Source organism: Aythya marila (assembly GCF_965140915.1).
Source record: "Aythya marila genome assembly, chromosome: 23".
NCBI lineage: Eukaryota > Metazoa > Chordata > Aves > Anseriformes > Anatidae > Aythya > Aythya marila.
Genome location: NC_139064.1, coordinates 4,661,445 through 4,733,217, shown reverse-complemented (window position 1 = coordinate 4,733,217; position 71,773 = coordinate 4,661,445).

The following is a 71,773-nucleotide window of genomic DNA, read 5'->3' as shown; positions in this document are numbered from 1 at the left end:
CCCATGCTCACCCCCCTTCAGACACCCCATTCCTGGAGAAAATAAAAGCTCCTGGTTCCACCAGCTCCTACCCGGGCTGCACCCCAACGCCAACCCTGCGCGGATTCACTGCTGCTGCAATAACCAGCTGCCAAATAATTTGATCCGGGAGACAGGAAGCAGGAACTCTTTATCCCTCTAGATGCAATCGAGCGATTTACAGTGTCTGCAAAAAAAAACCTATTGCAGACGTGCTCCTGCTCGGCGCGGGGTGGGGAGAAAGCCAGCGGGGTGGGCAGAGGACAGCGGCTCTGCAGCTCCCGTGAAAGAGAAGAGGGCAAAGGCAGCACCGAAGGGAAAGCAATTACAAGCAATTATTGGCAGAGGCTGCCATGTGGAAACGTTCCCATTGTTTAAAGTTTGACCCACTGCGAATATCTTTCTTAAAATGGTTATTGCCTTATCCTCTCCGATCTAAATAGCTCTCTTCACACCCGGCTGCACTAAGGAGGCAGAGCGGCTCGGAGAGGAGGCTGAATGCAGAGGATTTGGGTCGCTCGCTGCTTCCCTCAAAACTCATCTCACAAGGTCCACAGGATACATCGGAGCCCGAAACCAGGGCAAAGCATCACTGCTCCATCCCACCGCACTCTCAGAGGGTGGGTGCTCACACCACACAGAGCTCCTTTGGCCCTGGGCATCACACACGTCTTGTCCTGCAGAGGGGACACATGGCAAGGGAGGGCATGGGGGAAGCTGAATTGCATGGCACCCAGCTGTGATCCCTCAGCCCTACTCATTTCCCTCCAAAAAAACACCAAAAAACACTGAAATGGGGGAGTCTGGAGCCCAAGACAAATTATTTATCCCTGATTTAAGCCTGGAGTTGGAAACTGGAAAGAGACAGCTTAGAAGTGTGCGTTTTTATAACTTAGATCATGAGATTGCAACTTCTGTGAGCTGACACCTCGTGAATGCATTTTCTCTCCCAAAATGCCATTAGGTTTACAAAGATGGGCTTTCCTAGCCAGGGGGAGGACATGCTTGTCTGTGCCTCACCTTGAGGCATTCAAAACAACCCCTTTCTCCAAAAATTCGGATTCTTCCCAACTCGGAGGTGGTTTGGTGGAGCTCTGGAGCTCCAGCACGAGGGCTGAGAGGTTTCAGCACAAGGAGAGGCCGCCTTGAACCGAGGTGGTGGCGGAACAAAAGTGGCCATGTTAATCTCGGCTCCATTAAAAAATCATAATGGATCAAAGTTGGCCAAATAGAAAAGGACAAAATCAGCAGAGAATTACTTTAATTATTACCTTCAAGCTTGCAAAAAAAAAAAAAAAAAAAGGGTATTACAACCGAGAGCACACAAGAAAGAGAAACTATAAAGGAAGTACTTGACAGTGCCCCTTTAATTAAACCGCTCTGAATATCATTAGCAGTGGACCTTTGGAATTTAAAGCCAATTACAATCTAAATACAAAACTTACTTGCTTGCCAAGCTGCTTACGCAACATCTTTCAGAAGTGAGCGTGGTGCACAGGGAAGAGCCTTTGCTCTGCAAAGCACTTTTATCCAGCACCTACCAGCTGGGCACCTTGGCACGGAGGATCCTAAAAGGAGCAGTGAGAAGATGCCCCACCGGGCTGCTCACCATGCCCTGTGATCCACACGGGGGTCACCAGCCAGCAGATATGGGCCTTACAGACACGCAGGTGGGGTTTTTGGCTTGTGGAGAGGTCCTCACGTGGGGCTGTGATCATTTAGATGAACAGATATTGAGGGTGTGTGTCTTGGCTGGTGCCTTGTGCAGGCTGGTGCCGCACGGCTTGGTGCCCCCGGGACCCCAGCGTTCCCCACAGGCTCAGCAGAAACTCAAGCCTCTGGAAAAAGCTTTCCAAAAGAGACTCTCCACTGCTCACCGGCCCAAAAAGGCACGCAAAATCCTCTGCAGTGACAACAGCAACCTCCGAGCTTTGCCATCCCCAGGCCTGCAGCGGTACCACCAATACGCAGCAGGGCAGTGCGAGGAGCAGGACCCGCGCACAGCTCGCAGCAGGGCAGGCAGACGTAGCTACAAGCAGGATGACAGAGAACGAGGAGGAGCCCTCCAGCCTGCCTGCTGTCACCGCTCCTTGCCTTTGAGACGCGGCTGAAGGATCCCATCAGTTTGCGCAAGGTTTCGATCAGGCCCTGATTACCGCGCGGCACAACTCCGCAGTTTATCTTCTGGACAAAAGAATATGACTGCGCTGACAGGCGACGGCGGCTGTTCGCATGGAAACAGCTCTCCCCGTGCCGTGCTGCCACAAGGGGCCGAATTCTGCTCCCTGGTGCTGGAGCTGGCCAGGGAAGGGCTGCACGGGTGCTTGCACGGGAGCTGTGCGTGGCAGAGCTGTCGGAGCGGTGCAGGGGGTCAGGATGAGGGAAGAGGCCCCCCAGCTCACGTAGTAAGGGGACTGGGAGGCGAAGAGTTCTGTTCTGTGCCCAAAAGTTGAGGTTATTAAGGCAAACCAATAATTAAAAAAAAAAATAAAAATAATTAAAAATAATTAAAGATCAGTAATGTGTTTTTTTCTTTCCTCGCACACTTTCCATCTCCATGGAAAAACCCCACGGAAACGTTACAGACTGGGTGCTTTGTGCTCAAAGCAAAACGGGAATCGTCTCCCTGTCACAGCATCTGACGGGACGGCTGCAGCGAACCCCCCAGAAATACTCCCTGCCATATGTTCGCCGAGCCATTTCCGCAGACGTTCATTAGTAGCATCGCCATGAAGCTCTACGGGACTTTCCTACCGAGAGAGGGAGGATGTCAAAGGAAGTGGCAGTTGCTAATTAAACTGCGAGCGTCCCCCTGAGCGAGGAAGGTGAGGTTCAACATCTCCATCCGAGAGACTGAGAAAGGGGAGAGCGAGGGGCGTGCTGCGGAGGCGCTTGCTACAGCGCCACAAGACCCCGCTACCCAGCTCTGGCCCTGGCTGCAAACCCAGCTCTTCCTACCCGCTAAAGGCAGGGAGTACTGCCCACGGGAGAGTAAGGATTTCTGCAAGCCCCACACATTTACATGTTCTGGTAAACAAACCCGAGCGCGGAGGAGCTCTCTCGCACAGCTTTGCTCATGTGAAGTTACTCGAATAAAACTCCAAGAGGAAAAAAAAAAAAAAAACACCGAACCTTCCAACCCTATAATTAAAATAAAAGTACCTGGGGGTTTGGGAAAGCATGGCTGGCACTCTCCTGGCGATATTGAATATTACATTGCCATTTGATATTTTTATTACCTAATTGCAGGGCAGCTGCACACCCCGAGGGGCTTGCAGGTAGCGGAGCACGGCTCCGTGCTGTCACCCACTTTGTTCTGCCTCGGCTCCGCTCCCCGGCACACCAAACCACGGCCTGCCAGACACTGCTGGGGCTGCTGCACGGGCACCCCCATGTCTCAACGCTTGAAAAAAGCTCCTTCAGACAACCTGAGTGAGAAAACGAGCCCAGATCTGGGAGATGGCCGGACCTAGGGGAGCCTTCTGAGCTGGAAGCGCCAGCTCATGGTGGAAAACAATTGCTATTCCGAAGTCACCAGCTTAAATGCAAAGATTCAGAGCCCGGAACAACAATTCAGGAGGGAATTAGAAGTGGGCTGATGGGTTTTCCAGGCAATTTCTTCCATCCTGAGGCTGGACTCCCAGAGGGATAGCACAAAGAGAAGCACAGCAGGAGGAGGAGGATGGAGCCAGCACCAACGTTTGGGCACGGTGACTTGGTTTGTCATCCTGCAGCTCCCAGCCTCCCTCCAGAGCCCACCCCACACATTTACCTGCTCTTAAGCACACTTTCCTCTTCCCAGTCCTAGGAAAGAGCACAACCCCCAGATGGGAGAACCACTGAGCTCCATCTCCAAACCAAAGAACCATTGAGCTCCATTTCCAAGCCACTCCTGCCTCGCTGCGCAATTCTGGGCTCTTCCCTGTGCATGAAGGGGGCACAGGAGGCTCACCCACCCTGGCCAGCTGCTGAGACCCTCACAAAGAGCATCACAAATGCCACTTTTAATCATGTAATCCTCGCAGTCCTGCAGCTATCCCGCTCGAGGATCTCCCCATGGAGCCAGGCGAACACGTGTGCAGGAGGACTGCGGAGCGCAGTTATTTTGAGAAGATGGATAGACAGGCAAAAAGACAGGGCTTGACAGCAAGCAGAACATTTCAAAGAATCTCAGCTGTTCAGTAGTCATCCATCATCCGCTGCAAACACCAGCAAGACGGGGCTGTATAATCACAAGAAAGTTTTTACAACTGTGCTCCCCTGTACGGGTTTTTAAATCAAATTCCTTGGGCAGGGCCCCCTGATCTGACTCACTGCCACCTAATGGCACCGGGGACATCACCTGGAGTTTAATATACATAAAGTGAAAGGATAAATCTGCTAGGTCTGTATGGAGATGTCAGCTAGAAAGCTTCACACACACACCAAAAAAAAAAAAAAAGGAGGGGTGGGGAGTGCTGGAATGAACACTTCAAGCTTTGCTGATGGGGAAACTGAGGCAGGCCAGCAGCACAGTGACCTGCCCAGCGCCCCGAGACTAAAATCCATTTCTTCTACCCACAGTCTGGTCACTCCGTCAGCAGATCACACTGCTTTGCTTTCCCCTCTGACCCCAGCCAGGAAAGTCATTTATTTTTGCCAACACACGCTGGGCAGAGGCACTTTTTGGTGGACCCCCCCCCGCGGCAGTGATTAAGTGCTCTTCCCTCCCAGCTCTGCAGGCAACACAGAGCACAGCCCCACGATGCTGATGAGCAAACAAAAACCTGCCTTTTGTTCTCTCCTTCTACCTAATGAAGCTCAGTAGCACTTGAGGATGTTATTGTTTTTAATCAATACGGAAAGAAAATGTTCACCTCGGTTCCCTCCCAAGCAAGGAGAGCAACACCCCCCTTCTGCCAAGCCAAAGGAGCGAGCTGGAGAGTCAACTCCTCGTGGGAAGAACCAGACTCCAGAGTTCAAAGATAAGTAAAAGGAATGAAAAATATCGTTTTTTTCTCTTTTTATCCTCTGGAGGGAGAAGCCATAGGGCTGTGCTGGGGCAAGCAGTGGCCCCTCCACGAGGCATCTCTCCTGGGGAGACGGTGATGCTCTGAGGCTCCAGCAACCAAATAAATACAGAGCCTCCAGTGGCCCTACAAGTGGCCTAAGGCCACAAAGCCACCTGGATGGCCCCAAGGCCACCTAGAAAGCTGTCCCTGCACCTTCTTCACCCAAGGGAGCCCCCCAGGTCCATGCCATGGGAGGAGCAGGCTGCGTCGTTTGCTTTAAGGAATTAACAGGGAGGGAACAGAAGGACCTGGCAGGCAGCAGAGGGTTTGGAGTTTGCAATCTGGATAATCCATCTGAAACTCAGAAAGCAATGAAGGGAGTAGGAAGGAGGGAGGGGGAAAAAGTGATGAACAAAATAAAAAGGAGCAGAAAACCGCAGCCGCTCCGAGCAGGAGGTTTACCTCCAGCAGACCTCGGAGTTCCTCCAGTAGCCTGTGATACATTACTGGGAGCCAGGGGGTAATTAGGCTGCCTGGGTAATTGTATCCAGACATACAGCCTGCTCACGGACAACAGGAGGGGAACACACGGAGGGAACCGTGGCCAGGATTTTAATCCTGCTTCGCTCTTCCCTCGCAGAGCTGGAGTCTGCAGAGCCTCACTCTCCATCCTCCGAGCTCCTGCACAACCCCAAACCAGCCCCCTCGGTCCTGCTTTGCCTTTGGCCGTGCCCTTCAAAGCACCGAGGGTGAGAGCATCCCCTAGATGCTCAGGGCTAAGGAGAAGGGAATGAGCACAGTGTGTCTGGAAGGAGAGATGGACAGCAGGAGACCTGCTCCCAGATCCACACGCCTCATTTACAGAGGATGAAGCTGCAGCGCAGGCATGGCATGAAAAGCGAGAAAAAAGCACAACAGCTCCAGAAACCTCTAGCAGATGGGACTGCGAGTCTACGAGAGGAGAGAGGGATGGGAGCTGGTAAACGCACACGCAGCAAGCCCCGGGTTTTGCTCCTCTTCCCAGCATAAACTTAGAGCAAACATCAGACACCGCTTTTCTAAACACCTCTCCCAGGAGGTACAGACAGCAGAGGCGGGAGGGATTCAGAGCAATTTCCTGCACGCATGCCACTGTCAAGTCTCCAAACAGCAGGCTCAAAATGGACACCCAGGCTGGAATTTACTGTCTGCAGAGACAGCACAATTACCTCGCTGCGCCTCCCTCCCTGGCAGCATCCAGCTGGCCAGGAGGCAGCGCACCCATCGGGCTCCGAGCGGGGAGCCCTGAGCCCAGGGGGGGGCAGGCTGCACCAGCCAAAGCCCTGGGGCTCCAAAAGCAGGGGGAGCATCCACAATCATAGCCCTGAGCACCTGCAGCAGGGATAACCCAGCCAAAACGTGCCATAGGATGGGTGCGGCGCTCTGGGTACCACAGCCCCTTCGCCCCCACGACTGCGCTCCCCGGGGGCTGCTGCTGCCAGCAACACAGCAAAAACCCAACTGGGGTTTGGAAACCACTTTTATGGCAACATCATGGCTGGAAAGGCCGAATTTCTCCCCCCAGCCCGCCGAGCTAGCAAGGCACTGCCTGCTCCCGTTGCGCTTTTAAAGAAGGTGACGGCAGCGAGAGAGCGGCAGAGCCTTAGGAGCGGCCAGCCCCGCGGTGATTAAAATGCAATAATTAAGTGAGCATCTTTTGAAGCTGTCTGCCAGGGGTGCTTCCGACACACCAAGGTTAGGTAGCTATTAGAAGTGGGTTTGTTTTCCCTCTGAGATGGGCCTGTTAAGCTGCCGGCGTCTCCTCTACAGACAAGATAACTGATCTTCTCAGATCACAGTATATTAAAGTTCACAATTAATTTAGATAACTCCAGACAAGCTGGATTATTAGGGGAAAAAAAATTAAGAGAAATCTGGAGATTAAGACTTATAAATCTGCAGGCATTAGAGAGAATTGAATTCTTTCTTATATGGATGTAAAATCAAGTCTTTTTTATATGATTCAATTATAGATTGATGGGAAGTCTCAGAAACTTGGATTAATGATCTTTTCTTAAAGGAAAAATTATATAAGAAAAAATAAAAAGAGAGTCATATAACAGAAAGAATTACTACTCCCCGAACCGTGATTAAGGTTTAGTAGGTTACGTTCAGAACAGCGTAAAAGGGAATTTGTGGATTCCCAACCACATTAAGCGAGTATAAACGGAGATAAAGGAAGCAGCGTGGGGCAGTAAATTATCCTCCTGCAGCTCGGCATAGGTGGGGAAAAGAAGTCCCCAGGTGATGGGACTGGCATGAACTGGGACAAATGAGCTGGCGGCTTCATGTCAGGGAAGGAGACGTGGTTTTTATGGGACCCCGGAGCTCCTGGAGCATCCAGGAGAGCTTTAGAGCTGCGGGGTGATTGCGCTGATGGCAGCGGAGCTGGGCTGATTTATGGGAGCCAGGAGGAGGCATCAGCTTCTCCTAGAGCAAGGAAAAGCGTTCAGATGGGGTGTGGATGGTAGGAGCACAGCACCCCGTAGTCCTGGTGTTAACACCCATGGCTCAGCCTGGCCACCTTCGCACAAGTCATCCTATTTGAAAATAAATGCAATGTTTCTTACCAAAAGAGCCGCTCCAGCCCCAAAATCCCCACACACCGAGCTTTCCCTGGACTCCTGGAGCTTCAGCTCCCAGTCTTTAAAAACTAAAGGCTAGAAACAGAGCCTCACAGGGTTAACATGCAAATAGACACCTTCAAAACCTGCAAGGTGCTCAGACACTATGGTAATAGGGGGCATCCGAGTCCCTTAGATAATCTGCCTCAAAGTGAATATTTCCCTAATGCTACACCCGAGCCCTCCTCGGCGTGAATTAGCAGTGAAGCTGCTGTTTATTGCTTTGTCCAAAAAAGCTCCATCCATCTGGGTCACTCCTTCCAGGGCTGAGCCATGCAGGAGGACGCAGCCCTGCAGCCTGGGTGCCAGGCGCCAGGCTCACCATGGAAATGATGGCGAGAAATGCAAGGACAGCAAGGAGGGAGGGGACATCCCCAAGGGTGGCAGGGAAGGGGGAGAGACCACACCAAAAATCTCATCCCTTGGAAATCTCAACCCCTTCGTTTGCACGGGTGCAGAGGAGCAGAGAGGTCACCGGGGCTTGTTTCGGATGTGCCACCTCCGAGGGCGAAAAAGATCTCATCCTCAGCCAGAAAATTGGGATTTGCGATAAAGATAATGCATAATTAAATAAATAAAAGGCTCATGGCTGATTTTCGCATTTGGCAAGGGGCCGGAGCTCCGCACAAAGCAATTAAAAGGAAAATGGATTCCAGCAGGAAAAAGAACAACTTCCCCCTCTTCAAAAAAAAAAATCTTTCTGATGAGACAAAACCTTTGCTGCACTCAGTGTGGCGCGGAGCTAAAGGCCAAGGAAGTATTTAAGCTCGCAATTAATTTCCAGTCATTTCTGAAGGCTCTGATAAGTTAACATGTCGACGGCAGCTATTTAACACAACACGGACCCTCCAGACCAGGCGGTGACAGTGGCACTGCCACAGCACCGAGGAGCAGGAGGCAAGCTCAGACCTCTGCAAAGACGGAGAGCTACAAAACCAGCCCCTGATGAATTTCAGCAGGGTTTGCATCAAGCTCTGTTCTTTTTTTTTTTTTTTTCCTTCCTGTACGGTTATGCACAGACATTGCTAATGACAACTTTTTTTGTCTTTAATCCCAGGGAGTCGGCTGCAGCACTTTCCCTCCAAATGCCCGTACAGCCCACCGCTCCCCACCCCTGCTTCCATTAATTGATTTGTACAGAGCCTCTTGTCAAAGGAAATTGCCTGACAAGCCCAGATCCTGAAGACAGCAACGAATTTCAGAAGCCGAAGGTCTCGTGAAATGGTACCAGCCAGTGGGAGCCAGGAAACTTTATTGGCTTGCCTCCTTGTTTGAAAATTAAGGGTCTTCGGTTAAATCAAAGTTTCTCTCTCCCTCTAATAAGATGACAGTCCAGACCATTCGACTGACTGCTGAGACACCGACTCCTTGCTGGCTTTAGATTACTCAAGTGCTCAGAATTTAATCTCAAATGGCTGTTATTGGATTTTGCTCGGACTAGCTGTCTGATGGGCGCAGTAATAGAAGCCAGCAGCCCCTGTGGGCCTCCCCGCTCCTGGAGTTTGACAACCTGCTGCTGCCAAGGCATTTGTGGGAGAGGTTTTTTAGCTCCAGCACCTCCGAGGAGCCGAGGCTCAGAAGGAAAGAAGATGCTCCTTCCCGTTTACTCCAGCCAGGGCTCCCTCTCCACGCACCACGGTGTTAATTGTAAGCAGCAGCAAGGAGCTGTGCGAGAAGTGATCCCTCCGGGTGCGTTAGAGCTCGTGGCAAGGCAAGCAATTCTCCAATGTACACACGTTCCTCAGAAGGGTAAATGTTTCCCTGCTTCTGCCTGCGTGCTCCTGTCATTTACACAGCGCCGTCAATCACTGCGCTCCCAAGAAGGGGAGCAGTGTAAACTCATGTTTAATGCCAGATTTACACACGTTTCCATTCGCCACTAAATGAGACCGTTACATCTGTTGTGTCAATTGATTTTGCTAGCCTGCCTTTGCGCACGCTTTGCACGGGGGCTGTGCAAAGGAATGCAGGCACTTCAATCAGACGGGGCTCCCCGCACGCCGCTCCACCAGGAGGCACATCCCGACCTTTACCTTCTGACATTAAGCTTCTCCTGGCCACGGACCTTCCCGACCTTATCAGCAGATCCCACAGCGCAGCCTCCGCTGTGCAAACCTTCCTCTCCGTCCTGCCTCCTGCTGCAGGGGGGCTGCAGCCGTGTCCTGCGTTTCAAGCGCACACCGAAACCCACAATCTGCCCCCTGTGTGCCCAGCAGGGCCGAGGACGTCAGAATGAAACCGAGCCCAGCCCTGCCCCTTAATATGGCCCTGTTGCCCTTTGCTTTGTACTACATCACAGTACAGGATGCCGTTGCCCTTGGCAATGGCACCAACATGGTCGCTGTTCGGCTGACAGGTTGATTTGCCATCCTTTCAAGAAAGTTCTTCTCCTCGCGCTTTGCCAAAATAAACCAACCTTCCTCGCTGAAATTATCCTTTGTAAATACCCCCCGAGGAGCTAGCGGCTCCTTTCTCCGCCGTGACTCATCCTCCCACACGGCGGACCATGAAAGGAGCAATCACGCTGCCGTGTCAGCCTGCTGCCGAGACGGTGCGCCCCTCTCTGATTCAGCCCCCCAGCATCACCCACGCCCCCTGCCCCTGCCCAGGTGTCCCCACCGCCTTCGGGCACGCTCCCAGGTGAAGCTCCCCGAGGTGCCACCTCGGGCAGGTGCCCTGCAGGATGTATTTTGCAGCCCTTCGGTGCTCTGCCTTCATCAAAATGCACAGCAGCACCTGCCGAGGCTGGAGAGCAGGGAGCTGATCCTTCCAGGGGTGGCTCTTCACCCCAAAACCACCCAGAGCCTTCTCTCTGGAATTAACCTCTCCAGCCCCTGTGCTGGCTCGGCTCCCCCAGCAGGGAGGCACCAGCACAACCCCCAGGGGCAAAGCCCTGGCTTTCGGAGGAGCCCCCGCTCCCCACCACCAGCACAAAAAGCAGAATGCAGATGCGAGAGGCAGCGGAGCCATTCCAACCCGAGCCGGGCAGTTGAACAGAAACAGAGCCTCGATCCCACATTAATTTGCAGCATCCCGGGCTGAGCACTTCAGATAAGCAGCGCCGGAGCCAGAGAGATGACAGAGAAAAGCTTGTGTCGGTGGCACATCTGTGCGTGCACGCAACACCCTGCCTGAGGGCTGCTGCTCGGCTGCTGACGACCTGGACAACATAATAGCAGCGCACCGAGGTGCCTCGGCGAGGCAGACCCTCCGCCAAATCCCCAGCAAAATTTTCCCTCCCCGCAGGGCTTAAAACCTCACCCTGCTCCAGTTATTCTGAAAGGGAATTCAGCGCCTCGCCATGAATTATCCGAGCGTTGGACACGAGCATCATTTATGCACAAATCACTGTTCCCTAGAACAAAGCAAGTATCAGCCTCCTGACAAAACACTTTTTAGCGGGATTGGCAAACGAATAAAACCTCCCGATGAATACCAACGGTCTGATGAAAAAGTCCTACTGATTTTTATAGAGAATGATCATTTTCCTATAGGATTTTTGAACCATCTTGTTGAATTTAATGGAGATTTTCTATTCTGGTCCACAATTATGCAAGAGTTAAAATACCTCCAGAGACGAGGAGATTATCTATTAAATTTTATAGGATTGCAGAGTCATTTCCATAGAATCCTGTTATGTTTCTATAGAGCCTGACAAGTTTAATCCCTATTGAACTTTACGGGGACTTTTCCATAAGGGACAAATAGACTCTGACATCTGTTAGCTGCAAAATGAGTAATACTCAGAAAATATGGGTCTTACACACCACTGCCGTACTCAAAATGGTTGAAAGATGTCTTGAACAAGCAGCTTAATGGGGAAAATGCATTAAATTGGTGTCACATGGTTGCATTAGTATGGTTGTGTTGCAACATTTCTTTTATACACAATGTCATTTATACAACCAACGCTTTACAAATTGCATTTGCTACCGATGTGCACTTGATCTCATCATCCCATGCTGGGACTTTCCTGTATCAGAACAGAAAGAGTGAGAGCAATCTAAATTGAGGGAAAAAATGGCAGTTTAAAGCATGGAGCTGGCAGCATATGTGTGCACATTCCTCTGCCCTAATGCTACTAATAAATGCACAGACTCCAAACCTCCCTCTCATTGCACTCCACTGTGGAGCTGGAAGGAGGGCCGCGCTTCTCTTTCATGCACAGCACTAGAGAAAAAACATTCAGCTGAGCTATCTGGAGACCGAAAGTCTTTTAAATTCAACCATAAAGCAGCTATAACAATGCACAGAACAAGCAGGGACAGCTATAGGGTTCCTACACCAATTTGTCCTGGACTGGTTCAGGGCGCAAATGAAAAGCTACTGCAACCCCCGTGGGGCTTTTCTCACCTTTCTCCTGTGCAAGCTCACGTCAAACACGACGTATGCTTGCAATAAGCTGTATCAATATCAGTCTCTGCTCCGTTTTAGCCAGTTTTCCCTCAAAAGCCCCAGCCTCTCTTCAGGAGGTCCCGCTGCTTGGAGACACCACCCCTGGGGAGGTGCTCGGGTTCCTCCTTGGCCGTTCCCACACCCCTCAAATCCCTTTTTGGGGTCTGGGGGTGCTTCAGGCTCACCCTGGAGAAAGCAGAGCCCCTGAGCCAGGCTGAACCCCCCCCCCCCCCCCCGTGTGAGGCAAAGCTGCAGCTGAGCAATGCTCATCGCTACAGCGACGGTAATAAGCACTTGTATTAACATCGTGGCAATAGCAACAAGGTGGAAATCGCCAAATTGGCCTTCAAATTATACGCGTATCAGTGAAAAAAAAAGCAGCAAGAGAAGCCTGATGGAGCCCCACAGGAGAGGGAGGGATGCTCAGCACAGCCACCAGCAATACCCAGAGCAGTGGTGGGGCTGAGGGGAGCAAGCCAGAACCGGGCCCCCAGCGCCACGTGCTCGAAGGCTGCGAAGACATACCCATGGCAACGAGAAGAACAAGCGCTTCCATATGTCTCCCCGACTGCGTTTCCTTCCCAAAGAAAAGGACAACGTGGTAGCTGAGCGCAGCGCTGCGAAATATGGCTTTCATATTTCATCGGTTGCCAAACGCTAGCGGGGTGTGGACGGTGGGCGTAGGAGGGCCGGGGGCCGGTTTGGCTTTTTTCTTCTGATCTGTGTGCAAAGGAATAAAATCCCCACCAATGAGGGAACAAGTCTTTTGGCTGGCTAATGCACCGAGACCCATCCAACACCAGCACGGACCCCGAGGGGGTGCTCAGCACCCCCACGCGATGGCAGCGTGCAGACCAGCAGGTCCGGGTGTGCGTGCATCTGTCCTCACCTCTGCACACACACAATTTAATCCAAGCAGGCAGCCGGGGGTTTGCACAGCTCCCAGGAAGGAGTAAAAAAAGCTACGGAGAGTGAAGAAGAAGCCAAGCAAGATGCCAGACCCCCGTGCTTCAAGCAGAGACCCAAAGGATCTCCCTGCCTAAGCACACAGGTCAGGTGTGCTCTCCAAATCCCATCGGATGCAGCACTGCACCAGCAGACCCCGAACCCCAACCTGGGCACCAAAACCACCTGTATTAAGTACTGGGAGCCAAGCCACTGTCACAGCTGGGTGACAGGGACACCACGGGACAGGCAGGGAGTTCACCCACCGCTGGATGCCTCGTGTGACGTGACAGTGGGGACTCCCAGCAGCACCCTAAGAGCAGCCCAAGAAAACGGCAGCGAAGGCACGTTTTTAGAAGAAGGATGCACTCAAAGGACAGCCCCTCTGTCACCGCTGGGAAGGCGCTGGGCTGGTTCACATCTTGGACAAGGTCAGCTGCTTTTTCTCCACCTCCAGGACTGCGTGGAAACCTAGCTAAGCCTCTAATTAATTGCCTAAAAATTCATGGTGTAAAATGAGAGCAATAAAGAAACTCATTTCCATTAGAGCTGCCTACCTGAGCACGAGGAGGGTGGCCTGGTACCCGGCACAGCTTGGGAAGAGCAGAAGCAAGGGCAGGAGGCCACCGAGCTGTCCCCCATCCCTCGTTTCTCCTGTCCTTACACCACAAAACCCAGTTGGTGCAGCTGGCACGTCAAAGGGGATGGGAACCAAGGAGCATGAGGCTCCAACATCACGCTCCTTACAACCCATCCCGACAGCTTTTGCATCTGTGTCAAGGCAGAGTGAGCCACGTCCCTATCTGTGAGAAACTCCTGGCAGAATTTCATCCGAGGCAGAATTAAGCATGAAGACACCCGAGCGCAGGGCAGGGGACGGTTTGCCCCCGGCGCCGCACTTCAAATATCCACCGCTCTGTGCAATTTCATCCCCTCCGAAAGCAAGACAATTTGCCCTCTGGAAGCAAACTCGGTGGGTGGGAGGAATAAAAATGAAGCTCTGGTGAGGGGAGGCAGGAGGGAAAAGGATTGGGATGGGCAGAAATGGAGAGGAATTTCTGGGTCCAAGCACACACCGAGGCAGTCAGGAAAGGCACGGAGGTGTGACAGCCCCGGTTAAAACTTCCTAAGCACATGCAAAATCTTTCCAAAGCTTCAGCATCCCCCCAATGGCATGTCAGTAAGCCTGCTTGGACATGGGCTCCCCAGTCTGGTGGTGGGGTGGAAGGGGAAGCTTGGCATGAGCTTGAGGATGGAGAGGGATTTGCTTCCCTCTGTCCCTCCCTCGCCACAGCACGGCACCGCTCGCCCCGGGCCGGGACTCGCCGGGGCTGTGATTTGCAGTCTGCTCAGACACAGCCGTAGATCACTTGGGAGAATGAACCTACAGTTTTATAAACTATTTATTAGCCCTGTCCTGTAGCGCTACATCAATACGGCCATCGGTGAAGCAAGGCAGGAGCTATAAAAATACCATCTATCCAAAATAAGCTTCATAAAATCAAACAGAGGCCAGGACAGCCTGGGATGGGATTGTGGCTTGACATATAAAGGGCCTCTCAATCTTTGAGATGGACCATTAAAATCCTCAAGCCCTTTTGGTTCACAGAAGTCTAAAACAAAAGGGGAAAAATGATGACAGCTTTCCTGGCGGAGCAGGAGGGGAAAGGCAGCGCAGGAGCCGCGCAGCACCATTGCTCCCACACACCTCACATCGCTCTCCATGCACGACAACTGCCAGCTCCAAAAGCTTGTGTTTTTTTCCAAAAATGTCTTCTTTTCCACTGCCTTCCCCGTACACAAATGGGGAAAGAGACAGTGTTTTTCCAGGGGTGAAAAGTTTCTTCTCCCCCCAGCAGCGATGCTGGCTGAGCCGCACGGGGCAGGCGATGCTGCGGGGCAGCGCAGGAGGCAGGTCACTGCCTTGCTGGAGATAACGATTAACATTTCCAGCCCGTGCTCCCTCACACCACCTCTAAAGCACGTCTTAATAAACCTCATTGCAAATAGCCTTGTATTTCTACCTCGCCGCATCTGCCAGGGCGAGATAATGCGCCAACCCGAGGACAAGTGACACGAGGGAACGGGCTGCTGAGTTATGTGACAAAGCCAGCCCTGCTCAGCACACCGCTGCCCACCCTGCAAGCAGCACCCAAAAGGGCTGCGAGCTCTGAGCAAAGAAAATAAAACTTGCATGGGGTTTAGGGATCTGAGAGCCTGAGGGAGAAAATTGCTGTAAAGCATGGAAATCGCTGGACAAGGGAAACGTTTGGAAATCATGCACATGCTGCGTGTTTGCTGCCACGGTTTTGGCTGGGACAGAGTTAATTTTCTTTGTAGAGGCTCGCAGGATGCTGCGCTTGGGATTTTTGATGTAAATAGTGGTGATAACATGCTGATGGTTTCGTTGTAGCAGTGCTCACACAGAGGCAAGGAGTTTTCAGCTCTTTGCACTGCCCAATCCAAGAGGAACGGGTGCACCAGGGGCTGGGAGGGAACACAGCCAGGCACACACCATGTGGCGTCATGCTCAGCAATAAAAGCCAGGGTAAAGAAGGAGGAAAGGGGGGGGCACTAGGAGTGATGGCATTTATCTTCCCAAGAAACGTTACGCACGATGAGCCCTGCTTTCCTGGAAGTGGCCGAACACCTATCTGCCAGCAAATGAATTCCTTGCTTTGCTTGCGTGTGTGGCTATTGCTTTACCTAATACACTGCCTTTTATCTTAATGCATGAGTTCTGGCACTTTTACTTTCCCATTTCTCTCCCCCATCCCACCTGGGGAGAGAGAGCGAGCGGCTGCGTGGTGCTGAGCTGCCTGCTGGGGCTAAACCACAGAGGTGCTTTGGGTGGTCAGAGGGAAGTGAGAGCAAGCTCAAGCATAATTTTCCTGGGAACACAGCCCCAAAGCTGTGCAAACTTCACTCAGCACTTCCCTTACAGAACCCACCCTGCCTAGTGCAATCCCGACAGTCCCTGGTTTGGGGCGGAAAAATCCCAATTGTATGACAGCGATGGGATCAGTGACACGTTTGCAGAGTTGCTCTAAAATTTGGCTGTCCCCAGGAGCAGCAGGGCTGAGTGTCACCTTCCTGGGGGACGCCGAACCTCCACTTCCCCGCGCCGCAATGCTCGACCCCGTGCAGGAGGCAGACGGCGCTGCCAATCCCAATCGCAACTCAACTCCTCAAAGCAGTGAACTGTGAATGAAGCTCGCACACCTTCACGCCCTTCCCCTGCAGCATCAGCCCGCTTCAGTAACATCAGAAGAAAGAGAAAACAGCTTGGGTTGGACAAGGGGGGGAAAAAATAAAAAGGAATAAAAAGATTTGGGTTTACCTGCCAAGGAACCGCCAACCAGGCAAGGATGTTTTACATCTCCCACTGTGGGCCTTCAAGTAGTTCAACAATAAATGAATGCCACTTACCTGTGAGGGAAAAGAAGAAAAAAAATTAAACGTTAAAGTTCACCAAGTTTTCTAGCACTAGGACAACGCATTTAAAAAGCGATGGAATTTGCTTTTAAACCAGAGTGAACACAGAGGGAAAAACTCAAGTTTTAAACACGCTTTAGCAAAGGTCAGCGTGAATGGCACATTGTTACAAAGGCCACCCTGCATGCTGTTTGTTTTCTTATTTATTTCTCGCGGCCTCATTTAGCTGCTTTTTCCACCCCAGTATGCGGGCTTGCAGAACAGGAGGACGCAGCTTCGGAGGCAGCTCCCGTTACATTGCACCTCCCGGTCCCAAAACCCAACCAGACACAGGGATGTTTCTGTTTTTCCTTGCAGCACTTGTGCCCTACCAGCAGCACTGCACGCCCCATTGCAGGCAGTGCACAAGGCCATGCCTCCAGCCCCGCAGCCCCAGGCAGGGCGCTCCACCAGCCGTTCCCAAAGCCAGACCCCATGGGGAGCACCCCCACCGCCTGCAGAAAACCCCCTACACGACCTGCTACAGCCCCCAGTGGGACCCCCTGTTCCTGAGCTCCCCCTCCTGCTGGGGACATCCCTCCCAGCCCACGTCCATGGGACAAACCCAACAAGAAGCACCGCGAGCCATCAATCCTCCACCATCAAAGAGCAATTGGACCTTCTGTAGAGCAGAGAGAAATTCCACAGCTGCCTATCCCCATCACAAATCTGCTTCATAAATATAAAGACGTGATGGATGTCCCCTCTAGACAGGCAGGAAACCCTTCCTTTTTTTTTTTTTCCAGGCATCTGGGAACACGGAAAGTGAGCAAGGCAGTGGCTGTACCCATCCAGCTGTTGCTCTGTAGGCTGTTGTAGGAACTGAGGATGATGTGACAGGGCATGTCTCGTTAATGTGCGACTGTGTGTACTCTAAATTACTTAAAGGGTGCCTGGGGCTATGGACAGATGCTGCTAAAATACACAATTGAATAAATAAATGGAAGGTAACAAAGAGGGAAGGGGAGGAATGCAATCGGAGAGCGATTGGCAGAGCCGCGTGCCAAGGTGTTAAAAAAAAAACTCCCAGCGAGCTGCCTAACCCTCTTCTGAGACTCCGCTGCTCTGTGTTTCAGATGCTGAAAAGATTGAACTAATAAAAAAGAAATGAGAGAACTGTCACTGCAGATTACATGGTATTTATTCCAAAATCTGCTCATTACAGAAATTTGCAAGACAAATGGGTTTTTAGCAGGAAATGGCAGCTTTTCCTTAAGTGTATAACGAGGAGCAGAATTTGTCGGAAGCTGAATCTTTTTCTCCCTTTTCAGCTGCTCCAGCTCCAAATCTTACCAACCACCCAAGAAATACTTGCGAGGCTGAAAAAACATTTTTTTTCCCCTTTTTTTAAATTCTCCACCAGTCTCTTCATAATCCTATAAGAAACTACGATTAAGAAATATTTGAAGCAAGAAAAGCTCATTTGGCCTAGAGAGTTTCTCGACGGCGAGAGCTTCTCTTGCTCCTCAACAGCGTGCAAACGTTATTGGTGGAGCTGCTGCTAACCCTCCGGATCCTTCCTTCCTTGCAGGGAAAGCCCTTCACGAAGAAGAGTATTTGCTGGTCAGGCTTTAATCCCCCTGCCTTGATAAATGTTTAATTCCTGGTCCTGCCGTAGCATCTGAATATAGACTGGAGGTGGTTTGCATTCTGCCGTATCCAAGTGCTTCTAATGACATTTTGGCTTCTTTCCCAGTTAATTCCAAGTGCCTGAAACCCAAGCATCTCCCCTCTCCCCCTCCCCTCCCTAACATCATGGATGCACACGCGGATATTTGACTGATAATGTACAAAGCCATAATATGCGGTTTTAAAGCAAGGCTCTGCAGCAGAGTCTCAAGAAGGAAGAAGAAGAAGGGGGAAAATAGGAAAATATGCCTTGAAATATTACAGAGTAGGAGCTGTCAAGTTGAAAAAGCTTCTACAAGGTTTTCAATGCCATAACTGTGTTATTTAGCTCGGGATGAGAATTTTCAGACACACATCAACAGGAAAAAAGGGGTTTCGGGAGGGGAAAAAAAAAGAGAGGCGGCCTGTCTTATTTGCAGCTCTCCTTTGTTGGAAAGCAATTACAGCCTTACTCAATTTATGACCCAGAATGCACCCTAATCTACTTGTAAATGCGTCTTATTCACCACACAGCACTTTCAGATACAGCCAGGGTAAATAAACGGGAGATTGTTCCTACCTACGTTGCGGCACAACTGTTAATTGTAACGCCCCATGAAACTTAATTATGCAAAGCAGAGTGGCGACACTGCAGCCATTAATGAGATGTTTGATTCAAGAATAATTTGTTGTTTGGAGCCTCGGACTTGTTTTGCCTGTCCCTTCCACTGTGCTGCACTAATTCTCAATTCGTGCTTGTTTTAATAGGGTGTCAGTAGGGCACAAAATGGCGCAGCTGAGAAGACAACGGGAGAGCTCCCGGCTATGATCCCATTTAGCTGGCACGCAGCAAGCTTCCACCATATGGATTTCTTGCCCTGCAGTAGTCCCGGCTTCGGTCTGCCTTCCCTGGAAAAGCAACGCCGGGACACACAGCATTAGGCCAAGCAAAGTGCTGGGGAAGCTACTGAGCACTTTTCGGCACAGGCACAGAGAAAGTCTTGGTTATTTCTAGACCCCAAAAGCTCCTATAGCCACTCTGAGAACTCCACGGACGTTTTTCCCATTCATTCCATAAATGCACAAACAAACCCCATAGCTTTTTCATGGCTCAGATAGGAAATTAGCTCAGGTAGTCAGAAACAGCCCAACAGGGAAAACCCAGGTGTGCCAACCCAAATGTTTGCCCTCTCCAAACCCCCCATGCTTTGCTTCCAGCTCCTTTGCGACGGCTGCATCTGAGTAATGTTTTGGGCTCAGCCACCACGTTGCCTGCCGGTAAGTAGCATTACAGAAACCACAAATTAAAGCACATAAGAGGATGAAGAGACAAAGGAAAAGATGATGACTTTGTACAAAAAACATGTAGTACACCCACCGATAAGGTGCGTGATAGATAGAGCTACAAGCTGCCGCGTGGAGCCCTTCGCCGCTGCTCTAAGAGACTTTCTCCCTAAATGGGGAAATGAGATTGGTAGCCAGACCAAAGTCTATTATTTAAGCCTCCGGTTATTGATAGAAACACACTATCTTTTTAAATTTACAAGCAAGCAAGCAATTCAATTTCACCCATTTACAACAGCACAAGATGTTTGCTCATATCTGCCGTGCAGATACCGGAGCCTCTCGGCTCTCCCCCAGCCTCCTCCTGCAGAAATCCCCCCGCCTCCTTCTCCTGGCCTCACATTTGTTTTTCTTCCCCGTGACACCCGCTCCTCCATTTGGCCCCGTTAATGTCTGTGATGAGTGGGCTTTGGAGACCACGGCCACCCCAGCTCACCCAGCTCATGAATCAACGGGATTTCTTCCCCGCGTGGCAGACGAAAAGGAAGGAGAACGGGTGCTTTATCTGTGATATATCTGCTCTTGATAGGAAAGACACTGTTGGCCTGCCGCAACTATCTGTTTTTTTCCTTATAAATGTGACTCTTAAAATAGCAAGTCACGAAGAGGGCTTCAGACACATCCAAGGCCCTTGGGAACGAGCCCATCATGACTACACGCTTACGGCGCGCGATATTGATGGCAACCGAGATAAAGAGTAACTTGCACTCCAGCACACTGAATCCTGCCGACGCTTCTAATAAGATCAGGACAGATGATAAGGCACTCAACTGTGCCCCAGCAAGGTCATTACAGAGCATTAATAAAGGAGCCTTATTATGAACATATCACTCAGCAATATTGCATTTCCCACCTTCTCTGTTCAGAGACGATGAGCACAGCAGTCTCTCACATCCCAGACCTGCTGGCCTGGGCTTTTGCTGTTGCAGCCATCCAGGCCAAGTACAGCCAGTCTTTTTCCGTTTTTTTTTGTTTTTTTTTTTTTTTTTTTTTGTAAGAAATACTGATTTATTTCATCATGTAAAAAGTCGTGACCACCTACGTGCATATCGTTCAGGTACACTGAACTTCTAAAATTCTCCCCCTCGTCTTCTCCACCCCCCTTGCAGCCCCAACTGGCTTTTTCTCAGTGCCACCAATGCAGCCCTGCTGTCCCCTGTCACTCTCCTCTCTTTCTGGATGTTACACAAACAATAAGGTTTAGGTCTGTTGGATCCCCCATCCATCATCCTTTCTCCATTTTATTTTGGAGTCCGAGGCAGGGAGAACTGGCTCCACCAGAAACTCACACTGAGACTCGGCTGAAACTCCAAATGAATTCATACCGGTTCCTCTGAGCATTTTTTGGCTTCCAGAAAAATAAGAGCCATGCCTGGAGAAGGGCATGATTTTTTGTGAAACACTTTGTTTCTTTTCGACTGATATTTCATTTTGGGTGTTGCTTTGATTTTATATATAAAAAAATCAAAAACAATCTGACCCCAATTGTTCAGAAGAGCTATGAAAAAAAATCTGATATTCACAGAGCTCTGGTCCTGTTGCCCTAATTCTCACCTTCTCTTATTTTGTAATTTCCTTCTTTATAACACGGTGACTAGAGCTGTGTACAGTGTCTCAGACGTGCACTCAGCCAGGGCTGAGATATTATTGTTGATTTATATGGGCTGGCTCTGCTTAGGGAGCGGTGATTTACTTTGCTGTGTTTTCACAATGCTGCTATCTCTTTGGAGACAGATATCACCCTCATCTTTCCCATATCCAAGCGCCCGGTGCTAAGCACTCGGTCGCAGACTGCTGAGACACTTCCCCATCTTTCCTCTCCTCTCAAGCTTTGTTTCAAGGAAGGTCATTACCACTTCTGTGCTCTGTAACACTTTAACAGCCCAATTAGGAGACACGGCAGCACTTCAGCAGGTGCTGGCCAGAGCGTGCCCTTATTCCTGAAAAGCAATTCCCCCTTACATTTGTGAACACTTAAATATGGACCCAATTTTATACCCCACTTATCTCCACAATGGAACAGGTCAGGAGCTTTCCATCCCAGCCCCATCTCACATTTCAGCTCCGTCTTTTGTTGGTCCCCTTCTCCTGATGCTGCAGAACAAGCAGACCCTGCACTCGGGGTCAGCGTTAGCCCTCCAGAAGGGTTTATTTCTCTCTGATGCCAGCAATCCCACACTGTCGTGTCTCATTTACAACCCCATGCCAGAAGCTTCCCCAAGCCCAGCAAAGTGGCCGTGCCCACATGTAACACGCTGCTCCACAGGTTGTTTTTGCAAGGACAGCTTGCTTTGAAAACTGTGTCCTCGGAGACAGAAAGAGGGATGGGAAAGACGATACAGCAGAACCTGGCCATAAATACCTACTAAAGGGACCTGTTATGGCTTTGCCTTCTGCAGTGTTTTTTATATGTACATATATCAAGAAACACTTTAATAGAGTAAGTCTTCTGTACAACACCTTTTGCCCACTATTTTCCAAGTGCAAGTACATCGCTGTAATTCCACACTTTTAAAAAATGCTCCAAAAGAGTTGCTTACTGGCACAAGGTGGGCTTCCAGTAGTTAGAGAGCGATGGAGCAGGACTGGGATGCATGCTGCTCTGCCGTCACGCACGCATTTATTAAGCTATTTGCATCCAGCCCCTATCAGTGCTTATTTACCACAACATACAGGTGCTAGCAGACCAGCATTGTGTAGAAATTCTGCGAAAGAAGGAAAATGAGACAGCTTCCAGCCCAAGGCCACAGAGCAAGCCCCCCGCACCCCGCTTGGATGCGCACGGCGCGGGCTTGCTGCTTTGGTTTGCAATCCAGCCCCTCCCTCGGCCTCTGTTTCCCCCACCGCAGGACATCTCGGGCGGCAGCTCGCTAACAGAGACATTGAGACGCCGAACAATCGAGCAACACTTGAGGAGCCTTTGAAGGAGCGGCGTTATGTCAGTACAATGGTTCACCACGAACAATAACGCATTCTCACTCTTCGCGCTGGCTTCCGCGCCGACCGTCCTCAGCACAACTGCCAACCCTCCCTCCGACTGCAGGATCTTTATTATTAGTGATGAGCTAAGGAGCAGAGTGAATACAGCTTGATTTTGCAGCTCCAGCAGTTAGGGAAAAAGAATAAATCTCATAAACCTGTAATCGGTGCAAACTTGCTGTTGAAATCATTGAGCGAGCATAAATATGGAATCCCACTGCCGCCTCCCAGGTGAAGCCCTGCTTTAAAGTCCCTGTTTTCCCTTGCTGTGTTCCCCCTGCAAGAGCATCTCAGGCTAGACACCAGCTTGTCTTCTCTTCTCTCCACTCCCACAGCCCTTGCTCTATAAATTGTACCACTTATATCCATGAACAACTTCCTACACACTTTGTAAACTCTAATATGCTCTTAAGGAGTTTTGCGCAGTTCCTCTCTGATGCTCATAAGTAGAAAATCTTTCAGGTACAGTAGCAAAAGCCAAGATCAAATGACAGCTTGATTTAGTGTAGCTCTTGCTAACAGCTTGCAGAAATTAGAAGTAAATAGGAGGTCAAACAGCTCGCGAGCAATTTGACATTGGCAAATGTGGCTTGGTTAGGCTCCTTCAGCAGGAGGAACAACCGTGCCGCTCCTTCACATGAGGGCTCCGCAGAAGTAGAAAGGCCACTGCAGCTCGAGACACTCCAAAATTAAAAAAAAAAAAAAAAAAGAGAGAGAGAGAAAAAAAAAGAAAAAAAAAAAAAAAAGCACTTTAAAACTTTATTATTTTTAACAAGGCACAGGTATTTTAAATATTGCCTGGGTGATAAACTGGCAGCATGCTACGATGATTGGGAATGGCTCAAAATCCACAAAAATCCCACCACAATGATGACGGAAATTGGAAGCACAATATGTAACCATCCACGGTTCTTAAAATGATGTCGGGCAGTTAAGCAAAACCTATGCTGGGGCATAAGTGAGCATGAAATTCAATATAAGCATCCCCACTCGTTCCAGACACCAGTGGTAGAGAAACAGACCAAAAATACACAAATTGATAAAATAAAAGACACAACGAGCATTATATAGATTTAAATTAAAATAAATTAAAATGAAACAAGATCCAAAACCAAAATCAAACAAAAAACAATACCAAAAAAAAGGCAACAAACAAAATGAAAAAGCTGGAGTGATTATATAGTCATGATATATAGCACTGATGGAAAGATCAAATTCTGTGAATGTCTGACTTCAAGTACCTTTGGATGTTGATTACCTTCTCTTTCATCAAAAAATAAAGGTAATTAGGGACAAAATAATGTCAATTGCCTAAGACTCAAGATGGCTCAAAAGAGGCAAATAATATATAATTGTTTTAAAATAAATAATAAATGGATTAGGGGCTCCAAACAATTCTTTTCAGAAGCATCCCTCGCATTAGCTAACCAGATGGCCTGGGTGAAAAGGGTGAGAGGTCGCCTTGTCGTGGTCACTGATTCCTGAGCTGGGGATCTCTCCTACAAGTGGGGATTATCAAAATATAGGAAATAACGCAGGGTAGGCCACTGTGACTGTTGCAAATGAGTGCAGCCATAACAATGCTTCTGAAAGAGCCCCTGATTGAATTGTGGTACCTATTTTGGATGGAAAAATCCCATCTCTGGATTTTAAGGCCCCCCCGTGACAAGTACCCAACTCTCCCAAGCGCTGCGGAAGGGGGTGCAGCATTTAATTGAGAGCTACAGTTTCCACGCAGGGACCGTGTTCCCAAAATAGTGGCAGTATCACTGAGCCCAAGTCAGCTCTTGATTTCTCCGCACCTCAGTTTCCCATCTGTCTAATGGGAATAATAACACCGACCCATTTCATAGACACATTAGCGTTTCAGAAGCACTTAGATGCTATGGTAACAGGCGACATTACACCCACCCACGCTCCCCCATGCTGACTCGATTATTCAGCAGAAAGCAGCTAGACCAGCAGCCCGGCCAGAAGAAACCTCCTTCCATGCTGGATGAGGGATGGGTGAAGGATAAAGGATGGGCAACGGCACCTGGCACACCTCACCCTGCTCCCAACTCCTTTTTTTATGATTGCTGGAGTATCAGTGGCTGTTGCCTGGGTTTTTCGCCTTGGGAGAACTTCCCAGAGCTCAGCCCCAGCCCACCTCACCCCACCATCATGCCAGCCTAGTGATTTCATAAATACATCCCAACTGGCCACACCACAGGTAATTAGTGATCGTGGTCATCAGGAGGATGGCACGCCCAGGGAAACCTTAGGGCCGCCTGGGTCACCTCAGCTGCTCTGCAGATGAATGGATTAATCAAAGGTACGGCAGACAATAGAGCAGAAATTTTAACTACAGGCTGGCCACGCAGAAAAGAAGAAAATCAGAAATGTCAGTGCAAGGTCTGCATGTTCGTGAGTCATCCCGATGAGAGTTTTCCAGCAGAGCTTTCCTGCCTTGCCACAAGCCCCACACCAACACTGGCCAGATAAACTGAGATGGTTAAACGCTCTGAAAACCTTCCGTGATGCAGGAGAAAATCCATAAGGGACATCCTTACACTGGCCTCCAGCTGGGCTGGAGGAAGAGGGACACAGAAGAGGCAACCAGAGAAAGGCAGGAATATCTCCTGAGCTTGGCAAAGGATGCGGCCCCAGCGCACACCAAAGCTGGGCACCGGCTCCACGCCACTCCTGACATCCTTCCCCACTTTCCCCAAGGAGCACGAGCTCTTGCCTCAGTATTTGTTGCTCCCCGGAGTGGCTGTCGTGGACGGGCTGTGCTGTATTTCAGACCTGACATAACCCAGCAGGCAGGGAAAGCTGGATACTCATTAACTGCGCTGAGATGGGAGCAGCTCCTATAAAAGGCACCGAAACAATCCAGCATTCGGTGCGTGTCATTTAGCAAGATCCAGGGCTGTGATGTGTCCCCTCTTGCTGTTGGATTTTTCTCTTTCCCTCCCGTTTTATTTTCACTTGGTGACATTTGGAAGACAAAGCCCTTGAAAGCTGCGGCATCGGCCACTGGATTCGTAGTCTTCGTTCGTTCCTGCTCCTTCCCTGTCACCGAGCAGAAAACATTCATAAACCTAATATTTGATCTCCCTCCTCCTTCTCCTCCCCTTTGATCACCTTGCACCTCTGTCACCTGCAGGACAAAGATGCTTAACAAACGGGAGCGATGGGCCGAGAAGGGAGCTCCAAGAGGGATCCAAGGCAACGGCATGAATCAGATTTACAGAGCACTCGCTACGGGCGCAGCCAAGATTTTGGCAGAGGCGTTGAGAGATTGGTGTACTTCGCGTTGTTTTGGGCCAAACGATCCAGAGAGGGGCTCTCTGCTGGTTAGCAGGGAGTTAAGCGAGGCAAATAGTTAACAGTTAATGGATTGCTGAACACTTGGCCAATGAGTCAGTGCTCAGCTTATAACCGTGGCGCGTAGCCATCAGCAGCATCATCTACTGATGGATTTATACCAATCTACTACTAATATCTGCAATATGTTTCTAACATCTGCTAACCACTTATTAACTCTGTATAGACTCCTGAAGAGCTATCAATAAATGTAACTTTAATAAGAAGGGTGACCCTGTTGCTAGCATCAGAACAGAAGCAGAAATCTCATTAAATCAACTTTCCTAGCAGGGCATCTTATCTCTGCCAGCCATCTCAGGAGAGCATCGGGCAGGATCGGAGCAGCGCCTGCCCCGTGCGTGGAGATCTGATCCCTTCTGCTTCCAGCTCCTCCAGGAGCACCACGCTGTGCAGGCAGGGATGGCGATGTGTGCTCCTCGACTAGCACAGCTAAAGGCAAGAGAGGGGGCAAGAGAAGGCACAAAGGATCTGAAGTCGAGCCCAGTATTTTGGGCATCTCGTTCACTCCCCCTCAGAGATGTTGCAACTAGGAATAATTTCCTCTAGTGGAGGAAACTGAGCTAAAACGCAGCAGATCAGCTCACTCAAGGTCAGAGCATCCGTGCCAGCTTTGTCCTTGGGACTGCAGAGCCCCTGCCCCAAACCTTGAGGCAGATCCGTGCATTAGGCTGCGCGTTCCCTTCCTCTCCGCCGCAGCCCTACACAGTTGATATTCAAGTTCCAACCCGTGAAAAAAAAAAAAAAAAAGTTCTTAACAAGCTCAAGTGCAGTGACCTCATTCTGCATGCGGCAGCTTCATGTGTTGCAGTAGATATTTTACTCTTTCTATATTAGAGGTGAAAAGCGTGTATTTAAGGAAGGCACCACGGTGCAAGCCAGCAGGAAGGATGGCGCGGGAGGCAGATTTCCCTTCCCTGACGGAGGTTGTCCTCTTTGTCCGCAGCCTTCTGCCAACCCAGCCCAATAAATGGGGGAAACTGAGGCAGGCTGGCTCGCAGCGGCCAGGTTTCGACTGCCTTTGGAGCTGTTTGGTGCCAGCTCAGCTCTCGGGGGCAGTTTGTGTCAGCAGCATTCGCACGTCCTGCAGGGCTGGAGCCAGATCCCTCGCCAAAGCCCAGCTCCTCTGCAGCTCCAGCAGGGCTCGTGCTGCACCAGCTTCAGAGATACCCCATTGCCCATCACTCCTGCTTCCAAAATAAATAGGTTCATCATCACACTTGCTCCATCCGGCCAAGAGGAGCTACTCCTATGGAAAAAACAACCTCCGGCACGGCCAGTGCCACTGTCCTGCACTCAACGGAGAGGCTGTGGGTCTGGCACCACTTCCAGTGTGACTTTTCGCATCCAAGCCATTCACAAGACGCTGCCAGCCTCTACCACCTGCTCTGCTCTCCCTGCCTTGGCCCCGGCTGCCGCAGCCCTCTGTAGTTAAAAAATAAAAACAAAAACCGAAAAAAATACCCTGGTATTGCATGGATCCTTCCAGCGAGCAGTGGGGTTTACAGCCTCCGCCACGGCACCATCAGGCACGGCTGGCTGCGATGCTAATGCACTGCGATTCCGCCGCGTGGAGTAATGGACATTGCAGCACGAAATTAACGGTGCATCTGCTCCTCGCTGCAGACGCCGGAGAGAGTGGGCTGTAATTTCGTCTCCGATCCCCCAAATAATGTTTGTTGTCGTGCTGTAATCTTGGCAATCAATGTAACAGCTGAACAGATCGTTTCGGCTGAAATATTTGCTAAACACACTAAGACCTTGAAACCACACCTCAGCGTGTGCGTATTGTGTATGGAATTACATACTGAACTAAATAAGGACTGGATGGGGGAGAAATGGGAAGAGTTGCCAGCCAATTAAAACGCAAAAACAACAACAAGGAAAAGAAAACCCTGCCGTGTTTATCTCCAGCACCTTTCACCAGCAACATCTTACTGCTTCTAAACCAGAAAAAAAAAAAAAAACAAAGCTTTGAGCAGTGAGCATTTCAAGCACGCCACCATGCACGACGTATCAACTGAAATGTATATGCAAGGCTTTTAGAAGTGGAATTTAATGGTCACAGAAATCAATTGGCCAAACCAGCTGTACACGTATTAACCTCTCAACGTCCCCCTGACTGAGTGCTGCTTTCACTCATACAGCTATAAATAGGCAAAGCCACAAAATGTTTTTATTTGGGGAATTTAGCGAGAGTTGCTTTTTTATTTCTCTTTTTTATCCTGCTCGGGAGCTGAACGCAGCAGACCTAGCGAAGACAAAGCCTGAAAGACCAGGTCAAACTCACGGCCACGCTACCAAGCAGCTGCACGCCCTTCTGCAAGCCGCAGCACACCAGTGTTTCCGTGCTTTCCCTTCAGCAGCTGTGTTTATTTTGAAGGAAGCTCTCTGAAATAAAGATCGTGTCTTCTTGTGTGTGCCTACAGCAGCTACGCCGCAGGACCCTGGCTTTGGCTGGGGTCTGCAGGCATTGATGTCTGTAAGTACGTGGGGCTCGACCACGCTGCTTCAAAACCAGGCTGCACATCTCAACTCGCCATGGTCAGCACAGTGCCCAAGAGTACCACCAAAATACCATGAGGTCTCAGGGGTCACGAGAGAAAAGCTGGTCCTTTTTGGCCAAATTCTTGTGCTCCCAATACGTTGATTTCCTCCAGTGCTGCAAAGCGTTTGTATAAATTAGCGCAGCCGTCAGGAATTCATCACGTTTGGCAGGTGCGGAGTGAGCTCAAACTTGTGATGGCCACATCCATTACAGCCCCGAGCTATTTATCAACAACTGATCAACACAAAGAGGGCGCACAGAACCTTTCACTCCAGTAATCGATACCAAGGACTCACGAGGGCAGGCCCACCACCTCCATCGCCACCTCCCCGTGAGCACAGCTCGTTCAGGGACCCCCAAGGCTTTGCCTTGCCAAAGCACCTCCCCAAAAGTGGACCTTGGTGGCATGGTCAGGAGACCTGACACCACTGGGGGAATAAATCCATCTCATGGGCCTGCTCAAGGCAGCAGGGACCCTTTCAGCCTTAACACTGCTATCATCCTGTAAGTAACCCATGCAAAACCCTTGATCACCTTAATGTAATGATTAAATGGGGGAAGTGAGGAGATTAGAGATGTTATGGATGGAATTGGGAGCTGGGGCCGTGGATAGGAGCGGTCAGTCCTGCTTTGCCCCGAGCACATCCTGCAGCCTCTCTGATCTCAGCTGCCATTGGGGTTCGGATCTCCTCGGGGTGCTTTGGAGACAGCACATTTGCAAGCCTGAGGTGCCAAGATACGGCAGCAGAAGGGACAAAACGATTTCAGCAAGCAGCCCTTTAATCCTCTCAGCCCTGCCAGATCACAGCTGCTGAGTCCCAGCACTCTCGACTTGGCCTTAAAACAGAGAGCTTGGGGTCGCTGCGCACCTCTGCAGTGACCTGTCAGCTCGATTGCTTGGCTGGGACACCCCGTCCATCTCTAAGCATCTCGTTCAATGGGGTTTCAACCATCTGCACTGTGCAGGGACCAGCATCTTGCCCGGGCTGCGAATTTGGCTTGGATAGAATCAGCAGTAGCCAGCGAAAAAAGCCAACGGCCAGTGGGCAAGGGCAGGGCTCGAAGCCAGGAGAGCCCCACGGCACGAGCAGCACCTCCACCACGGTCACCCCAGCTCCCACGAGCTCCTCTTGGGGGCAGGAAAGTGAGGGAACCGCTCTGCACGTCTCTATCACGCAGCAGGCTTGGATCTGGCGGCAGGAGCCAACCTGCCTTGCCTGGATCCCGCACGAAGACGCTGCCAACCTGCCGAGGGGCTGCCAGCGCTCCCAGCCTTGGCAGCAATCCCAAGGTGGAGAAGCGACGGGCTTTTCCCTAGAGGCACCGAGCAGACAAAAGAAACATCGCGGTCCTTACGAGCCCATGCCAGGGGACACGTGTCTCTGACAAGTCCCCATCCCGGCTCACGCTCCCTAGGGAAAAGGTACCTGACCTTGCGCACAGGCACCGCAGCAGGGCTCGTGGAAGCCACATGTGCCAAACATGGAAAGGAAAAAAAAAAACAACAACATTGTTTCCCTTTAAAAAAAATTAATTTCGTCATTTTCCGCACATTTGCTAATTACTCATCAGCTTTTCTAATGAAGGTGCTGTGCTGGGCACCGGGAGACCAAGGGACTTTCTGCTGAAATCAAACGTTGAGTAAGTGCTGCGTTTACCAAGGGAAGGCAGCTTCAAAGCTTTCCCTTCCACTTAGATTTTAAGCACTTCTACAAAAGAGCATTGATTTTGGGTTAAATTGACTGATTTTATTCATAGCTGGTTCATACGGTGTATTCAAAAGACAAATTGTACGAGACTGCAAGCTATGGATCAGCTCTGATAATTCAGAGTCCTCTTTCCTCTTTTTTTTTCCCCGTTTTTTTTTTTTTTTTTTTTTGTTCTAAATATTTTCCATGCTTATAATTTGCTATTATTTGGCCCCTGCTTGGACAGAAAAGGCATTTTCACAGTATGGGAGCCTCTCTTTGAAGGGAGGGTATTATATTTTAATGCCAATTACAACAGAAGTAAGAATCAGACATCCCTGCAACTCTTCAGAGCTCCTGCATAGCAAATAGCTTATCTGGGGAGGGGATGCGTGTTTTGTTCACATACATTATATTTATGCAGATAGTTTATTGACTCCAATTTAGTTGAAATATATAATAAACATGTGTATCAAGCACTAAACACTTGTGACAAAGATCAGCTCTAATCCCCCAGGTGCAGTGCTGGAGCTGTTAAGAGAAGTGCTGTGTGACTGCTCTTCAGATGCACAACACGCCAGGAATGTTTAAGGCTACTGCACATTAGGCACAACTCAGAAATCCCAGGAGAGCTGGGAAGCTGCTGGGTGCCCTTGGATGTGCACAAAGGTTTCTCCCATGATCAGCATCAGGTCACCATTAATGTCCCCAAATCACCCAAGGCATGGACACAACACCCTAACCCCACACCAACCGTGGCGCAAGGCTGGGCAGCCCAAGCTCCGTGCCTCGGTTTCCCCAGACTGAAAAAAAAAAAAAAAAATGGGATATGCTAAAAGCTCCCGGAGAGAGGAATCCAAGAGGGAAATGTTTACAGAATGCATCTGAGGTTATAGGAGACAGGCAGCTGAATTAACATCCACGTCATCGTCACAACCCCATTAACTTGGGTTATGTTACGTGGTTCCGTGCAGCAGCACCCATCCACCCCTGCAAGACTCATGGTTATAGCCACAGGGGAAAAATCTCAACTATCAGAGTTGATATTCTTTCCCCTGAGACCAAGGGTTTGGTGACCCCAAAGCGCTTCCTGCATTGAACCCACTCAATTGTATCGAGGAAGGGGAAGAAAAGAACAACTTGAAAAAATGCTGAAGCATGAAAACATGCAGAGCACTCAGTTCAAAGGCCTGCCTCAGAGTTTCCTTCTGTTTTATTTAAACCCTTTGGGAACATATTTAAATGGAGGAAATCAAAACAAAACAGTGGGGTTTTCTGCAGGAGGGGACGAGCTTTGTGTGTCTTTTCCTACCTTTTTCTTTTAAAAGGAACTTTTCCATCCAGCAAACGAGCAGGAGAAAAAAAAAAAAAAGAAAAAAAAAAGTGATACTCACACCAAGCTCTGCTCGATGCACAGAAAAATAATAATAAATAAATAAGAGGAGAAGGAGCACATCGATCCGTGCATATAATGAGAGCCCAGCGGTGATGAGCTGAGGGGGATGCAGGACAAACCAGCACGGAGGAGCGGGGCAGGGAGCAGGACCTGGCGCTGGGTCTGCAGCGCCCAGGAATTGGGAAGGGCTGGGAAACCCAGCTTAGCATCCACAATGAACTTATTCATGTCACAGCCCAAACACGGAGGCTTGGAGAGAGGGGAAAAGGGCACAGACTGCAGAGCGCGAGGTCAGGAACGCTTCTCCTTTAGCTGAATTTAATGCTGATTTGATATTAGTGAAGTGGATGCCTTATAAAAAACATCTCTTAAGTATCCCAAGAATAATTAGATCGCCTGCAGCCATGCACAGCAGCCTTGCACAGCCCCAAACCAAGGCTGGTGCCCACACCAGCCCAAGAACATGGAATCATAGAATACCCCAAGTTGGAAGGGACCCATAAGGATCATCCCATAACATCCCATAGCAATGTGGGTGCCAGCCTGCAAATTGCCCCCAGCTCAGGAAGGCGAAGGTAAACCAAAGGTTTGGGCACCAAAGGGACCCTGCAGTGTCCAGGGAGCCCGATAAAGCATTAAGAAGCCTGACGGCACACAGGAGCTCAGCCACTTGGAAAGAAGGTGGAAACGGACCAGCTAAGAGCATCTACACTGTCTTTTTGTCACCAGGCTCAACCCTTGAGCATCTTCTCTCCCCACACAGGTCACAGCTCACTGCCAGTTTTCGGCACCCCTCGGCACCCGCTGTCACAGGCGGTGGGCACGCAAGGGGCAGATGCCAGGCACGTCTCAGAAGCCGGCTCCTCTGTTATCATTTCAGGGCATCAGATGCCACTAATTGATACACGGTAATACTCTCATTTACTCAGCAGCAAGCTGAAGCGTTGATAATTGATGGATTGGTTTGCCTTTGATGATTTGCAAAATTAAAAGCCCCAACCCTGCAAGATGCTGAGAACCCCCCCCGACAGCCTGCAAACTCTCGAGCCTCCCCCGCCACCAGCAGGCAGGAAAGGCACTCGGGACCGGGCAGGATTGGGCTTTAATTCAACAGCCCCCGTGACCGTGTGCATCTGTACCTATTAATACGGATATAATTGTGGGTTTATATTTTATCAGCACCAGCTGAAATGAAATTAGAAGGAAGGAGTCCTCCTGGTCCTCCAGGAACTGGCTACACCTCCAGCCCCCGAGGGCTTTTACTTATGGGGGAGGGCAAATAGCGAGCACTGATTTCAGCAAGACCTCTCTCTCTGCTCTTTTTGATAAAAGGGTTTGCTGAAGAAACCACAAAGCCAAGGGGACTGCAGGCAATGTATTGCATGACAGCAGTCCTTGCAGAGCCCTCCTCTCCCACCCAGTTTTGTTACCCTTTTCCAAGCTTTATTGCAGCCCAGCATCCCTAGGAGGCAGCTTGGAGCACACGAAGCGAAGCACACACAGAGCTGTCTCACAAGCCCAGACGCGGAGCATTTCTCTTCCAGCACATTCAACAAGCTGAACATTTAGTCAGAGCGACGGGGAGAATATCTGGCCAGGCTGACATTAATTGAGACCGGATTTCTCCCAAGATTTTTACAGATTTCTGACTCAGTTCTGCCCCGATGCTGCCCACACGCCAGCCCCGTTGATGTGCGGGGTCAGGCAGACGTATGCTTGAAGGATGACAGTCGCATGGCTCCTCTCAGACTCAGGCTGTCAGTCAATCCATACCCTCTCTCAATATATTATTGCTTCTCCAGCAATGACTCCCCCATTTGCAAGCGATGATTAGCGCTCTAATCTTGGCATAATTACTCCTGCCTTTCAATTTAAAAAAAAAAAGACAAAGCGGAAGAGCGGCGAGGAGTCGATCTCCCACCGTCATGCCACGCTTTGGGAGCCAGCTGCCTGCAGGACGAGCCGCAATGACAGCCCAAGTGCTCGTGAGCAATGTCACGAGGAGCCACCTGCACACATCCAGCTCATTACGGCCCACCAGCTCACGGCACCGTGGCTCAGCGGGTTTTAAGATGCAGCAAGGTCACTGCCGGCGAGGTTCTGCCGCTCACGTCCCAGCGTTTGTTCTAGCTCGTTTCTATCTAGGTTCTTCTCTTAGTGCCATTAAATTATGGAAATTTAAGCCTCCTGCGTTCTGGGCACAGCAGACAGATCGCCAGCCAGGATGCCTGCCAGGACCACGGGCTGGCTGCACCTCCTGAGCAGCTTTAATTATCTCTCCCTCTTCCTAACGGGGGGAGGTCGGAGCTCAGGTGAGTGCTCCTTGCTCTCCTCTATTTGATTCAATTCTACGGCTCATGAAATATGCTCCTGCTTCGTTCGAAGGACAAATGAAATGAAACAGCCTCTTGGAAGGAGACAAATGGAGGAGATGGGCGAAGACATCACTCAGGGGACTTCGGTGAAGTCAGGTGGTGCTTTTGAAAGGTACCCAAGGAATTAATCCAGGAAGGAAAGTAACAGGGGAATAAGTCAATTAACTGGCTGAAGCACACAGCGACTGCAAGGCTACTGCAGAAAGCATCCCGGAGAGGCTGGAAGGCAGGCTGGGGTAGAGGGAGCACCACGTTGTCAAGACAGAGGCTGCAAGGTGGATTTGCCTTGCATATAGCAGGGATGTGGATCTGGAACACCACCACGGGGATGGGCACAGGCCACCAGGATCCCACCCCTCTTCTCCCTCCTTTGGTGAGCCTCCAACCTGGGTCTGAAGGGAGATGCCTTGGGATGGTGGCAACCACATCCTCTAGCCTAGCAGCAACTAAAAGGCTTCCGTCTTCAAGGCCTTACAAGTAGCTGCTGCAGGATAACTGGGACCTCTACGGGGTCCAAAAATCAGCTGGGCACCCAGCAGCATGGGTGCTGCAAGGCCGAGGGGGAAGCCAAACGAAATTTGGCAGAGAGGTGAGGGAACAGGTGGAGTACCTTCAGGACAGGTGCTGTGAGCAGCCATCACCCACGTTAGTCTTCCATAAGGGTTAAGTGAGGGCCACCACCAAGGAGCCATCACCAACTGGTGGCCAGCGTTGGCCAACTCAAGTCCCCAGAGAGCCCTGGAGGCGCCGGACTCTCCCTGGGGCCCGAAGCAGGCCACAAAGGACTCACCTCCAACAGCAGCAGCTCTTGCCAGATATTTTAGCGAAGACCACTTTAACTCTCCTCTGTTTGTTCTTCGAGGTTATCCACGGCCCCAGCAGGGGCTGCAGAGGACGTCTATCTGAAGCTCCGACTAAAGCCGGAGGTAATTAAATACAAGGGGCCTCCCATTGTCAGCGTTGTGGCTCTGTTTTGGCAGCCAGCTCCAGCAGAGCAGAAGAGGGAAGATTTGATTTTAATCACACAGATTTCAGGTTTTATTTTGCTCATTAAAATTTCTGATAAGGATTTAGGCTGACATTATGCAGTATTTTGGAAGAGGATATGTGGCAGTGGGGGGGATGGCGAGGGCTGCATTTCCTCGTGATGAGATCTCTCTGCCTCCCCACGACAGACGCAAGGATATGAGCAGGTGTTACTTCAAAGGGAAAGGATTTGTGGGAAGCAGGGGGCAGGACGGCATCGTCCACACCAAGTCAAGGATCTGAGCACCTCGGATTATGGAGAAAAAAGGTCCCAAGCCTGAGATGAGGTAAGGGGAGGGAGGGCCCTGCCCCATTTCAGAGCCACCTCCCAGAAGTCACAGATCAGATGCTCTCAAAATGCATTTTTAGGCCCTGTGAAGAGGGAGGTGGAAGTTTTACCCACACAGGGTCAGCTGCAAACAGGACGATGGCATCCGATCATGAAGACACGACCAAAGAGACCTGCCCTGAGCCTCCAAAGGGGCTCCATCCTCCGAGCTCCATCCCTTTGCAAAAGGAGCAGCATCCAACAAGTACAGGGGGAGAAAACCTTCTTATCCCACTTCCACCCCCTCCCAGAAACAGAAGATGTGGGGCAAAACCATCACACCTTCTTTCCAAAGGAGCATTTCCCCTTGATTACACACCTTAACCACCCAGGGCCAAAATTTTGTCGGGTGCAGCCTCCCACCCGCAGGAGCAGCACCTCTGCTCCTCGCCACCTGCTCGTGCCCAGCAGCCGCTTTGCTTCTTGATTAGAAACCGGCAAATTCGGGCAATTTGCCTCCTATTTCTTCAGCTAGCTTTGTACGAATACTACTTTAACACCTACTAAGCATTATTCATACAGAACAAGATGTCTGCGGCACGAAAATCACCTGAGCGAGAGGATGAATTAGCAAATGGCCAAGCATTTGGATTTGTACTCATAAACTTGGAAGCGTTGTGAAGCAGGATGGATTTCTCTGTCCCCAGAGGATGTGTTCTTCTCTCAAAAAGCCTTAAGCCAACCAAGTTCCATAATGTGATTTGTGCAGAATGGGAAATGAGCTTGCAACCACGCTCCCCTGTTTGCTCTCCGCCTGTGCACCCCCGATCTAGAGGCCGGGTGGGGGATTTTGGAAAGAGCAGAAATCTGAGAAATACATTAAAATGAAACCTGTGAAATACGCAATAATTGCCACCGAATCAAGGGCAGCCAGGACTACAATGCAGAGCAACAAAGGCAACAGGTATTCAGCCAAACATTTCAAGCGTATCTGAAGGGCTGGTGCCAGCAGAGCATCACAGAGGTTCCCCGTGTCTCTATACCAGCACCCAGAGCAACGAGCTGCCAGTGCAGGAGGGATTTCACAGGCGTGGCAGTGCCAGGAGCCATCGCTTTGCCAAGAGTCCCCACTTCCACCTCCCCTCGGTCCTGACCGCGCCACAGCTGTGCGCAAGGCACCGTAATTACCGTGCTCAAAAGAAGAAGTTATGCGAGGAGAATCATTCGTGTATTTTTAACTTTTCCTAATGGGAAGCAGTGGGAGCATCCTGAGTGCAGCTCGCTCTCGGGGGGCCAGTAGAAAAGCAAAAAACCCACCCCAGGCCACGCTATGGGAGCTGCTCGGCAGAAGGCACTAACGCACGACTGCCCAGCACCGCGTGGGTCCTTCTCCTGTGCCGCCACTGCTGGCACCCGTCCCTCACCCTCCCAACACTTGGAAAGGAAGCAAAAACCCAGGATAAGGCCTGGGGTGGGAGCCCAGCTCCCCACGACGTGGCACAGCCACGAGGGAGCAATGTGCAGCCCATGCCCAGAGTCCTGAGCAGGACATCGGTGTCTCCACGAGGCCACCAGCCCTGCAGTGAGGGCACCTCCTCCCAGGCGTTGCGACTCATCTATTAGATCTCTCCTCTCCTCTCTCCCCCACCTGCCACCGTCTTTATAAATATATATATTATTTTTCAGCCATAGGGAAAAGAAAGAAAAGGAAATCTCTCCACCACAATAGCATGTCAGGCTCCTATCATTTTCAAACCCTCCTCTCCCCTCCCTTTCCACTCTCCTTACTTAGCGGAGAATTTTCCTTCATTAAAATTAAGCCTCATTTCAGGCTCATCTTCTTTTCTCTCTCTCCTTTTCTCCAAATTGAATGGAACGTGATCTCCATCAACCTGGCCTCCCCGTCCCTCCCCTCCCTCCTCCTCTCGCTTTCATACCCAAACCTTCCTCACCACGAGGAAATTATCGTGCCAGCCGTCCTCCCTCTCCTCTCGCCACTCCACTGCGGGCAAATCAGCCCCACCGAAGACGACTTTCTTTCTTCCAGGAGCCTGCACGAGTTTTTCTCCCCTCTCCCCCCACACCTACCGCTTTCAGCTCATTCTCTTTAATTGGGAGGTATTTTCTCCCACATAATGGGACGAGACTTTCTCCCCTCCTCATTTCCTCACCACCGTTTCCACCCGGTTTATTTTTACCTGGTTTAATACAGCCTGCTTGCTCCCCTGCAAGCCAGCTGGAGCAGATCTGGGGGACCACTTCCATTAACCTACACCCTGCTAGAGGGCCCCGATACAAGGCGAGCCCTTGTGCCCCATGGGAGGAAAGGCAACCCGGTGTTATTAGTGGGGTTTTCTCCCCGCTCCAGCTAACGCACGGCACCGCAGGGCATTTCCCAACTGCAATCTGCCTTCAGAGACAGCCTAGGGACAACAGTGAGGTTTCCAGACCCCAGCAAGAAGACAGAGGTTACAGGACAGCCCCTGCCACCCTGGCTGCATTTACAAGGTGATTTTACACCAGGCATGAGCCACCCCGATGCCCAACACAAGACACGCTCCCCAAAGACCGCTGGTGCTCAGTGGGAACGGCTCCATTTGCTTTCCTCTTCTCCCTCTCTCCCTCTCCCCAGCACCGTACTCTCACCTCCGCTCAAGCTTTCCTCCACCAAAAACGTATTTAACATTCTCTGATGCTCAAGGCCAGCCAGCTCGTTAGCTCTGCTACACCTGGATCAGGATCTGGAGACAAATTGCTGCTTCATTATAGGAGCTGAGGCTCTAATCCATTTTTTTCAGGCTGTTTAACTTGTAAGGACAACAGATGGATACAGGGCTGCATAATGCAGGCTCCTTAAGATCCATCACACAGTCTTGGAAGTGCAAAAACACAAGGCTGAGGAATGTGAAACTAGAGCGGATCTCACAGCGGTCACCTTAAATTAGGCACAAGGAGAAAATGTGCCAAGACTACAACTGGACCAAAACTGCCAACTTGTTTTGCTGAAGATTAGAGGAAAAACAAACTTTTTTCTCCTCTGCAACCCACAGTTGTCTTAGACGTATTTGCTTCTCTCCCTCTCTTGTGAAAAAGAACAAGCAAAAAGCCCAGTAAAAAAAAAAAAAATTAGTTAAGAAATTCCACTTTATTTTAGTTACAAAGGGGCAGCGGTACAAAAGCCGTGCTCCTTGAGGCCACAGCCTGAAAATCATTGGGCTTTGCTTTCTGATTTCTCACAAACACAACTGAAAGCCCTGACCTATAGAAAAACTTTCAGCAAATACGTTCATTTTGCTCAAAAAGACTTTCTGACAGCAGCAGAAAGAAACACAACATAAAAACCCTATTCTACCTCAGAAAACATCCAGCGCGTTCTTCCTTTCAGCACGCACCTCAGACAGGCACTGAACCCAATCAGCGGAGATTTCAGGAAGGCTCCTGCTCCCTGATCCTGTTAAAAGCAAAGTTTGGGAAGGCTCTGAGCGAGCAACGTGCCTGCTGCCCCTGCCAGGCATGTGCCATGAGCCCCCAAGACACGCAGGTGACTGTCCTGGTGCCGTAGTTGCCACAAGTGCACTGAGACGGTGCCTGGTGGTCACTGATGGTGACACAGTGACACTGTGACATGGCCAGGTTGGTGCTTTTACCTGTTCCTCCCTGTAAAGCAGAGCCCAGCAAGACGGTAAGCACAGGCTGCAAAGTATGAGACTGGGGAGAGGCGCGGCGCAGGCTGGCTGAATTTCTGAATCACCAGCTGCCGAGAGGCTTTTTCGCTCCTCCATCAGCTTAACTGCTACCTACCGCCATCAGAAGGTGACTACCGACAACCTGGGAGCGCTCATTTTCCCCCTCTGAACACAATTGTTTAGATGACAAGCCCGGGAATGCTGCAATTTCTCAGGTCTTCAAACACTTAATTCATCTCGGAGGTGATACCCAAACGTGAGGCTGGCTTTACCCTGGCACCTCCAGGGGCTCCCAAAGCACAATGCGGCACACATCCTGCACGCATCCCTTTGCTGGAGGGAGATCTGCACCCTCAGGGGACAGTTCTGGTGCTGCCCCACGAGCACAGGGTGCCAGCAAGCTTTGGATAAGATGCTGTTCACACAGGGAGGGACAAGCAGCCTTTCCAAAGCCAGCACGGCCCCACCTTTGCAGAGCAAACCCTGGAAACCTTCCCCGATGCGCTCGCTGCTGCTTTGGGGATTTGCCCAGACAATGGCAGGACGCAGCTCCCACACTGCCTACCCGGGGGCAGGCAGATGAATGAGGCACAAGGCCGGCTATTTACCGCGCACAACAAAGCTCGCTCGGCATTTGTTCACGTTTCCCATTTCTTGGACTCTCTCCTCGTCCCTCTCGCAGCTTGGAGGCAATAACTTGCCTTCTTATCTGACCCAGAAGGACAGCCAGCTGTCAGCACACAAACATGGCCTTTGTTTATCCTTAAATGAAAGCTCAGTTAATTAAAACCAGAAATCACTTTCCCTTATCTGCAGCCTCTGGCCTGTGTGCGGCGGGCAGGAGGCTTCCCAGCGCGCTCGGCCCCGGGGCTGCAGACAAGGGCCCCGACACACCGTGCCGATAACCCTGCTGCTACCTGGAGCATCCTCCTCGGGGCTGGGAACGTGTGGGGCAGCCAGGAGCTGCTCGGTGGGATAACGCCGCTCACTGCCTTCCCCTCAGCTGCAGAGCCAAAGGATTCTGATCTTGGCTTGCGTGCAGTAAGTGTCGTGGTGTTGGAGATCTGGTTTGGGGTGCTGAAGAGGGGAGTGCGCCCCAGGGCTCTGCAGGGCTGGCACCACGGCATCCTACACACCCCGTGAGCTGCATCCCAGACCAGAAACAGCATCCCAACAAACCACATCAAACCTTTCCCACACCTGCACCCAGCACAGCATCACCCCAGCAGCTTGGTGGCCAGGCAACCACACCACACCGATCCCATATCCCACCCCACAGCCTTCCATGGGCTTCGCTCGGCCCCAAAGAGCTCGCCCTCACCTTACACCAGCCGCCCCTCGCCCAGCTGGCTGCAGCAAGAGCCCCCTGGCAGGGGGGAGCTGCTGCCACGGCGGCTCGGCGCGTGCTGGAAGCCCTCGCCAGCAGCAATCAGGGTGATGCAAGGCAGCAGCTTGATAGAGTGCCTGTTCTGCATGCTGAAAATTGAAAGTGATCGACTTCCACCTTGCGCGGGAGGCAGAGAAAATCACATTCAACTCATTGAGAGGCTTCAACAGCAGAAAGATTGATCAACTTGATGAGAAGTGACTCTCTCGCGCTCTCTGCCATCCTCTCGCTCCCCCCCTGCTCTCCTGTTGATAGCAGTTTCGGTGCAAACAAGGCAGGCGAGGAGCAGGAGAGGAGCCCACTTGTTGCTAGTGGGGGCTGCAGCGCCCCGAGGTGATGCTGTGGGCACCCAGCCTGGGGACAGGGCTGTCCTGGCTGGCTGGGAGCATCTAACAGAGGTCACCCCTGAGTCTTGGGCTGGGCAGGGCACTGGTTTGGGCAGCGACAGCTCCCGAATAACTCAAAGCCGTGGTCCAAGAGGGTCTCCAAAGGAGAGCAACGCATCCCACAGCGCACCTAGATGGCCCCAAGAGCAGAGTTCTTGCCCTCCCCAGTGCAGAGTTACACCCCTGGGACACTCCAGCCCTGCCTGTGTCACCTCAGCACTCCCAAAGCAGAAAATGAGGCTGTTTTCTGCCCAGGGGCAGCTCCTCACCAAACAGGTGGGAAATGGTTCAAGCAGGGCATGTCAAAGCTAGACCAAAGCGCGAAGCTCGCTTGGTGACCAACACGATCACACCCGGGTGTCAAAGAAGGAGCAGCAATGGGCTGCATCTTGCTGGGAAGATGGGGAGGGTGCTGGGGGGACCAGCATCACCTCCCCTGCCTCCTGTGGTCTCGCTGCCCCCACAGAAGCCGCCCCCTCCCTTCCTTTCCGCCGTGCCCGGCACTCGTCACTTTGCCATTTACACGTGTCACACCAAAAATCTTTCTCATTAAGTGGAAATTGAATTTCGTTAATTAAAGCAAAAGAAATCAATTAACCTTATCAGCAAACAGGAGCCATTTGAAATGGAATAAGGCAAAGGCTTCTCTCTCCTGCTTACCCCCAAAGCCTTCCCCAGATGCTCGGAGCCGCGCCGTGGGCTGCGCATCAGCAGCGGATCGTGCGTGCCAGCGGGGGGACTGCAGAAGGTGGGGAACTGCTGACGAGCAGAGTCGGAGAGGAAAGGGATTTCAAAGCAATTAACACCCCCAAGATTTACCATCAGGTTGACAAGCTCTCAGAGTAGCCATCACTCAAACATAAGGATTCAATTAACTTTTTTTCCCTCTCCCCCCCCCAACTCCCCCGGTAGCTTTGCACCGAGCAGCAGAACGACTCCGGTGAGAGTGGAAGATTTAAAATCAGGCAGAACGGGGTTATTTTAAAGGAGATAAAAGCATCGTTTCTGTGTCCTCCCCCCCTCAAGCCGCCAACGTTTGTTTTTTTTTTTTTTTTTTTTTTTTTCTTCCTTTTCTGTATGCCTCGTTGGAACAGCTGAAGAAACGCAGCCATCTTCCAACTACCCCTGGATACTTTTATGGACTCATTTTCTTTTAAATCCTGCAGAGCCCGACCCTGAGAAGTGGGAAGGCAGGGGGAGGCCCGGCAGGCTGCGATGCTCCATGGTCATTGCTGGAGCAGCTCTGGCACGGGAACCAGCACCGGCTCTGCACCGCCACCCGTCCCCAGGAAAAGTGGCAGTGGTGTGGGACTGGGGACACAGGATGCACTCCCAGAACACGACAAGGACCAAAAACCAACACATTGTGTGGGGTGTTTTGGGTGGGCCAGACTTTAATACCCAACTCCCCATCCAAGGGGACGTCTGCGAGGGCCCCCATGGGAACAGGGGAGCTCCTTGCTGCTTCCCAGCTGCAGGGATGCTCCGTGGAGGGGCTGCCAACCTCCCGGCCCCACTCCTGAAGGCATCCTGCAGATGGAGCAGGGGGAGCAGGGGGCTCTTCCACCCCAGGCAGACAATCTCAGCTCCTTGCAGCTTCAGCTTGTCCCTGGGGGCAGATGCCCCTGCCCAGCTGTGCTCTGGCCAATCTTCCCTACCTGCAAGAGCCTATGCTGAAGGAGTCCTTTAATATCTCAGTCTCTCTATGCAATAAAAACATCACAATAATAATAGCTCCTGCTGAGCACCCTTAATCTGTGGAGATCCAGGCACTTTAAGAAAGGAGCAAAGCAATTACATCGAGGGGACAGAGGAGAAAAGAACCCGGACACTGGGATTTGCACAAGGAAATCAGCAACCTGAGCAGCACACACCCCGATTGCTCAAACCTCCCCCCAAAACTGAGCTGCAGCCACGCTTACAGCCCAGAAAGTGCCGGGCTGCAGAGCCAGAGCAGTGCCCAGGGTGGATTTTAAGAGCTGGAAAAGGTTTTCATGCTGCGCTCAGGACCTCATCCACAACCCCCTTCTTTTCAGGGAGGGAAAGGAGGCAGAGGTGAGCCCCAGCCTCACCCCACAAGTGTGGGGCCACCCACCTCCACCACCCCAACCCATCCCCTCCTGGCACCATCCTGCCACCGAGGGAAGGTGCCCCGAGGGTGCTCAGCTCAAAGAAACCTTTCAATGACTCACAAACCCCAGCATTGTCCCCCCACCCCCAGGCCATGTGCAGACAACCTCGCTAACTTGGGCCCCCGCTTTCTAAATAAACCCTCTGAGACCTTCTACCTCGTGCTGCGCAGGCACAGAGGCTTCTTTGTCCTCCCAAAGTGCCAGCTGGGTGCCAAGACCCTCAGTCAGCGCCAAGGAGCTGGGCGGCCCCAAAACATCCCCCTCCTGCAGGCTCACCCCACAGCTCCTGCTCCTCCCGGCCCCCCTTAAATAGCACCCAGCAGCCATCCCTTCAGCAGCCGTGAGCTGCTAATTAACGGAGACATGCAGCTGGGTGAATTAATGCACAAGGAGGCTCAGCCCAGCGTTTAGCAGGCACACACACATTTTATGCCTTCCCTCCTGCAGGTGGGCAGAAACCACTTTGTCCTACCTGGTGCTCAGGCAGGGACAACAGCCGCTGCCCTACAGCCACTGGTTTTGGCAGCAGAGCCCTGAAAATCTCTGCTCAACCATGGTTTGTGCAAAACCTGAGCCCAAGGATGAAAGGAGGAGATGGAGAGCTCCCTGGGTGCTTCAGCTTGCTCCACGCACCGGGATGTTCGTGTGGACCACAGGAGATGCTCCTCGTGGGGCAGCAGGGCCAGGGAAGCCCAGGAGGCTGGGAACTGGAGAGGATTTCCTCCAGGCATCTCATCGGTATGAGGAACGCCACTCTGGGTGCAGGGCCAAAATAGCACGTGTTTTCGGCAGCGCAGACAAAAGTAGGGAAGAAAAGATGCAAATATCTCCGGAATGTGCCCAGCAGTCTTTTGTGCAAGCACATTAGAATACAATACAAATGTGACTAAAAAAGACTCAACAGAATAAATACTGCACTTATAATAGGCCTCAGAGAGAGAAAGAGATTTAATGGCAACATATTAAATGTAAATCAACACAAAAGGTAACTGGGAAGGGAAGAGATATACCAGCTTAGGGATTATAGCACAAAGCTGTAATATTTACTCACGAGATTAAGGCACTTATAGGAAATGAAAAATTGTCCTTTTGTAATAATTCAATCCCTCGCCTTTATCCAGGAGGATTGGCCATATCAAGCTATTTTAGAGATGCAGACATAAATTCACACCTATTATGAGCAGAGGGACGTGGACCTGGTGTCTGCATCAGTCATGGCTCTTCTGCAAGAACTCAAGGCTTCGCAGGGGAAACTCATCCAAAAGCAGCCAGATTTCGGTGCTGCCAGCAGCCACTGCCTGCACAGCCATGCTGATACCACCAGAACCAAGCTGCAGTGGTCATGGATTCAGCCCGGACAGCTTGGATAGAGGAGAAGACGACCGTGGACATCTGAGGGGATCTCTCCTCATCACAACCCCCATCCATCCGACAGATGCTGGGACCTGTAGACCTGCTGGTGTCCATGTGCCTGGCTGCCCTTCTGGGCAACTGGGGCAGAAAAAGCCAAGGGCTAAGCATGGCACTGCTCCCCACGTCCTTGTGGGGTCGGTAAATGCCCCCACCTCAATTCCCCACCCCTCAGCTCAGCATCTTTCCCTGCAGCGTTGGGACTATTAGCTACAACGTGGTCAAGGAATGCAATATATTATCACCATGCTTACGTTATCTCCCAGTTTACTCTATTTTTTGAAGGCAAAAAATAAAGTTTAAAAACTCAATTTGCTTTCCAGGTGCCAGGCAGAGCGGGCAGGCAATAAAGAAGAGAGCCTTATGATTTCTCAACCGCAAACCTTTTCCTAAGCCAGCTACCTCCGCTGCTTGTGTGGCCCCAATCAGCAAAGCATCTTTAGCGCCTCACAATCTTTAATAGATTTGTCCTCTGCAAACCCGTTGGCGAGGGAGGGAAGCGTTATTATCTCCTTTAACCAGGCAGGGAACGATTGCTGGAGGCAGCGTGCCCACGGAAGGGTCTGGCTGTGCTGCGGAGCTGCCCACCGAAACCCAAATCTCAGCGGGGAGCCACCAGCAGGGCTGGGGTGTCCAGGAGGAACTGGGGAGAACTCGGTGCTGCCGAACCTAGAGGCTGAACTAGCTAGTTTAGAGCATTAATATATCAAAAATAAATAAATAAATAAGTAAATAAAATAAAAAATGCCTAAATTCAAACAAGAAGCCCTCACCTCACCATTAAGGGACATCGGAAAGGCAGAGCTGCCCAGCGCGCATCTCCTGGGTGTGCTGGAGAGCCCAGCCAGCACAGCACTGCTGCTGCCTCAGAAATCCGGCCCTTTTTCTGCATGTTTTACTTCTAACCAGCTGCTGGTGGAGCATCGATGTGCTGCTACCAGCACCAACACGCTGCTGCCGTGCACGGAGGGGAGCGACATCAGCGGGGCAAGGGGAGCACCGGGAGCACCGCGGGCGCAGCAAGCAGCGTGCACCAACAGCAGCTTCCAGCTGGAAACCCCCGGGGCCGTGCTGGCTCAGCACCAACCCTTGCTCACCACGGCCTCATCAGATGCCAGGTCTCCGGGTGTCCCCCACGGCACAGCTCCACCAGCCCCTCACACAGCGCCGAAGTGGTTAACGCCATTTCGAGCAGGCGGGGAAGCTGATAGACACAGTCCCACTCTGCTCTTTATTTAATAATAATTATCCGGATAGTAAACCCGACCCTGCTGTTTTGCTCACTTAAATTTTTTTGTTTCCCCAGCTCTGGCAGTGTCACTTCTCCCGAGGCAGCCTCCCCCACTTCACGGAGTTAAATTGCATTCTGATTCTATTAAATGGTACTAAATGTCTTCGAAATCAAAGAGCAAATATAATTTAAGTGCCATTTGGGTCTTCCCACAGGTTCTCAGCTGTTCGTTCAGCAACCAACCTGTAGAAAGCCGCCTGGTGACAGGGGTATGGTTTAAAAGGAAGCACGCAGCCGGGATACACAATACAATTCCCTTCCACAACGGCCTTTATGCAAGCTCACAATGCGCCACGCTCGCGGCTTAAAACAATAAGGCTGCTATAATAAGAAGAGAGGAGGAGGGGAGGCCGGCAACCAGCGCAGCCGGGGCAGGAGGGCTGCTGCTGGCACGGCACTAGGATGGGGTGCAAGCCCGTGCATGGGGCACAAAGGGAAAAATGGGAGACCCTGCACATCTCGCCTGGTTTTGGCTCAGCACGATGCCAAGCCCAGCCTGAAGATGCTGCACGAGCCAAAGCTCCAGGAGCCTGCAGACCTGAGAGCACCCCACGTGCAGAAAAATGCCTCCCTGCTATTACAGCCAGCCTGGCAGGGGAAAGGTCTCAGCAGGCTGGAGAAGTCCCGAGGAGATCCCACAAGCTTGGGTGTGGGGGAGAGGGGGAGAAGCGGCAGCTCCAGAGAAGGAGAAACTGTGAGCAGAAAGTGAAGATGATAAACCTTAATGTGCCCGTAATGTCTTGCAATTTCAAGGCTGGTTTTTAAAGGTGGAGCTCAATAGTCGCAAAACGCACTTAATTAAGGTTTTCAGGAACACCCGTTGCCTTGATGTACTTGTATATTCTGAGCGACCAGCAGAGAGGCATGTTTCAAGGAGAAGTGCAGAGCAGAGCGGGGAAGGCTCCTTGAAGGCACCCAGCCCTGGGCACCAAAGCAGAAAAATCCTCACCCTGACGATGTCTTGGCACAGAGCATCTCCCCGCTGCCTCCAGCCGAGCCCGAGCTCACCTACAAACGAGCAAAGCTGCAGCCAGCGTGGCTCTGCAGAGCATCCAGGCAGCCTGCCAGCCCCAAAGCTGCTCCTTAGCTCCCACCGAGGAGAGCAGCAGCCCCGGGTGGAGAGCTGGCACCGGCACAGAGGGCAGGACCGAGCCGAAATCGGCACAGCCCCGCCAGCCAGAGGGAAGGAGAGGGCAAAAAATGTGTGTGGCTTTTCCACAGTATAGGGAACAACAAAAAAAACAGCCCCTCCGTGCTCCATCAGCGCCCCTCCACCCGAAACCAGGGGCATGGCTGCAAATGTAAGGGAGAGCAGTGCTAAAAAGGCAGCTGTGTTAACACTGAGCACGGCTCAAGTGGCAGCAGCAACAGCCACGGGGAGGCAAAGCTCATCTGCAGTCGGCCAGAGCAGGGCCAGAGCTGCGGCAGCACTGGCTCTTCAGCTTCCTCAGCCTGCAGCCACAAATAGTTCAAGCCCTTGCTCTCTCCCCGTGCTGGTGGAAGTGACTAATTGTATTTTGAGAGAGGAGCAAATCATCTCTCGAATCATCTGCACCGATTCCAATAATAGCTGCTCTTCCTCCAACGATCCTCCGTGCAGCATTAGAGCTGCCTAAGCCTCATTAGGCAGCAAGCGCTGCGCAAAGATCCGGCCAGGTCGGAGCCCAAGGTCATGCCCTGCCACGCCACAAATCCCTCCTCGAGCCACTGAAACACAGCACCAACCCCAAAACCACCCCGAGCGAGCAATCAGCCTGCATTTGCTGCAAGAAAAGTGCTTGCAGGGGGAAGGCAGCAGACAAACATCTTGGCAGCTCCAACGGCATTTTGTGCATGCAGGCTCTCCAAAAACCACTCAGTGCTGCTGGAGAGGCAGCTCCGATGTACAGCTCTGGGCACTCAAAACTACATTTTTGAGGTGGCTGTAAGGACACGGCATCAGCTGGTGCTCACCCTCCCCGAGAGCTTTCTGGGGTTAGGGCAGAGCCAGGGAGCAAGCATCACAGTTTGGGGGGCGCAGAAAAAGAGGCTGCCTCTCCCCAAAAAATGCAACAAAGCTGACAGCACCAAAAGTGCCTCAAGGACAGCACTTCCCAATCTTCCATGTTTTTTTTCAAGCCTTTATCCTCACGGTTGGAGACATTCAGGTGCTGCTGGTGGGCTTGAAAACAAGGTAGGGGTTTTGTAAGGAAAGCAAAGGGTCAGCAGCCACGGGCACGCTCCTGAGTCTGCCCCATCACCGGGGAGCAGCCCAGCACCACGGGGATGCTGCTCCGAGGAACAGCACTGGGACCACCTTTAGGTACAGGCACCCCATGCTTCTGCCAGGTGCCATCGTCCCCGACCTCCCCAGCGCACGTCCCAGCCACGGAAGGAATTGCAAACCCGTTTCAAGTCTGTGCCTCTCCCTGCAGCGAAAGCAGCCGAGGGTTTTTAAACATTCAACACCACCCAGCCAGCGCGGGCTGCGCCACAGAGCTGCTCACATCAAAAGATCCTCAGCTCGGAAGATGGAAAAGCTCCCGAGATGGGGAACAGCGCTCCCCACCCCTGGGTGGCTGGCCTGGTTTCTAGGTCGGGAGCTGGCAAAACTCCCCGTCTGTCACCTGCATTTCCAGGAGCAGAAATGGGAACGTTGCAGGACACCCCAAAGCATACACATGGGGCAAACAGGGATGTCCCCAGGTAGGGCAGGACTCGGTGCTGATGGAAGCACCCTCAGCCCCTCTCCACGCACGGACACGGTTGCGGGGCAGCCACGAGGTCCCCGCGTGGTGCAACCCTATGAAAAATCACGCTGCCTCCAAATCATGCCTCGGTTTCCTCCCTGGCAAGCCGCAAGCCCTCGTCCCTTGCCTGGGCTGGCAATCTGGCACTTTCCGCCGGCGCCGACCGCACGTTTGGGGAGCGGCGTTAAAAATACCCGCACCGCCTGCGCCCTCACCACCAAGCCTCCCACGGGCGCGCTTTCAGCTGCGCCCCCTTGGCTCTGCCTGCTGCGGGGAGGCTGTCGCAATGCAGGCAGCCATCCCTGCTGCATTCCCGGCTGATTTGCAAGGAGAGGTGGGCACCAGATGGAAGGAAGGAGCTCTTCGGCTCCTTCTCCATTTTTAACCCCGCCGCGAGCGGTTGGGGAGCTGTTGTTGAGGGAGAAGGCGGCGCTTGCAAGAAACCCACCTTTAAAGGGTCCTTGTACAACGTGGAGGGATCTCTAAAAGGAAAAACAGAGGGGAAGATCAGACTGTGTCCATGGGCTGGATCCAACAGCTCAATGGTATGGTCAAAGAGGGCTTGGAAGAATTTGGAGGAATCTCTCACCATCTTGGGGATGATCCGTCTGTTCTCAGAAATCTAATGTCATCATTACTATATCCTGTATCAAATGTTTCTGCCGTGCTGAGGTTAAGCCATCGTCTCCATTCACCAAGGGTGAGATAATTCCTCGGGACTTGATTCACATTTTGGTGTAGGAGCCCAAAGAGAGCTCTCACCTGTTCCCTCCATTCAGGTTTTGTTCCAATATGAACAAGACTCCCTCCTACACCCCCACCAGGAGTCACCTCACCCAGTTTTTGCCTTCCAACCGTTAGGTGCCAAGTCAAGGAAAGGCTCCAGGTGTCCCCTACCGCCCCTAGAGGTGCAAAAAGTGAGCAGGAACTCTTGGGTCATCCACGGCTCTCTGGGGACTGTGAAGGAACCCAGACACCCACGGACTGGACCTCCAGGTCTACACAAAGCTAAACCCCGGTCTCTAAACCCCGTGTTTGCAAAGCAGCCCTCCTAAACGGTGCTTGTGGGGGGGAAAACAGTTTGCCTCGGCTAAAGCCTGCTGAGCTGCAGCAGATGGCTTGCTGCAGGAGCGGGGAAGGAGGAGAGAGAGCTCTGCGCAGCTACGAAAGGTTGCCTCCTCTTCGTAGTCTGCTTCTTCCCCACCTCCTTCCCCACACTCCTCCTCTCCGACGGAGAGGGATGCGGGAAACGTGCCGGTGAAATCCCACACAAGGCGCTTCCTTGACTGACTCCTCCAAGTTGCTTCGCTCCTCTCCAATTTACCCTCACTCTGCAAGCGGAGCCGCGGCCCGCTGAGAGCGAGCGTGGCCGGCGTTCAGCCTGCAGGTCACGTTCTCCTCGCCTCCTGCACCTCCGACCGCACGCAGCACGGCCAGGGCTCGCCAGGCTCCGCGAGGAGACCCCGCGGTGCTCGGCAGCGCAAGGTGAAACCGAGGGGCTGCAAAGCAGCATGGATCAAACCCAACCGAAATATTTGCACAGAGCTCCGTGAAGTGAAACCGCCAAGCTTCTCGCGGCTTTAATTGCGACTGGCAGCCTTCCACAGTGTTAATAAAACTCATGTTTCTACGGCACCTCTCGTCCCACAGGTTCTTCGAGTCAAAGCCTTTGCAGACCTCGCGGGCGCACCGACACCGAGGGCGCTGGGGTGCAGCCACCTGCAGCGAGCATCGCTCCAGCCCTCACGGCAGCAAGTGAAGGTGTCCGGGTCCGATCCTCCTCCTAAATCACTGGGGTGCACAAGGGGAACGGCTCTGCTATCAACAGGCTGATATAAGCAGCCCCAAGCCTCTCATGTCCAGCTAAAGGCTGAAGGTACCCACTGCAGTTGGAAGATGAGCAGCACCCTCCACATCTCAGCTCCTGACTTGGGTTTTTCTACCGGCTTGTTCCTCCTCCCATTTATTTCTATTTAAATGCACGCTGCACATCTTTTTTTTTTTTTTTTTTTTTTTTTTCTTTTTTCAAGTCCCTGAGATTTCTCTCCTTTTGGGGAGAAATCTGCTGTCTGCACCATCCCTGGCCCTTCCTCTGCCTGCTGATGGAAAAGGGCAGCAGCGTGGGGCTCGATGCCCCTCACCACCGCCTGCCTTCCCGTGCGCCGAAGCTCTTTCCATTCACAACGTGCTACAAAGGAGGGCCGTGAAAAAATATAAGCGAGCCACCCCCACTCCCACCCATATGTGCCTTTTCTCAAGGTCACCTGCAGTCAGTTGACATGTTTTCTCCAGTCGGCTCGCTGGCAGCCAAAGCCTTGTTTAAACGACAGAGCAGCCTTTCCAGGAAGGAAACAATTTCCTCGATGGCAAAGGAACAGAATTATCCATTTGGAAAAACGGCGCCTCGTCAAGCTGACACGTACAACAAAGGCAGCCTTCCTCCGAGACTGACAGAGGCACAGCAGGCGAGATGAGCGGAATCCCACAAAACATCATTTGGAGGTATAAAATATTCACCATAAATTGCGGTGCCACTCGGGACCTGGAATTCAAAGCGCCGAGAAGAAAGCGGAGCCTCTGCAATGACATTCAGCTCCCGAGCTCAACTTTCTCCCCAGGCCCCGAGGAGGGATGGAGGCCAGCCGCAACGCTCCGGCAGTGATGATCTGCCTCCCGTCCTGTGCTTTCAATCAGCATCTCCCCCGGTATTTTAATGAGGAGATTAATATCTTTAACCCCATTTTAACAGGCAGAAAGAAAGCAAAGATTTCGGAGAGAACCGCTGCCTCACAGACAACCAATCCAACTTTTGGTGATGCTTCCAACAGATAAGGACAAAGCATCAGATGGGGAGGAAGATTTCCTCAAGGTCCCAAAGGAACGGAGCAAGGGAACATCTCCTTATTTATAAGGGGGGATATTGCCATTGATTTGATTCAGGATGACAAAGTTGCTGTAAGCAGGAGGTCAGACCCGTGTCTGCTACCAGGGACAAAGCCAGCTACCTGCACCCCGAGCCAAAGGTGGGCAGCAGCCCACTTATCCACCAGCGACCTTTCCAGTTGTTATTTGTAGTGCACTAGCAACAAGGAGGAACACCATCCGCCTCCCAGCACACACATTTCTCAGCTGCTTTCCGCTTTCTCCTTTGCTTTTCTTTCCCTCCTAACAGATCTTTGATTTCCTGCAGAAGGTGAACACTTCCCATGGAAATTTCACCCAAGTTTCCATCAAAAAAAGACACGTTCCCCTGCAAAATTTTCCAACTCTAATAAGTAACAATAACACTTGGATGTGAACCGCCCCTGGCTTGGTTTTGTTGTTTGCAAACCCTGCTGGAGGCTTTGCCCACCTGTAGTTATTATTTCATTGCTTTGTTCCTGGCTGTCAAACTCCATCTCTTTTTTTAACCTTAACACCATATGCTTCCTAATGAAAAACGTCTCCATATTCACACCTGAAATGAGAGTCTTGTGTGAGCTCTCTTTCACAGAGCCCTCATGGAATTTCACTCAAAGGCTCAAGGAAAAAGAAAAGGCAAGAGAGGCCTTAAAGAGCAGAGAGGAGACCTTATTCGTCTCATCTCCCGACGACTGTTCAGCAGGAGCCTCCGTTCCCGGCTCCCTTCGCCAGAGGTCTGGGGTTAGCTGCATGTAAAATGCAAATCCCAGTACGGGGAGAGGGAAAGGGCTTGGGCAGCACGCACCGTGGTCACGAGAGCCGCCTGTGCTTTGAGAGAGGGGGGCGGCGGGCTGCCAAGGGTGCGCTTCTGAGCCGAGGAACTCTTCAGCTGTAAAAAAAAAAGTGCCCAAGAGCCTCTTAATCTTGCCTCCTTTTGGAGGTGACCTTGCTGTTTGAGGCAGTGCCCCGATGGTATTTGATTCACTGGCTCCTCTCACATCTTCCTGAAGGGCTGAGAAGCAGGGATCTGCAGGCAGCCTCGGCGGAGTCTCCCCGGGGACTCCTCAGAGGTGGGCACCACACGCAGCAGCTCTGCAAAAAGTCCCCAGAGCCTCTGGGCAAAACCCACACGGGTTTTGTGGCTTTTTTTTGTGCAATGCCACAGCGAGCCGTGACCCCGCTCCGCACGGAGGGTCAGCATCAGTGAAATGGGGTTTCAAAATCTCCCCAAGAAACGTGGCGTGCTCTCGGAGGGGCACTGCAGACGAGGCATCGCCTGCAGGCAGGGCTTAAAACCAAACTTGCCTCGGCGGTGAGCGCCGTGCTGTGCTGTGCCGTGAGTCATCTCGTCGGCCGCTGCTCCTGCCAGCGCTGCTTCAGAGGCCAGGCTGATGGGGCTGTCAGCACGGCTCCCTCTTCACTCCAAGCAGCCACTTAATGAGCCAGCGCATTGCGTGTTTAATTAAACTGTGCTTTTCACATTTGTCATTCTCCAGTCTCGGGAAACTGAGCAGAGCTGGAAGGTGCTGGCGTGAAACCTGCGGGCACGGAGGTGCCGGCAGTGCCCCAGGGCACAGTGCCCCCAGCCCAAGCACCCAGCACCTCGCCCTGACCCCACAAACACTTTACAAAGTGCAGGGGGATCCGGAGCATCCCCTGTCCCATGCCAACAGCAGGGCCAGCTCCTGCCCCTACTCTGCAACATGCCTGGCTGGGAATGCATGAGCCCAGGGCTTGGCAGAGAGCATCATCAGGGCAACCAGGACTGCCTCCTCCCATTTCCCTAAAACCAGCGGGCAGTAATGAGGAAGAGATGCCGAGGAGGAAGAAAAGCAGAGAGAAGCAACACTTCTGGATGGAAAAACAGAAAAGTGAGCTGCAGCAGAGGAATTGCGAGAGGTAAGCGGGTGCTGGATGAAGTCCTGCGAAAAACATCTCTGTTTTGACAAGGAGGATGTGCAAGGTGGGAAGCTGCTATGTTTTTCTCACACATGACTACAGAGCACCGAGCTGAGAGTCGCAGGGCCTGAAGCAGAGGCCAGCAGTGCCCACAGCGATCCCCACAGCCCCCGCGGGGGGCTCGGACCCTGCCTTCCCCTCACCACGTCTCCACCAGCCCCCGGCGGCTTCTGGCGAAAATCACCGCCATGTCAAGGGTGCAGAAGGAACGGGTTGCAAATGCATTTTGTTTGTGTGTGGGAAGCAAGACTGGGGAAAAGAAAAGATTTATTTCAGACATTATGAGATGTTTTGAGCCCTTTTTCCCCTCCTCCATCCATTTAGCGGCAATCAGGCGTTTTCCTTCCCAGCTTATCCTTTGACAAAATGAGCTGCGTTACCTGGGGAGTCAGATTGCCTTTTTTTTTTTTTTTTTTTGCCTCCCCCTCAATACCTGGAAGCGTGAAGCTTGTTTGGGGGATACCCATCACCTCCCCAGGAAGAGCAGGGCACCCTCAGCTTGCTTGCACAGCTCCCTGGCCCTGCAGCCAGCGGCGAGATTGCTCTCCCACCACACAGGGCAGCAAGGGATGGAGCAGGAATAAATATATAAATAAATGAAAGAACAGAAAATCACATTCTTTTTTTTTTTTTTTTCTCCTCCAACCTTCCCCACCAGCTGCTGGTTATTTACCATTATCTCTCCTCGCAGCGTTGGCGGTGCAGCCGGACTCCCCTCCGCAGGCTGCCAGCAGCCCAACATTACCGAGCTGTGCGGTGCTCGCTGCAAAACCAGGCGGCAGCCAGCCCCAGGACGCTGCCCCGTGCCCCAGATGGAGGAAAAAAGCAGCCTCCAGCAAGAAAAAGGAGGAGAGGGAGGAACAACAGAGCCTTGCAAGGCACTGCGGGCTGGGGTCAGGCTCAGCACGCGGAGGGATGAATCCTTGTGGCCCCCAGCACCCACAGCTCCACGCTTGGAGGTGCTGAGCCCAAAGGTTTCTCCCTCGAAGGAGGCAGAGCTGCTTCTCTGCTGCAGGCTGTGCGGGGATGAGCACACGCCACCCGCCCAAATGGTGGTGCTGCGTGTGCTGGCCAGCTCCTAGCTTTGATTTGGCCAAGCTGGTATTTGTTTGGCCGCAGCAGGGAAGGGGCACGCACACAGCATCTTGTGTTTTAGGAGGATGTACTGCCCCTTGGTAAGAGATTTAACTAGTTGTACCACCAGCCAAGGTTGAAGGAATGCTGGAAGCGACCTCCTGCACCACATCCCACAATTAATCTGCGACTTCCTAGTTAACCCGCAGCAGCAGGACAGCACGCTTCATCATTAACCCTGAGTTCCTAGGATATTTCCAAAGCCATTCCCACAAACACGTGCTGAGAAGCGGAGAGAAATGAGAGAAAGCTGGATGGGTCCCCCGACAGAAACGTGCCCGTTGCTTCCACCCATCTATGCCGAAGGAAAGCGGCGCTGTGCAGCACAAATAAATTAGACTGGGAGCAGCACGTGCCCCAAAGCTGCGAGTTCAGGCTTTGCAAAAGCAAATCCAACCAGATGAGCGAGGGGGAAGCCAAGATGGGGGCTGCTGTTGAGGTCTGCCTTGGCTTGGGCTCCTGTTTTTCAAGAAATCTCTGCCCCCAAATTCGGACAGCACTCCTCCTCCTGGCAGTCCCGGGCAGATCAATGCTCCGCCACCCTTCCTACCCATCCCCACAACACAGAGGGCTCCAGAGGGAACTGCGGGTGTCTTTCCAGATTTATGGCCCTTTTGTTTATTTCTATTGATTTTTAAAAACACTTAAAAAAAAAAAAAAAAAAAAAAAAGGCACGGTGGCTCTCCTGGTGCCTGGAGGAACGGCAGGGATCAGGGATCAGTGCACCTGCAAGTGCTCCCTGCACCTGGGGACCCCCAAGCACCGTGCAGGCACCCAAATTCGGGTGATCCCACTCCCCCAAAACCCCAGCAAACTCCAACTTCCCATAGCCAGCACCATGGGACAGCACTGTCCCCTTCCCACAGAGCCCAGGGTCCTGCCGCCAGCTGCTCCTGCCTTTCCCTTTGGCTCCTGAAACCCTCTCCCCTTCCCAGTCTCAGCTTAAAGCTTATAGCTTGTGTCAGCCCAGCTGTGGCTCGGGCTATGTTGTTGCAATGATTAATTACCCTATCTTCAGAAATTGGGCTCCACTTCTACTGTAAATGAGTCCAGCTTCACCTTCCAACTCTGGATCCTTGTGCACTCTTTTCTGCTAGATTAAAGACCTGTCGATTTGCAGCAGCCTCTTCCCCACGGAGAAATATCTAGACCACAACCAGATCACCCCCTACCCTCCCTTTGATCAGTTCACCAGGCAGAGTTACTTCCCTTGCACTCCAAGACAAGACAGACACGCCTCAATTTACCCACACATTTTATTTTTTCCGTGCTTTTTTTCCCCGTTCTCCTTCCAAAATGCTCCCGTGCATGAGCAGCACACGTCCTGCTTGTACACACAAAGCCACCTCCGAACACTCGCTATTCTTCACATGCTCCCAGAGATGCTTCTTGCCCTAAGCAGTTAATATTTATACTGAGAGCAACACCGGCTCCGAGAATATCAGGATTATTATTCCTGTTGTATAGATGAAGGAACTGAAGCACGGAGATGAAGTGATTTGCCTAAGGTCAGGCGGAGTTGGAGGAGCTGTCTGTGCCTACCCATGCCAGGAGTTATTTAGCAATACGAGTATCAATAGATGGCAACGAAGGACACGGTTTAGTTCCTGGATCTCCCCGGTCTGCTGACACTCCACGCAGCAATCCAGCCCTCATTTCCCTGACAACAGGACCTAACTGCACCCGTACATGAGCTCTCCAGGACCAGAGGCTGCTCGCCGTGCTATTACAGGGGAATAAAAAAGGCAAAAAAAAGGGAGCTGTGATGCTTGCCGGGGCCAAAACCACTGCCTGAGCACCCAGAGCGAGGGAAAAGCTGGATCTGCTGGCCCAGCCCAGCCATCCGAACCTCCCCTTCAGCTGGAAATGCTCGGGCTGAGAGATGAGGACTCCCTGAGTTCTCGCTCCTAATGGGCTCGCTGCAAATCCACGCGCGCTCCTTGCCTCTGCCCCACGCTCGACTGCACACCGAAGGCAGGGCTACCTTTGCATACCAAAAGCCTTTGAAAATCAGGTTCTGATTCTCCCCATGCTCTTCAAAATGGAGATAATCCTATTTCCCTCGCTGTGCTTGCAGAGCTCGGTGTATGACTATTTATGAAGTGCTTTAAAGGCATTTCTCTCTAGAAGTTCTCCTGCGCTCCTCCCTGACCATCCAAGCCTCACGCAGCAGCGCTCCTGCTTTGCTTTCCCATCTTCCTGGTGATTTGGGGAACACCTTGGGAAGGTTTTCCTCCTCCCACCCAACATTTGGCCCCCTCCCAAAGCTCCCAGGGGCCAAACGTGCCGTGGCAGTGCGACAGCCCCATCCTGCTGGGTGCTGAGCTCGCAGCCACACACCCAGATCCTAGCAGGAGGCTTCCAACACCCCTGGAGATGAGCACACCCGTTACAACCGATGCTTTCCAGGCTGCCAAGTACCCATGGCCAATGCAGTTCTCCTCGCTTCCTTCACCACAGCCCCACTTCATCCCCCTAAGCTGCCAATTAGGCAGGCGGCGGAGATGGCGAGGGATGATGAGAAGTGGCAGAGCCTCGCTTACTCCTCTCTGGCAACCTGACACGAGGAGATCCACTTGCTAAACGGTTAAAAAGCAAATGGTGCGGCCCAGCTCATCAAAATCACACTTTAATTAACTTTGCATTGTTTTTTTCCCCCTCTCCCCTCGCCTTTTTTTTCTTCTCCTTTTTTTCTCTCCTGGCATCAAGAACTGAATTGAGATGCAGGTGAATTCATTTTCATAAACTATCAGTTTCCATCAAATCTATCTAATCCATCTCTATATAAAATCCCTTAAGCAGAAGATCTTGCTCCCACTCTGCCTTCCACAGCTGTGTAAGCCTCGCAGAGCTAGCAGAAATACCAGGCGTGGGTGGCACTACAAGTTCCCAGCTCTCTCTAGATGTGAATATCACTGAGCTTACACGTCCTCGCCGTTCCTTCTAAAACATATGGCTTTAATGTATCACCAGTCACTTCCCATCAGGATCAAAGTTTAAATATATCCGTGGCTTAGGCCGGGAACAGCAGGTGCTGCTCGTGGGGCCGGACCCAGGGACCCGGCTCAGCAGCGCAAGGGTGGGGATGAGATGCTCCACATCTGGAGCACAGCTGCGGGGAGAAATGGAGATGGATGCAGGGACGGGTGGTTGGGAAAGGGAGGGAGCCAACTGCTCAGCCACCAGCCAGGAAGGGCTCCGTGGTTTGTAGGGAAGGGCCCAGGAGCGTTTCCTAGGTGCTCGTGTGAGCCTTGGCTCCCTGGCACGGAGGAGCAGCAGAGCCTTGCGAGTCGAGTCGTGCCAAGAAGAGGAACAACAAAGATGACAGAGCAGTAGAAAGGGACAGCTCATCCTGCACAGACACCCTTGCGGTGCCAGCACAAAGCCCAGCCGCTCAGTGCCCATCGCTCCGCAGACACAGCACAACACCCCCAAGCTGCCTACATCCAACCAGGAGCACCCACACCCCAAGCTGATGCTGCCAGCATCCAAAGCTCCACACCCCAGCCACAAACTCCCCAACCATGCTGATGAGGAGGGCAGAAAGTCCCCCAGCTTCACACTGGCTTTTTTCCAAACCCCAGCTTGCTCCAGTCCCATCCCTACCCGCTGGACAAGGCGCTTGGCAGGGAGCAGGTAGGGCTGGGGAAGGATAAGAAGAGAAGGAGGCATTTCCATGATTAAGGTAGCACCCAAATTTACTTATCAAGACCACACACAAAGGTACTGGCTGCAGATTGAATGCAGTTCATGGCAAGTGTTTCTGAAAGCTGCTGGGAGCTGGAGGGCTCATCAGAGAATCTTAATTGGTTTCCTCTTAAAAAAACCCAAATGCATAAATTAAAGCAAAATAATAAACTCCTGGCTGTTTTTCATTATTAATAATATTAACAAAGCGAGGAAACACAGAAAAACAACTTGCTGCGGATCCTCCAACCCAAGATGGAGCAGCCAGGATGGGGAAAGGTGCTGCAGCCAGGGCAGTTCCTGGGGCTGAGGAGAGCTGGAGGAAGGAGGAGAGCCTGACTGGCTGCCAGAGGATGTACTGGGACGTAAACTGGGACACCAGCAAGGCACAGCAAGGAGATGACGCTCAGGCTGCTCAACCCCAGAGCTGAAGTGTCTGGGACCCCAGGGCCACGAAGGCCACCAGCAGCAATAAGCCCTGGTGGGACAAGCTAGGCTGGAGAAGTGCACGGCGTGCAGCCAACAGCCAAAGGTAAAGTACCAAGTCCAGGTCCAAATGTACCCATACTTCAAATGCACTTCCCCTTGCTCCCCTACATAGTTAAGTTTCAGCTCGACAACTTTGCCAAAGCCCTCAGTGAATTACAACTGCTATTTAGGAACTCAGTGATACCGTTTTCTAGATAAAGAAAGTGAAAAGTTGTGAGGCAAGAAGCCAACGGGTAAACTGAGAGCAGGAGCCAGTCTCTGCTGCACAGCTGGATCTCTCAGTCAGTAACAAAAACCACGGGCCTTGCTCCTTCTACTCTTTTTTTCCAAAAAAAAAAAAAAATATTTATATTTTAATTAAAATGTACACAATGTAATTCTAAGAGTTTGGCCACCAAGCATTGTCGCCACCTGGGTCAGAAGCCAAAGGAGCACAAACACTCCTCTCTGCGAGCAGCGCAAGGAGCGCCCCAAGGATCGCATCCACAACTCATCTCCAACGACGCCCATTAGAGGGGAGAGAACGGGTATTAACGAGATGAAGTGTGAGAATGGGGGGGAAATGAATAAAAGCAACGGCGTGAATAGCACATGAGAGGCAAATGAAATAATTACTCTGCTCACCATTGTTACGACGCCGCAATAAATTCAATGTAATTCCTAAAGGCCAACCAGTTTTCTTTCTTACTTGCTGCTTCTTTCTTTCTCTTTTTTTTCTTTTTTTAAGTTCCTTTTTACAGTTTCAGAATTATGCTTTAATTAGCATAACATTTAAATTAGCGAATGGAATCTTAATTAGCTGAGGAAATAGACTTTTGTTGGAGTGGTTGCTAAAACAAATAAATCCTCTTCCTCTTTCAAGAGCCATTTGCTTATGGCACATTTAATAGCCTAGTGTACCATAAACAATTTGAGACAAGGATAAGTAATTAAATTAGAAAACATGCCGGCAGAAGTACCCCAGCCTGGCCTTCTCTGAGCTACAAGAGGCTAATGCAAACCTCCCTTCATCGGGGGAAAGTGTCCACTCGGGGTCTGCTCAATTACCAGCCGCAGGACTCCGGTTGCCCAAAATTGCCATTTCTGCACCAGAGCCCCAGGGGCTCTGATCCTTGGCCCAACGCACTCAGGATTGAAGGACGGCTCTCGTGGGAAACAAAGGAAAGGGTTGCAGGAAGTTCAGCTGAAGAAGAAAAATCCAGAAGTGGTGTTTTCTGGTGTAGGACCTTGCTGGAGAGAAAGCCCTGGGTGATGGAGGTCTGGGTACGGTGGGAAGGGTGGGACAGGAGCCACAGGTTGTGCTGCCAAGATGAATTCCTTCCAGAAACTTCTTCAGCAGCTGAGTTTGAGACAACACAACCAAGGTACAAAAGGCTTGAACCTAGCTGCACTACGGCACAAGGAACAGCCCCTGGTTTCCAGCCCAACGAGACTCACACGAGCTCACGAGAAATGATACAAGCTGCACAAGAGGAAGATCAAGAGTCCTAAGTTTGGTTTAGTCTCAACGTCAGCACTCTCTAACCAAGGGTGTAAAAACACCCTGGAAATCACAGCAGGATTGTGGTGCACAACCAACACCCCGAACACGGTTTCGGAGGATCTGGCTCCTGGAGCCCCAACTCCTGCGCATCCCTGCTGCCCCTGTGCTGCTGCTCCCCCCTTCCTTCACTCCAGGAGGTTTCTCTACGTGAGAGAACAAAATAACAGCATTAAATCTCCAAGCTGCCAATTGCCAGCTCTCCGAGACGAGCAGCAGATATTCCTGGATGAGCACCTTGGGGGAGATGCTGGCCACGCCACGCTGAGCTGCCACCCAGGGAAGAAACCATCCCTGCAAGCTCAGCGCTGGGGGAACGACGGGGAGAGCTGGGAGGCAGCCAGACCTCGGGGAAGACAGACTCCTATGCCTCCAGGACTCGAAAATGATTGCACCTTGGAGCTAACGAGCAAACCCTGGGTGGCCTTGGATGTGGGAAGGCATCTCCCCAGTGTCCCCCTTCCACTCCTCTTCCCCAGCGTGACGCAGGCAGGCGAGGACGGAGCGTTTCCAGCAGCAGGCCGCTCCATCCCGCTCCGGCCAGGCAACTGCAGAGAGCAATAAAAGTTTAATGGCTCCCAGCGGGTCGATTCAGAAAGAATGAAAACGCTATAAATCCAGCATAGTGCTTATGTGGAGCTTAAAAACAAACTGCTCCAATCACACTTAGCGAAGCCATCCAGTCTTCACAGAAGTCGGGGATGAAAAGGAAAGATTTAACCTTAGCCATGCCTTGGGCAGCACGCAGGTTAGGCAGAAAAATGAAGCTTGGACTTACTGGCAAGATTTTCTCGTCTTTGCTTTTACTTAGCAGGATGTAAACCCATGTGTGCCCCTCTCACACAAGGGCTCATGCTCAGAGGCACTGCCAGGACTCCCCGGAGTGGCGTGGTGTGAAGCGTGGACAATCAACCACCAGGGATCAGACAAAACCCCCTCGTATACCTGAAGATGTGGGTGAAGCCAAAGGGTCGGTCTGGTTTGGCTCTCCTAGCCCTCATCTAAGTGATGCTCAGCCCCAGCCACGCCAGAGCCCAGCAGGCTGAGATGCTCCTATCGAAACCTCAGCCTGCGTCAGAAGCTTAAAGCTGAATTTTGGCGCTGATCCTCATCCAAAGCCATGCAAAAGTGCAATATTTTGGCCCACCTTTTCCCCTCTGTTATTTCCACTGCCACCCACGGGCATCCCCGCAGCCCTGGGACACATCCATGTCCTGCAGCCCAGCTGGGCACCCTGCTGGCACAGAGCTTCCCAGGCAAACGAGCAGTGCTGAGGGGACCCCACTAAACGATTTGTGGCATGGATTTATGGCTTCCAAATGCAAACCCATGCCCTGCCCACTGCCTCATTTCTCCTCTCGGTGCATGATAATAGAGGAGGATTTTCAGTAACAGCTTCTTTCAAGGAAGATGGTCTATTATAGGTCTAACTCATTCCTCGACGCTGCTCTCTCTCCATCTTATCTCTCTCTCTTCTCTGCTTCACCACACAGCTGCAGACTATGGCGCCAGCTTCCTGGGAGGAAGGAGAAAGCAAACCCACTCGTACAGAGCCCATCTCTCACCGCACAAACGCCTCCATTGCCGTGCCTCTCCAAAGGAGGCAAAGGTGCACCACAGACCTATCAATCTCGCGTCCACTTGCTCTTTTGTGTTATAAAGCAGGGGATGGAGATGGCGACAAATAACAATTAGCCTCTGCTCTCCATAGGGGAGAAAAAGGCAATCAGTGGAGAGGAGCTAAAAAATAGGATTTCCACCCCACGTTGGCTTCTCCTCCTCCAGAAGTGGTGGCAGTGCCATGCTCTGGGCCCACGAGTTGTTTCTTGCTCCTTAGCAAGCTGCTCTGCCCTTCAGTAGGAGCCCTTTGTTAGCAAGAGGAGGCCGAGCCAGGCTGTGCAAGAAATGCGCTTCACAAGGGCACCGACACGCATCCTCAGCACACCCCACGGCCAGGTGGCTGCAGGTCTCCAGATGGCTCGGAAATCCCGAGTCCCAGGCTGCACAACTCGCTGCCGATCCCGAGCTGATCAAATCCTTCACTGCAACTATCCAGGGGATTCAGACCCATCTGAGAAGTGGCCACAACCAAATCTCTTTTTCCCTTTTGTACGCATCCATCATCAGCATTCCCGGCAGCGCCCAGCAAAGCATCCCACACAGCCAGCTCCCCTGACATGTTTTCTCTACCTGGAGCGAAAGGTTGATGAGATAACTCCGGTGATCTTTGTTTCCAGGCTCTGCGGGGATGTCTGTGATATAAAGAGGATGCTTTGGCACTGCTGGGAAAAAGGGCACCCAGACTCAGAGGGCAGGCTCTCCTCCAGCTCCTCTTTGGGGATCCCACAGAACAGCGCTTGACTTGTCATAGAAAATCCTGTTCAATATCTTGGTGTACATCTCCTGACTCCCTGAGATATCGTGCACGTGGCCGCAATATTGCACCACAGCCTCTGCCAGACAGCAAAGCTCTCACCCCAGAGACTAATTGTTCGTCGGGCAGTAACTCTAATTACTAAATTACGTGCACACTGCATCACGGAAACTGATCTGGCTTAACGCAAGCTACACCATCATCCCCAAAAATACTATCCAAAGATAGATATGCAAAAATATAAAATAGAAGTAAAAAAAAATCAAGCCTGAGCAAATAAAATACAACAGAAAAGAGACTCCCTTCCTGGTAAAACACAAAATGGTAGCCAAATTATAAATTGTGACCACTGAGCATTGCTCCCTGGGATACACTCACCCTCCGGGGGATGTTCAGGACCCAGCTGCAGAACCTGGCCACGATGCTGCAGCAGGAGCTGCAGGGACAAGGTCCCTGAGGGAGGTTCTCCTACAGCCAGGGCATTTCACTGACATTTCAGCTCCACCGAAACCCCTCCATGCCACCCTGCCAGGTCCCCAAAGAGTACACAAAACCACCTTCACCTCCAGCCCAAACCCAAAGGGGGCTTCTTCTGCCCCAACACGCAACGCAAACCCCTACCCTACACCTTCACCCCCATATATTGCACCAAAGCAACATGGTCACTTATTTTTTTTAATTAAGTTTGAGCCCCTGGAATCCAGACACACAAAAAAAGGCCAGCTTCGTCCTCCGAGCCATTGCTTCAGCAATATTTATAGCTTTCCAAGAACAAACAAACCTATCACACCGAAGCCTGAGCCTTAATGGCACAGCCTCGGGATAGATGACTTTGGGGAAATCACTGCGGCAAGTGCTGAATGATGATGGATGGCAGAGGAAAGGGGGGAAAAGGAGAGAAAAAACAGCAGTCTGCAGAAACAGGGGGACAATTTTCCAGCTTGAGTAGAGTCACACCTCCTTGCTCCAGTGACAAATTTCCTCCATTAGGCCTATAAACCACACTTTGCCACCATCACCCTGCAAAGCACGGGCTCTTGGTAATGGCCCTCCAAAGGCAAAAGCATGCCCCAAACAAACACTTTCCAAAACGCCTAATAACTTCATTCCAACTGCATGCAAAAAGCACCCAGCTGCCACCAAACCTGAGCTCAGACCTCAGCATTGCTGACATCCAGGGCGAAAAGCAGGCTGCGAGCACCTGGACGAGCCTTCCCTTTATTTCTGCTGTCATTTAAGGAAAAGCAAAGGGAGGGATCCCAAAAGGAGGGATTCCAAAAGGACGGATCCAAAAAGGAGGGATCCCAAAATGAGGGATCACTGCAGCTGGCATGGGGCGGATGGGAGCAGGCTCCTGGCCGAGCCCTGCTGCCCTCCCAGCGATTCCTCCCCGCGTGCCCAATTTCCCCCAGCTGCAGCAGGCGGATGCTGACAGCGCCGAGCCCGGCAGGCAGGCAGCGAGGATTTAACAAGCCCCACGGAGCGATGATGGGAAGATGTTACGGCCAGGGAAATGCGACACTCGGACACGAACTCTGACGTCCTATCTTAATCCTCGGCCGCGACAGGAGCGCTACCTTGGGATCTCGCCCCGTGTTATTAAAGCACTCCAGATGGTTTTGATGGGGAAGACATTCATTTCGATACCCCGGACACCAAGCTGACATCTCAGCAGCTGCAGGAACATCACAGAGAAAATCAGCTCCCCACCAGCGTGTTTGTGCAGCAAGGGGGAACTCGTGAACTGAAGCAGAAAATCCTCCGCGACTGCTCCAGACTAATAATTGCCCAAACGCCGGGTGGTAGCAAAACAGAAAAAAAAAAAAAAAAAAAAAAAGCAATGCCTGGCTTTGAAACAGCCCCTGCTCCTCGACCCGGCGGCATCAGGTCTGTCCCACCCCGAGGAGGAGCAAAAAAATTCAATCTGTCTGGCTCGGGGGCTCCCTGGGGGCAGTGGGATGAGCTGCCCAGGCTCTCACAGCATGTCCCCCCTCTGCAGTCCCCACTCAGCTTGGAGGGGAAGATCCCCAAGCCCGTTTTTGCTCTGCAGCGTGGTTATTTGCAGGTGCTTCTCCCTCTCTGCACCTTGCTGTTGGTTGACATTGCATCAGAGTGAGCGCAGAGCCCAGCCCCAAGCAATGCTGGCGCATCCTTGGTGCATGGAAAACCCCCAGCCCTGATCCAAACCCCTGCTGATCTTGCATCTAGGGCAAAGCGTCCACACTAAGCACTCAGTGCAGCTCCTGGAGACACTGCTGGGACCAGAGCAGGGTCTCAAGGTCCCACTGAACCTCCTCCACGAGCACCCTTTTGCAGAGACCATCATGCAAGCCCGGCGAGCCCGATCCACCAGGGCCACCCTGGCACAGGACGAGGGCTGTGGGCGAGCTGGCTGCATGGAGCACAGCACCAGAGGGGAGAGGAACAGAGCCCAGACCAATCCTGCTCCCCAGCACGGTGCGAAAAGGGACGAGGGCAGCGGGTAGGCTGCCCCGCGTGCGGCGAGCGGGCGGTCACGGCAGCCTTCCCTTCAATCACCGCGAGGCAGCGGTGCTTGGCTGTGAGCAACACGGAGGAGATCGCCGTGGCCTTTTAAAGAGCAATATAATCTCGTGTTATTACCATCCAGAGCGGCGCGCCGAGGGGCTCCGCACAGCAGGAGAGTTATGAGGGCTTTGGCTGCTCCGCAAAGCTGGAGCCTTTTGGAGCCCCGCTCCCCCGGTGCACCCGTGTGTGTTATTGCCGCCCACCCCGCAGCCAGGCCACCCCTGCAAGCCAGGGAAGGTTTTGCCATGGGTGAAGCTAATGAGGCACATCATCAGCTGATGGTGCTTGGCAAAACGCAGCGCAGCTCTTGCTAATTTACACCACCAGAGAGTCCTGCCCCAGACATTAATTATCATTCCGTTTCGGGCACGCTTGATGACTTCGGGTTCCTCTCCTCCCCGAGCTGGACGTGCTGGATGCTTTCCCCCTCCGCGTCAGCGAGGCTGGAGCTGGGCCCCCCTGCCAGCTGCAGCCAGCACAGATGATGGCACCAACTCCACAAAGAGAGAAAAAATAATAACTGGGACAGAAAGACCTGGCAGAGCAGTGCCACAGCCGCTGTCTCTCTCCTCTCTCTCCTTCACACAGCAGATGAACAAGGACTTTTTAGGGGGGTCACCAAAGTGGGGCAGATAAACGCTTTGCTAGCTGCAAAACCCTGGGGCAGATGGAGCGGGGAGGTAAGAGCATCGCTTGACAAGGCACGTAAGAGATAGAAGGCACTGTCTGGGTTGAAGGAAGCTTATCTCCAGCCAAGCCCTTCTGCTTAAGCCAAGCTTTCCCAAGGTGACCACCTGCTGTAAAACCTTCTCAGCCACTTGGGTTCCTGCCATGCAGAAGGGCAACAGAAATAACGCCAGCTCTCGATGCTTCCCCAGCTACAGTGACACAAGTCACAAGGCTTCTGGAAAATGGTTGCCCTTGTTCCTGTAGACTCCTCCCTTTCAAGAAGACCAGGGGCTCACTGAGCTCCCCACTTGACCATATAAGAATATATATATTAATATATACTTGACCATATAGCTGTATGCATATTTATATGACTATATACTCCAGGGTCCCCTTGAGATCACCCCACTGCCTGGTACCCAGCCCTAAGGAGCCCTGACCCTCATTTTTGGGGCCATCTACCTTCTGCTGCAGCCCAAATGGAGACAAACGATGATGCTCCCTCTCCCCCACCGCACCCAAGAGCATCTCCTCCTTGAAGGTCAATGGTACGAAGACGCAGACGAGAGGGCGATACCACTTAAAACTCTGCTTCCTCGGCAGCAACCAAGCCCACATCCGACCCGGTGCGAGGGAACAGCTCAGCTGATAAGGAAAATAGTACACCAGGCAAATTTAGTTCCGCTGGATTATGGGAGACCAACGCTCCCCAGGTTTTCCGTCGAAGTACTGTAGTCAGGAGTCTGCTGTGAGCTGTTCCAATGAGAGGCAATAATTGAATTTGTTTTCATTTAATTTGAAGGGCCTTTAATTAAAAGCCAAGCCTGTGTGTGCAGAGAGATAAAGCTGAGCACGTGGAGTCTGGGGGTAATTTGGGTGCTGAATGCAATAATTAATTGTAAACGTGGAGGTCAGGAGACTGGCTCTATCTCCCTGTAATCAGCACGCTGCGCTGGCCATCCGGACGGAATGGGCTCGCGAGCGCCGGAAACGCTTAAGTGATTTTTGAAGCCTTAATAGCAATTATAGAGCAGCGTGGAGGTTAATTTGCCGAGTTCATTAATCAGAGAAATAAACACGTCAGCGATCGCCACGGAGAAGGGAAGCAGAGGAGCCTGCCTCCGAGATGGAGAAGGCCGACCCCGGCGCTGGATGCTGACCGGGGGACAGGGGACAGCCGTTCGGAGCCCTCAATTTGGCACAAACCCTGGCTTATTTGCACAGAACCTCTGGCTCTAAAACCCTCAACCTGTAACCCTGGAGCTCTGCTAGCCAGCTAAATATCCCCCAGCTCCACGAGGCATTAAGTGGTAACACCAGCACGGTGCTCTCCAGCTCCCCTGCTATCGCCCTGCGACCTCAGCCCTGCTGGCAGCCCCTGGCCACCAGCCCTGGGGGTAGCAGCAGGACTCCAACAGGAGTCCTAAAGCCTTGCCCTAAAGATATGTGAGGACACGGTGCCTCATTAGGGGTATTTAGAAATAGGGAAATGGCTTGCAATCTGGTAGGGGTTAATAAAGTTGGCAGCCATGGGGCTTCCTGGCCATCCATGGTGAGAAACGGTGCTGGCAGCAGGTCACCAGCACCGGAAGGGTGGCGAGGTTTGTCAGGACCTACAGACGGTCAGAAAGGGGCTGGCAGTGAGGGATACCCATGCCAGCTCTGGGTGGTTTAGACAAAATGCAGTTCTGCACATCGTGGAAAAAAAATATCCCATTTTAGCAAGCAGCCTGCACCCTCACTGTTCATGGGAGCCCTTTTTGCAATGCTAAAACCTGCCTCTTGCACCCTGCTCTTGGCAACTTCAAAAAAAAACTCCCTGCAATTTATTCTCCCCAGCAATGGGGCCTCAGGAGCAAGCCTGCTCTGGAAGGAGAGCGCTTGCAAGACGAGGATGGAGGTGTCCAACAGCTCCTGCATCCACCGAGCTCTCCTCCCCTTTGAGCCTAAGGAGAGGTGACAGAATGGGGTGAGGGACCGGGGAGCGCGCTGTGCCGCTGGCCCCATGCTCGGGGAGGTCTCCGGGGAGCTGGGGGGCCCCGGCCCCCCTCTGCTGTCCCCTCGTGTGCCCACTGCTCGGGGCGAGCAGGACGGGAGCTGCAGAGGCTGCACGCACACAGGAAGGTGCTGAAAGGAGCGGAGCGCTCGCAGCTTTTTCCCAGGCTGGTAATTGCTCCCTGGGGAAAGGCTGTACCTCGCGCTGGTTCCTTCCCTCCTTCCTTCCCCACGGTCTATTTCAGGAAGTGGTTTCTGATTCTTGTTTTTTCTAAAAGCCATGGATGTACCTGCATGGAAGAGCCGTGGCTCCAAATACTGCGAGGCAACAAGCAGAAGAGCTCAAACCCAGCCCAGCCACAATGACGAGCAGCCAGCACCATGCAATTAGCCCAGCCACTGTCTGGGCTCTTCTGCCACTTCAGGCACTGCCGTCTCTGGGACTTCCACAGAGGAAGAGTTCAAGAAACCTCAGCACAGCTCAAGATCTTGTTTTTTACAGCACCAGCTGTGTTCTTCAAAACAAAGAGGAGCACCCGTGACGTCCACCTCACTGTGGCCACCTCCTGCCCTCCCTGCTGCTCCCAGGAGCCGTGCGACGTGACCGACGGGCAGCTCGCTGCACCTCCTCCTGCCGCTCTCCTCCACCTCCTCCAACTCCAAGCCTGGGGACTTGGCCAGGATCAGCGCTAACTTTTCCGCCTGCTAGGACTGCGCTTAATTAAATGTTTTAATTAAAACCTACAAGAGTGATTGCTCCTGTCATCCTGCGGAGGGAAGGCTAATAAAGTCCCTTCTCTCCAGTCCAGCGAGCGGCCCAAGGACGTGCTGCTGGGCAGTGAGCGCAGCAGCAGGGCCAGCAAGGAACCGGGTCCTGCCCTGTACTGGGGTGGAAAAGCAACACGGGGACAGGACCTGCAGGGAGCAGCCCCAGAGCTCAGCGTGGGCGCAAAAACCACACACACAAAGGTTTGGGCATGGGGGAAGAGGATGTGAACTTGCAGCAGAGAAAGCAGCTGGGCACGCTGCAGCGTTTGCACACGCAAATTTGCCGATGCAAATGCAGGAGCAGCCAGGATGGAGGCAGCAGAAGAGATGCAGGACCTCAGCAACCAGAAATGAGCAGCATCAACACCTTAAACCAGTGCAGACAGACCTTCCCTAACAGACAGAGCCATGCACATGGCTTTTCCCTTCATTTACTGGGAAAGGATTCTGCAAACACCCTCAGGAAGCTGCTGTCCCACCACGGGCAGCCCCAGGGGCTGGTGGCACGAGCCATGGCCACCTTGCTCCAGCTCCATCCCTCTTCCCTGCTCCCTTCCATCGCTCCTGCCCAAGCCCCCGAGGGTTTGTGGGGTTTGCAGACTCTTGGCGCTGCCCCGATCGCAGGCGAAGTGTTTGAGCAGGAGCTCCCAACTCCTCTCCCACGGCGCCCGTCAAGAACAAACAAAGTATTTGTTGGCGGCGGAGTAAAAAATTCATCAAAATAAAATAAAATAAAATCAGAAGCAGAAATGCACACATCTACGCTTGAGTAAGCAGGGAGAGAACACGCTTGGAAACTTTTTGATCAGAGCAGAGAGACTCAAACCCTGACAGAGAAAATGTATTCATAATTTATTAAAAAAATAATTTATAATTTATTCCTAAATTCACCAGGCTCCTCTTTTTTTTATTTTTTTCTTCCCCCTCCCTCCTGACAAACAAGACTCGCTGCAACTCCCAAGAAGAGCAAACGACTGCGCAACATTGCTGAAGGCTCCTCTCTTCCTCCAGAGCTTGGCAACATGAAAAGACGCGGCCACGGTGCCAGAGAGACTCATCCCTGCTGCCCTACACCCTCCCAGAGCTGCTCCTGCATCCCAAATCCCCCCCTCTGGCCCCATACACCCAGGCTGCTGCCTTACACCCCCAGGCAGGATTGAACCCTGCCTCTCCGCCAGGTAAAAAGCATCCAGGGCACAGCGCCGCAGCTCCGAGCCCTCCCTGCTGTACTCCCTATCCAGGAAGATTATGAGGTTTACTGCTGCTTCTCCATTATCCTAAATAAAGCAGCCTTTCAAAATTGCTTCAGAAGTATTAGATCATGTACTTTTTACACTTCCAGAGACACTGGTTATAATATCTTTTTAACAACGCTGGGCAGAATCTATTTTCTTCTTCCACTGAGCTGAAAAATACTGTTTTCTCAAGGAAAAGAAAAAGGAGGAGGAAAAAAAAAAGCTATTGATTTTGTTTAGGGTCAGAATAAAATATCATTGGAGTGGGTGTTGAAATCCTCAGCCACGAATTATTTCCAAAGTGACAGTTTGGGCTGTGAAGATTTTTCTTGTGAAATAAAACAAAACAAATGAAACATTGTGTTCTCCTTCTGTAGGTATATATTCAGGGTTTCCACTGGCTCCAGCTGGTTCCTGCTGGGTGCGTTTACCATTTCGATCCGTTTTCTCCCCATTCCCATCCCTGCCAGAGGTGCTGCACGGCCAGAGCCAGCCCCCACCACCCATTCACAGCTGCACCACGCCGTGGGGCAGGGATTGATGCCATGGGCAGGGTTTGGGGGCACAAGTCCCAGAATTAAAAGCATCAGCCCAAGCTGACTCCCCAGCTCTCCACCCCCACGGTGCCCATCTCTCTGGCCAGGCCGTGTCCCTTTTCTGCTGCTTTTGAAGGCAAAAACAGAGCCGGGAGCTCCCCACCCCGCAGCCTTCAGCTCGTGCTCACTTTTCCTAAAGAGTCAGAAAATTAACTCCCATTTATATGCACAAGCCACTTCCCTCTAATCTATCCCCCTATCTCTGCTCTTCTGCTGCTACAAGAGATGAGTATTTGCTTTAAATACAATAATTTCTTTATAAATAAAGAACAGGCAACACTTTTGAAAGGGAAACCAGATGTCTGCCTCCCTTTCTGTGGATGCGGCTCCCCAGCATTGTCTGCAGGAGATAGAAGCTTGCCACGAGCACGAGGAGATCCGCAGGTCCCTGCCTTCCTCCCTCAATTTGATTTTATTTATTTAGATTTATGCAAACGCCTAAAGAGGTCACCTACCCGTATGCTCTCGATGCCCTTGACATAACTTTAAAATGCATCATAAAAACGCCCTGTGCACAGCAGTATAATTTAATACCGTGCACCACCAGGAAGGCACGGAACAGAAAAAGCCTAAATCCCCCCCTACAGCTAACAGAGATGCTCCCTCCCTGGGCAAATACCTGCACGCTTATATTTTAGCTTCCACCAGCTCTTGCTTTTCCCTTGTCTCCCATTCAGGGAAGCCTCAGCCTCTTCCCTCCTACATCTGCTGCTCAGATCAATGTCTGTGCCCTACCAGCCACCCTGTGCCCTACCAGCCACCCTGTGCCCTCCCATCCGTGGCTTGGGGTCAGGCACTGTGAAGGTTTTGGGTCACGCACCATGCAGCCCGTTCTTGTGGCATGCAAACCCTGCCATCAGATCGGGGCCCCTCTCTTTTCTCCACTCGCCTGAGCACCGAGACGTGGTTGGTTTTGAGACCTCTTGGCTTCAGGAAGGTAGAAGCAACCCAAGTGCTGCAAAAACACACCCCAAAATTCACCCCAGAGCCTGATCACTTTGGCAGAGGCTGCCAAATTGCTCTCACGGTGCCATAAGGCTCAGAGCCTCTCAAGACCTCCCCCCAAGCACACGGATGCTGTCGGGACACCAGGAGATGCTTTGGACCCAGCTCCCACTCGGGACACTGCACCCACACTGAGCCAGCACCCAGAAACCCTTCGAGCAGCAAATCCTGCTGCATGCAGCCCCCCAGGGGATGGGATTTCCCACCTCGGGAGCCTCCTGGCAGCAAGGAGTTGCCCCCAGCCCTGAGCCCAGCTCCCCACCGCTGCCTTCGGGATGCCCCGGGATCCCAAGCAGCAACTCGTCACGGTTCCTGGCCACCGCTCCCTCGGGAACGTGCGCAAAGAGTGAACTAATGAGTCTATTAGACTTAATTAAGCTAATGTGAAATTATTTACTTAATCTGGGAAGATCTTATGATGGCAAGAAATCCCCATGGAAAAAGCACACAGCTGTCTTGCACGGTCTAGCAGAAGCCCGCGAGCAGGCGGTTGCTGAAGCACCAAGTGGGCACGGGGGGACTGGAGGGACAGGACCCACCCCTGCCACGGGATTTGGGCCATGCCACCAGCCCAAGGCACCTGGGTTCTGCTCCCAGCTCTTCCCCCGATCCAATTTATGCCAAAATCTCCAGGAAAAGCAGCCAGGAAGCCCCGGCCGTGTTTCTCCTTCATTTTCCAAACGCGCATCTATCCCCAGCCGGAGCCCAAATGAAATGAAACGAAGAGGAGAAATCGCTCCTCTCCTCCCCGAGCAGCCATCCCCGGGCA